The 72,089-nt window shown below is 38.4% G+C and overlaps 1 protein-coding gene and 1 long non-coding RNA gene across 2 annotated transcripts; both read right to left on the minus strand.

Annotated features, from left to right (window-relative positions):
- Positions 1-28,468: 28,468 nt before the first annotated feature.
- Positions 28,469-31,647, minus strand: LOC145163094 (uncharacterized). Its single transcript, XR_013739557.1, has 3 exons — positions 31,309-31,647; positions 29,705-29,772; positions 28,469-28,850 (listed from the first exon to the last, which is right to left on the minus strand). It is a non-coding gene; the product is annotated as an uncharacterized LOC145163094 (long non-coding RNA).
- Positions 31,648-36,533: 4,886 nt separating this feature from the next.
- LOC145164787 (F-box protein AUF2-like) lies at positions 36,534-38,251 on the minus strand. The gene is made up of 3 exons (XM_079083466.1): positions 38,222-38,251; positions 37,173-38,175; positions 36,534-36,705 (listed from the first exon to the last, which is right to left on the minus strand). The coding sequence occupies exons 1-2, from the start codon at positions 38,249-38,251 to the stop codon at positions 37,183-37,185; spliced, it is 1,023 nt and encodes a 340-aa protein (XP_078939592.1). The 3' UTR covers positions 36,534-36,705; positions 37,173-37,182.
- Positions 38,252-72,089: the final 33,838 nt, after the last annotated feature.

A 72,089-nucleotide genomic window follows, 5' to 3' on the forward strand; every position in this document is an offset into this window, starting at 1 on the left:
CCCACTCGAGGTAGAGATTACGGATGATCGCACCGTTAGTGCTGCGAGAGTGTATCGGGACTGTGTCCTGAATGTGCTTGGAGAGAGGTTTCATGTTGACCTAGTCCCGATACCATTGCGAGGGCTGAAGGTGATTGTCAGGATGGACTGGTTGGGGGCCAACGGGGCCATGATTGATTGCGAGCGCCAGTTGGGCAGGGTTCGAACCCCAAGTGGGGGAGAACTGGTTATTCATGGTGAGAGGGCCTCGCAGGGACCGACCCTCTGTTCGGCTGCGAGGGCTCGGATGTTTTTTACAGCAGGGCTACACGGGATTTCTAGCTTATATCTCGGATACGAGGGTAGAGACCGCGACGGGTGTGGGCAGGGTGCCAGTTGTATAGGATTTTCGGGATGTCTTCCCCGAAGAGCTACCAGGGGTGCCTCCGGAGAGGCAGGTGGAGTTTCGTATTGACTTGGTGTCGGGTGCCCCTCCAATAGCAAAGGCACCATATCGGTTGGCACCACCAGAGATGCAGGAGTTGTCTACGCAGCTTCAGGAGCTGCTAGACCGAGGGTTCATTCGTCCGAGCAGTTCCCCGTGGGGAGCACCGATCCTTTTTGTGAAAAAGAAGGGGGGATCTCATAGGATGTGCATCGATTACAGGGAACTGAACAAACTAACAGTGAAGAACCGTTATCCGTTGCCGAGGATCGATGATTTGTTTGATCAGCTTCAGGGTGCGTCTTGGTTTTCCAATATTGATCTTTGGTCTGGGTATCATCAGATGAGGATTCGGGATGAGGATATACCGAAAATGGATTTCAGGACTCGGTATGGGCACTATGAGTTTGTGGTGATGCCGTTCGGACTCACCAATGCCCCAACAGCGTTCATGGATCTCATGAACAGAGTGTGTAGGCCGATGCTGGATCGGTCGGTGATTGTCTTTATCGATGATATTATGGTCTACTCTAAGACCAGGGAGCAGCACGAGCAGCATTTGAGGGAGGTATTCGAGACCCTGATGGCGGAGAAACTTTATGCAAAGTTCTCCAAGTGTGATTTCTGGCTACGGGAAGTACAGTTTTTGGGGCATGTCATCAATCAGGAGGGTATTTCGGTTGATCCAGCCAAAGTTGAGGCTGTGATGTGGTGGGAAGTCCCAAGGAATGCATCATAGATTCGTAGTTTCTTGGGCTTAGCGGGCTACTATCGGAGATTTATCCGGGACTTCTCCAAGGTTGTCGTACCTCTGACCCGTTTGACCAAGAAAAATGTGACCTTTCGGTGGGGTGTGGATCAGCAGATGGCTTTTGAGACCCTGAGATGGAGGTTATGCGAGGCTATGATTCTAGTACTACCTGAGGGGTTAGAGGATTTGGTGGTGTATTGCGATGCGTCGATCTCAGGGTTAGGTGTGGTACTGATGCAGAGGGGGCATGTGATAGCTTACGCCTCGAGGCAGTTGAAGCCTCATGAGGCGAATTACCCCACTCATGACCTGGAATTGGGGGCAGTGGTGTTTGCCCTAAAGATTTGGAGGCACTATTTATATGGAGTGCAGTTCACTATCTATACCGATCACAAGAGTCTGAAGTATTTGATGGATCAGCAGAATCTCAACATGCGACAGAGGAGGTGGCTGGATGTGCTGAAGGATTATGATTGCGAGATTCTATACCACCCAGGGAAGGCCAACGTGGTGGCCGATGCATTGAGCCGCAAGACGGCGGGGCCCCCGATTAGGGGCATTTGTATGAGGATGAATGTGATTTCGCCTTTGTTGTATATGATCAGGGAGGCTCAGGTCGAGGGGGCGAAGAAAGAGAACTGGAAGATAGAGAAAATACGGTGGCAGTATCCTTTGTTTGTTAAGGATAGCCGCAGACTTTTGACACAGTGTGGTCGAGTATGGGTACCGGTGACAGGGGGAGTGAGGCATAGGCTACTAGAGGAAGCGCACAAGTCCAAGTTCTCCATACACCCAGGGGCTACAAAAATGTATAGGGACTTGAGGCTGAGTTATTGGTGGCCCTGCATGAAGTGGGAGATCTCCTGGTACGTGGAGCGGTGCTTGACCTGCAGGAAGGTCAAGGCCGAGCATCAGCGGCCTCATGGCAAGGTTCAGCCACTGGCCATTCCCATGTGGAAGTGGGAAGAGATCACCATGGATTTCATCACAAAGTTGCCTAGAACGGCGAGGGGAATGGACGCTATATGGGTGATCGTAAATAGGCTGACAAAGAGTGCCCACTTTATTCCGATTTCCGAGAGCATATCTGCGGAGAAGTTGGCAGACATTTATGTACGCGAGGTGGTGGCTAGGCACGGGGTGCCCGTGTCTGTAGTCTCCGACAGGGATGTCCGATTCACTTCCAGGTTCTGGAAGATGTTTCACGAGGAACTGGGCACTCAGCTACATTTCAGTACGACATACCACCCTCAGACCGACGATCAGAGTGAGAGGACGATCCAGACGCTGGAGGACATGCTTCGGGCATGCGTACTGGATTTTGGAGGGAGTTGGGATACATATCTCCCGTTAGCAGAGTTCTCGTACAACAATAGTTATCATGCTAGTATTGACCGAGCCCCATTCGAGATGTTATATGGTCGGAGGTGCCGGACCCCAGTGTGTTGGGACGAGGTTGGTCATCGGGTCATGGGGAGCACCGAGGTAGTGCTCAAGACTACTGGATTTTGGTGCGGGACCAATTGCGAGTCGCGCAGAGCCGCCAAAAAAGTTATGCTGACCGATGGCGTTCGGATCTCGAGTTTCAGGTGGGGGATTTTGTTTTACTGAAGGTGTCGCCCTGGAAGGGGATTATCAGGTTTCGGAAGAGGGGTAAGTTGGGGCCTCGGTTCATAGGCCCGTTCAGGATTTCGGCCCGAGTGGGCAAGGTGGCATATCGTTTGGAGCTGCCAGAGGAGCTTAGTCAGATTCACAACACCTTCCACGTGTCCCGGCTTCGGAAGTGTGTTGCTGACGAATCCACATTCGTCTCCTTGGATGACATTCAAGTGGATGGGAGCCTGAATTATGTCGAGAAGCCGGTCGCCATCTTAGATAGGAAGACGAAGGGCCTTCGACGCAAAGAAGTGAAGCTGGTAAAGGTGCAATGGCAGCACCGGAAGGGCTCCGAATGGACTTGGGAGCCAGAGGAGGATATGCGGGAGCATTACCCCGAACTGTTTACAGCTGTGGACTTCGAGGACGAAGTCTAGTTCAAGTGGGGGAGAGTTGTAACACCCAAAAAAACTGGTATGTCTTGAAACCCTCAAGAATTCATATTTTTGCATATTTGGTCCCTTGAGTACGCTGGGCGTACCTATGGGTACACTTAGCGTACTCTGCCTGAGTGATCACGGAGGAGCCTCACGTACGCTGGGTGTACGTGAGGGTACGCCGGGCGTACGCATCAGAGTGTCAAAACCCTAAATCCCGGACTTGTTCCCTATTTAAACGTCTCTTGGCCTCTTGGACCAAACCCTATCAGTCTCTTTAGCCCCATTTCGCCTTCCTTCAGCTGAGTTAGTGTGTGAGTGAAAGTTGGAGCCTAAAAAGAGCATTTTGGTGGTCATTTTGGATTTCTTTCAAGAAGGAGAGTTGTTAAGCAAGCTTGGATCAGTTGGGTGCTTCAAGAATCTGCTTTTGGGTCATCTTGCAAGGCTTCTGGAGGTAAAAAGCTTGTACCTTTCCATTTAAATCTTTAGATCTAGCTAGGGTTTTCTAGTTTGGTCCCTTTGTTGGACTTTAGACCTCTTTTGGCGAGTTGAGCAACTCCATGAGAGGAGAATGGCGGATCTGAGGTCCCTTGGTCGTTTTGAAGTATAAAAATGGAGTCTTGGTAGAAGTATTGGTCTCATGCATGGGTTAAGGACCTTGGAAAGGTCTTAATGAAGGTTTTGGGTGTATGTGAGGCATGCAAAGGCATAAAGTTGGGAACTTTATGCCTTAGGACGTATTAATCAACTCAGATCTGGCTTTTGGACGTAAAGGAATCGAGTATTAAGCACTTAATGGAGAAAGTGCTTAATCTGGAAGAACGTTGGGCGTACTCAATGTACGCTGCGCGTAGTCCTTAAGACGCTGGTACGCTGCGCGTACCAGAATGGTACGCCGAGCGTACGCACTGCAGATTGGGTCGGATCTGTTTTGGGCCTTTGTGCTTGTGGACTTCATTTTGGTTAATGGGCTGGTTGCATTCTGTGAATTGTGGTCTATTTCTTCTGTTATGGGCCATGGATACTTTTGTTGGGCCTTATTGGGCCAAGAGGCCCATTAATAATTTTGGACTAGGATTTTAGGCCCATTAGCAAGGGAAGGATAATTGGGCCGCATGGAAGGATTTGGGATTGGGTCTTCCTTGATTAATTTAAGGTCCTAACATTGATTAATATTATTTGTCCAGCACGGGATGTTACAGACTGTTAGGAGAGCAACTTTTGTGTTCAGCAGACTGAGGTGAGTCTTCTCACCATACCCATGGGTCTAAGGTACCAAGGTCGGCCCATTATGTGATTATGATATATGTGTTAGTCATTCTGTGATTTGATATGATATGTGATTGTGTGTTTTGCATGAAGACCCCGGGGGGAGCCGTTGGCATTGGATGTAAGACCATGTGGGGTAGCCCATGGCAGTCCTAGGTAAAGACCATGTGGGGTAGCCCATGGAATTGGATGTAAGACCATGTGTGGTAGCCCATGGCAGTCCTAGGTAAAGACCATGTGGGGTAGCCCATGGCATTGGATGTAAGACCATGTGGGGTAGCCCATGGCAGTCCTAGGCAAAGACCATGTGGGGTAGCCCATGACACTCTTACAGGTTTTATGTATGCATGGCTTATGTGATATGTGTGTACCTTTAATTAGCTACTAGGATATATGTATGTGTGGTGTGGTATGCTCTGGGGAACTCACTAAGCATTTAGCTTACATGTTGTTGATTTGTTTCAGGTACATCTGAGCCGAAGGGCAAGGGCAAGGCGTGATGGCGCAGCGTGCACTCTATCTCTCTTTCACTGATATGTTCTGGGATACTCCAATGATTTAAATAATGATGTAATAAATGATGTTTTGAAAACAAATGCGTGGAATCTCATGGTTTATGCAAATGTGTTTGTTAACTTAAATGAAAAAATTTCTTTGAAAATTTCGATCGTTACGTCGTTCCTTGTGAACGGTATTTCTACTTTGGTATTGTTTGATTCGGGGGCTACCCGATCGTTTGTATCGATTGCGTTGGGAAAGAGATTTGCTAGAGATCCGGGGGAGCTGGATTGTCCTCTAGATGTCGAGATTACTGATGATAGGTATGTTAGGGTTGCGAGGATTCATCAAGGTTGTACTCTCCAGTTATTCAGCGAGCAGTATCTGATTGATTTGGTTCCCATTCCTCTGCGTGGGAACAAGGTTATCATGGGCATGGATTGGTTGAGCCTTAATGGGGCAGTGATTGACTATGAGCAACAGTTAGTTCGGGTTCGGACCCCAAGTGGGGGAGAGTTGGTGATTCATGGGGAGAGACCACAACGTGGGCCCATTTTGTGTTATGCAGCGAGGGACAGACGCTACCTTCAACAGGGTTGCTCAGGTTATTGTTGGATATAGTGTCTAAGTCCATAACTATATTTGGTATTGTCACAACTGGCCTTTTTGCTAGGAAATTCGATTCTCATGAAAACATCATCTATTGTAAGGCTTGTACTCTAAGTGAATATCATACTCTATGCTTAATCAAAACCATTCGTTTGAATTCAAAACTCTTGATTTAAAGTCAAAACCTAATACAATACATCTCATATGGATTGTAAACCCTAAAAATCCCGGTTCAAGTTTGTTATGGACTAGGATCCCCTTATTGGGCCTAATGGACCAATAAATCTTCAATTTGACTATTTTGGTGCTACGAACCCTAATTGGATTCCAAATTGACCACATTCATAAAACTTTAGCATTTTGGGCCATGTAGGCCTAAAATAATCCATTTTTATCTCTAATGGGCCTTATTGGGCCATAACGAATCCAATTAATCCTAATAGGTTATAAATCCACTCTTTTATGTTAAATTGGGCCGTAAATACACTTAAAGGCCCAATGGACCGAAACATATTTATTGGGCTTCATAAAAATTCGATCAAGCCCAAGAGTTTGGGCCCAACACCATTTTCTTCATCCCACTAGCCCATTTTCGGCCCATATGAAAAAAAAAGAAACTAGGAGGATAAATGAGAGTAAGCCACCTCATTTTTGTCTAGTGGTTATCCAAGCTTATTACACATCAAATAACAAGGCATGAACTCATGTTTCCATGCATTCTTTCTTTCCCCTCTTCCTTTTTCTTCTTGGCCGAGAATCACAAACACACACACACACACTTCATTTGAAATCCTTTCCAACACTCTCAAGAAAACTACTCTCTTTTCCTCTCAAAATTTTCGAGAATTAGAAGCTTTTCAAGGAGGTTCTTCCATAAGATCATCATCCTTGGTAAGATCTCACAACCTAAATTGATTTGCTACATCTTTAAACTCAAATCACTCCTCTTACCACCTCAAATTCGTGACCATGCTCCCTAGAACTCATCAAGATTCGAAGATCACTTCAAGAAGCTAGCTAGAGTCATAACTTACACCACCTTCTTCTTATCTTCATCAAAACCGAAATCCAAACCCCAAGGTGAGTTCATACCCCTTGTTTTCGGTTTTCATATGATTTTGGGGGAGAATACAAGTTGCTTTGTGTAGATCTATGTGTATATGCATGACTATGTGTGTTTTCCATTAATTATTTGTTGATTATGTGTTGATTACTTCATTAATCTAAAAATATGTTAAGAACTTGAAGTTTATCACTTGGATCTTCATAAGAACCTTGAGAAAAGTATGTTTTATCACATATATTACATATAAACTTGTAGATCTGGGAATTATACACTTAAGATAGCAAAATGAGTGTTGTGCTCAAAGATCGATAACTTATACACAAAAATCAGCTTTTGACAGGAAAATTTTAGCCCAATCTCGAACTGTTTTGACCCTCCTAATGGAAATATTTTTCAAAACTGTTTTACATGGATAAAGTTCCGATTTATACCTTTAAAATGACTACTCTCACGTTTTCATACGATTTTTCTACAATTTTTGGCAAATTTTACAAAACTGCCTATCATATTTGAAATAATTTCGGACCAACCTGTGAAGGTGAGTAATTTCACACTAGTTTGAGGCCATCAAAAATTATGAGAAAAATTGTGAACAAAGTAGACAAAATGTCCAAACTTCCAGAATTTACGGATCCAAATTTCGACTTACGATGAATTTTCTACGAATTTTCCAACAACTAGGTCAGAAAAGCCCAAAACCAGAAAAATGTGTATTTTCACAAAAATCAAGCCAAAAATGATATTTTTGACAAAAATGGGTTTAAAATGTTATTTTTACCACGAACTAGTCATCAACACAAGTTTTGAACAAAATGGAGACTAAAGTGTTATTCTTACAAAAAGTGGGCCTTAATTGTAAATTTTTGGCTTATTGGGCCAAGAACGTCATTTTTTACAAAAAGTGGGCTTTTATGCTATTTTAGTGAATACTTGAACCAAAACTAACGATAAACTAACAAACGGATTAATTTGATCATTTTCTAGGTTTTTGGGCCTTAGTGGCCCATTTTTATGTGTGAGAGGTCCTGTATACTATTTATATGTTTATTGGGCCTCATTGACCCATTAACATGTGCGACGGACCTTGGATACTATTTGTGTGCTATTTGGGCCTGTAAATACCTTACATGTGAAATGGGCCTTAGTCGTCCTTTCATATATATTTCGGGCCCATGTTATATAATCTCATTCCAATTGGGTCTTAAAATGATTTACATGTTTAGCGATGCCTTAGTGGTTCACTTACATGGATCATTGGGCCTGGAATGAGTTTATACCTTTTTCTTCGCGTAAATTCGATTAAGGATCTAGTGAGTTTTTGTCGGTTGGCACCTATTAAGTGTACGATCGTAGCCTGTAGTTATAACCAGAGTCTCTTGGAGGGAGAGCGGGGATTTGTGTATAGATCTATACGGGGATGACACCCCACACCTGAGCTGTTCGCTACAGTTAGACTAACTCAGTCTAGGGTGACGAAAACCTTATAATCAAAATCAAAACCGGCGTCCAACAACGCCAAGACAGGCGGAATTGTCATTATTTAGTATGGTTATGACGGCTCGCTTAGAGGAATTAACGTTATGAAGTTTACGGAAGACCCTTCTCTTTTACAGACAACATCGGGTTGTCTGGGAACATTCTCTATACATGCTCTTTACATTCTCTTTACATTCCCTTTACCCTTTTTAGTCAAATAAACAATAACATACATGCATTAATACAAGATCTGACACAAACATACTAAACAATTTTCAGAAAATATAGGATTTTCTGGTGGTTTCAAAGTTATACAAATCATTGTCACAAACATGCTTATGAACTCACCAACATTTTTATGTTGACCGTTTTCAAAATAACTTGTATTCTCAGGAAACCGTTGAAGCAGGATGAACGAAACAAACTAATGGATATTGTGTTATATTTTGTTTCATCAAAATCTGACTATTTTGGCATGTAATATTCAAATACAATACTCGATGTAAACAATGAATGTTGTTATATTACATGTGTGATGATGATGATGTTATGTTTCAATTATATACGCTGTAATGATACTACAATGTTGAAAGTCACACCAAGCCCCCGGACGTTTCCGCCGTCTGGTTCGGGGGGTGTGGCAGATTGGTATCAGAGCATTGTTTATAGTGAACTAGCATATCTAATCATACAGGATATGCAACTATAAATACAATGGGACTAAACAACTCTGAACATAATAATTTAAAATACATACCTTTGTGTGCATTTTAGAATAATAACACAACAAGAACAGTAAAAGTCTTTGGAGGATTTGAACATCGCTATTAAACTCGGGCAGTTATGTAGTCGTATTGGGGGTAAATGTAGCCTGATCAACTACATTCATTCAAAATACGACCAACATGTGTTCGGGAGTAATCGTGATGGACAATGAATCAAAAACTTACCATTTAATTATCCAAAGAGCTTATAGAACCAAACCTAAACAAAATTAAATTACTATAGGAGTAATTGGTATGCTATTTGTTTCTAGTGTTTATACCCCCTTCGTGCAATACACTATAGACGAGTATTATTAGCCAGGAAACCCCTATCTCCTTAGTCAGGGAATAGCAGGGTGGCTCGACCCAGAAGGAGACTCAGAGGAAGAACCAGAGGAGGAACACGAAGTAGAACTTGCAGATGGACCCGCCGAGTCAATAGTGGACCTCGAAGAGGAAGAGCCCGAGGGCAATGATGATGATGACTCGGATGCAGAATCCGATGTCATCAATCCTCCATGTAGGGCCAGAGTACCGACTTATCGTGTGGGCCCCGGTGGCCCCATGCCCCCTTGGGCACACGATATTTGGAGATAGAGTCACCAGCAGGGGATACGACCACACTACGGTAGGAACCGAGGTCTCTTCGATCTTAGTCATAGAGGACCAGCTGACCGGGCCCTCCCAGTCGTGGTCCGGCGCACCCGAGGTATTGATAACCAAGCTCAGGACACCCCAAATCGAACGGAACAAATGTGGTTAGCTATTGAGAGAGATGAGAGACAAACACAGGAAGTGAACGGAGACTCCCGAGCGAGACAGTTAGTTTGGGAGGTACGACTACGAGATACCGAGCAACAAGTAGCTCGTCTCCGAGGTGCATCCACTTCATCAGCACCACCACCAGACACTTTCCGTCACAATTAGGATCAGCCTTTTCTCCCCCCCCCTACTATCCGATATGACTCTCTTTCGTGTACTAAGATGGTACTTACCAACGGAACAATTATGTGCTATCTTTATTTCAGATTACTACCTAAATTCAATTATATGCACAACCGAACCCTCAAAACCGCTAGATACTTAAGGATCTCGAAACCAAAACAACCTATATACTCTAAGGATAGACGTAACGATCGTGCCACATCTGTGATTACCTACTACCGTAAATACATCATGGGGATGTAGATGGAAACAATGAGAATCATACGATGAGATGCGAAATTTATAGAGTACAACCAGGAATGACGATCATTACTTACGGTCTGACTTATCAACGTGCAGCAGGAAAATGCCATCCCGCAGGAATAACAAGCGCACCCGCGAGACACCGCTCCTGCAGATGGACTCTTCTACATTCCAAGCTGTTGTAACAGCGGTAGTAACCGCTGCTATGGCACAAATCAATGCAAACAACACCAATGGAGGCGGAAATAGCATTGACAACTCCATCCGAAGGAACGAGCATGGGAACCAACAAGTGACAGCTTATCAAGGCACTCCAAACCCCAAGCTTAAGAGTAGGAAGCGGAAGAATGGAAGTAAGAGAAAGGGACAACCCACTCAAGGGTTCTCAAAGAAGCAACATGTTGTTGCTGTTCATGCGACCATGACCCCTATTACACCAACAGCCACGAGACCATATGCTGGAAGCCTTCCAAAATGCAACCAGTGCAATTTCCATCATAAGGGAGCCTGCCGGGAGCTGAATTGTAAGAAATGCAACCGAAAGAATCACACCACCAAATACTGTAGAACTTATCCACGCCAGAATCGTCAGCCAAATGAAAACAACAACAATCGCAAACAACCTTAACGACAACACCAATGATGAGACCAGTCACACCTGCTATGGGTGTGGAGGAACCGGTCACTCCAGGCGTAATTTCCTTAAGGCTAACAATCAAGGAGCAGAAGGATCAGAAATGGTCCTGACCTTGGGTCAAGGTGAAGCAGACCAAGACCCGGCAGTTGTTACTGGTATGTTCCCACTTAACAACTCTTTCGCTTACCTCTTATTCAATAGTGAAGCTGAGCGAAGCTTCGTTAGTAACATATTCAAACACTTACTAAAACAACAACCCCAGAGGCTAAACTAAGCCTTAACGGTGGAGATGACTAATGGGAAAACCGAATCAACCAAAGATATTTATGTAGGTTATACCTTAACATTAAACAACCATTCATTTCAAATAAAATTTAATGCCAGTAAATATTAGGAGTTTTGATGTGATAATCGGCATGGTTGGGTTAAGCCCCCACCGTGCTGATACCATGTGTCGCGAGAAGGCCGTTTGCCTTCACCTTCCTAATCACGAAACTCTAATAATCCATGGTGATAAACCTGGCGCCAATCCTCGTCCTATCTCGTGCATCAAGGCACAGAAGTGCCCGCACCAAAAGAACTATGTTTTCCTCGCTCATGTTGTGGACAAGACCAAGGAAGAAGTAAGCATACAGGGTATTCCAGTAGCATGCGATTTTCCGGATGTATTTCCTGAAGACCTTCCGGAAATGCCCCAGAGAGACAAGTCGAATTTCCAATCGACCTCATACCGGGAACCACATCAATTGCCAATTCACCCTACAGGTTAGCTCCCGCCGAAGTTCAGGAGTTACCCAGTCAATTAAGAAAATTGTTGAGCAAAGGATTCATCAGACCAAGCTTTTCACCCTGGAGAGCTCCAGTCTTGTTCATCAAGAAGACGGATCCTTCAGAATGTGCATCGATTGTAGGAAATTGAATAAGCTCACTATCAAAACCGATACCCACTCCTTCGGATTGACGAACTATTTAACCAGCTTCAAGGAGCTAGTTGCTTCTCCAAAATAGATCTAAGATCCAGTTACCATCAGCTCCGAGTCCGAGAAGAGGACATTCCAAAAACTGCCTTTCGAACTCGTTGCGACCATTTCAAATTCGTTGTGATACCCTTCGGTCTAATGAATGCTCCCACGGTATTCATGGACCCTACGAACCGAGTTATCCCAACCATTCCTAGTCAGCCTTTTTAATTATTTTCATCGATAACATACTCATCTGCTCACGAAGCAAGAACAAAACACTGTCAACGTCTACGACTAGCCTTGAAAGCATCAAAGCCGGAGAATATCGCGAAGAAAACACTACATGGATGGATAAAACTCTCGAAGTCGAATGACAAAGCTTATAGTTATGCGAGTTGAGTTGGGCGTTAACTGGGTGATCGTCGATAGGCTAACCCAACCTGCCCATTTCCTGCCAATACAGAAATCAAACGAGATGGAAGGATTAGCTTGGATCTATATCCAGGAGATCGTGAGACTCCATGAAATATCGGTATCTACCATCTCGGATCGAGATAACGGGATTACTTCAAGACTTTGACAGTCATTTCAGAAGGCTATGGGAACATAGCTAAGTATGAGCGTTGGTTACCACCCTCAAACCAATAGCCAAAGCGAACGAACCAATCAACCACTCGAATTCATGCTACAAGTCTGGGTGTTTGAATTCAGCAAGTCATGGGATAACCGGTTTCCCTTGATTGAATTCTCACGCAATAACAGGTATCGCACAAGCATCAAGGATGCTCTTTTCGAGACTCTTATGGTCGAAAATACAGATCACTCGCCAGTACTCTCACGAGACCAGAAACCATTCGTGAAATGACAGAGAAGATAATCCAAATCGGAACTCGACTTCAAACATCACGAGACAGACATAAGAGTTATGCTGACAAATGACGAAAACCTCTAGAATTCCAAGTCGGAGGCCGGGTAATATCGAAAGTCATTCCTAGAAAGGAATGATTCGCTTTAGGAAACGGGAAAACTGAACCCGCAATACATTGGACCGTTCGAGATTCTTGCCCGAATTGGTCCAAAGACTTATAGGCTGCAGCTTCCTGTAGAGTTCAGCAACGTACACCCCGTGCTCCACATTCCAAATTTGAAAAAGTGCTGATCTGATGAAACTCTCGTCATACCTTTAGAAGAGATCGAAATAAACGAGAATCTCCTGTTCGTTGAAGAACCAGTCGAGGTATTGGATAGGGAAGTAAAGCGTACAAAACAAAGCCGCATTCTGATTGAGAAGGTTCGATGGAACGCCAAGCGTAGATCGGAATTCACATGGGAACGCGAAGATCAGATGAAGTAGAAGTACCCTCACCTATTCTCTCATTCATGATTCTACCTTTCGAAAGAATTTCGGGACGAAATTCCCTCTAACGGGCGGATGATGTCACAACTGGCATTTTTGCTAGGAAATTCGATTCTCATGAAAACATCATCTATTGTAAGGCTTGTACTCTAAGTGAATATCATACTCTATGCTTAATCAAAACCATTCGTTTGAATTCAAAACTCTTGATTTAAAGTCAAAACCTAATACAATACATCTCATATGGATTGTAAACCCTAAAAATCCCGGTTCAAGTTTGTTATGGACTAGGATCCCCTTATTGGGCCTAATGGACCAATAAATCTTCAATTTGACTATTTTGGTGCTACGAACCCTAATTGGATTCCAAATTGACCACATTCATAAAACTTTAGCATTTTGGGCCATGTAGGCCTAAAATAATCCATTTTTATCTCTAATGGGCCTTATTGGGCCATAACGAATCCAATTAATCCTAATAGGTTATAAATCCACTCTTTTATGTTAAATTGGGCCGTAAATACACTTAAAGGCCCAATGGACCGAAACATATTTATTGGGCTTCATAAAAATTCGATCAAGCCCAAGAGTTTGGGCCCAACACCATTTTCTTCATCCCACTAGCCCATTTTCGGCCCATATGAAAAAAAAAGAAACTAGGAGGATAAATGAGAGTAAGCCACCTCATTTTTGTCTAGTGGTTATCCAAGCTTATTACACATCAAATAACAAGGCATGAACTCATGTTTCCATGCATTCTTTCTTTCCCCTCTTCCTTTTTCTTCTTGGCCGAGAATCACAAACACACACACACACTTCATTTGAAATCCTTTCCAACACTCTCAAGAAAACTACTCTCTTTTCCTCTCAAAATTTTCGAGAATTAGAAGCTTTTCAAGGAGGTTCTTCCATAAGATCATCATCCTTGGTAAGATCTCACAACCTAAATTGATTTGCTACATCTTTAAACTCAAATCACTCCTCTTACCACCTCAAATTCGTGACCATGCTCCCTAGAACTCATCAAGATTCGAAGATCACTTCAAGAAGCTAGCTAGAGTCATAACTTACACCACCTTCTTCTTATCTTCATCAAAACCGAAATCCAAACCCCAAGGTGAGTTCATACCCCTTGTTTTCGATTTTCATATGATTTTGGGGGAGAATACAAGTTGCTTTGTGTAGATCTATGTGTATATGCATGACTATGTGTGTTTTCCATTAATTATTTGTTGATTATGTGTTGATTACTTCATTAATCTAAAAATATGTTAAGAACTTGAAGTTTATCACTTGGATCTTCATAAGAACCTTGAGAAAAGTATGTTTTATCACATATATTACATATAAACTTGTAGATCTGGGAATTATACACTTAAGATAGCAAAATGAGTGTTGTGCTCAAAGATCGATAACTTATACACAAAAATTAGCTTTTGACAGGAAAGTTTTATCCCAATCTCGAACTGTTTTGACCCTCCTAATGGAAATATTTTTCAAAACTGTTTTACATGGATAAAGTTCCGATTTATACCTTTAAAATGACTACTCTCACGTTTTCATACGATTTTTCTACAATTTTTGGCAAATTTTACAAAACTGCATATCATATTTGAAATAATTTCGGACCAACCTGTGAAGGTGAGTAATTTCACACTAGTTTGAGGTCATCAAAAATTATGAGAAACATTGTGAACAAAGTAGACAAAATTTCCAAACTTCCAGAATTTACGGATCCAAATTTTGACTTACGATGAATTTTCTACGAATTTTCCAACAACTAGGTCAGAAAAGCCCAAAACCAGAAAAATGTGTATTTTCACAAAAATCAAGCCAAAAATGATATTTTTGACAAAAATGGGTTTAAAATGTTATTTTTACCACGAACTAGTCATCAACACAAGTTTTGAACAAAATGGAGACTAAAGTGTTATTCTTACAAAAAGTGGGCCTTAATTGTAAATTTTTGGCTTATTGGGCCAAGAACGTCATTTTTTACAAAAAGTGGGCTTTTATGCTATTTTAGTGGATACTTGAACCAAAACTAACGATAAACTAACAAACGGATTAATTTGATCATTTTATAGGTTATTGGGCCTTAGTGGCCCATTTTTATGTGTGAGGAGTCATGTATACTATTTATATGTTTATTGGGCCTCATTGACCCATTAACATGTGCGACGGACCTTGGATACTATTTGTGTGCTATTTGGGCCTGTAAATACCTTACATGTGAAATGGGCCTTAGTCGTCCTTTCATATATATTTCGGGCCCATGTTATATAATCTCATTCCAATTGGGTCTTGAAATGATTTATATGTTTAGCGATGCCTTAGTGGTTCACTTACATGGATCATTGGGCCTGGAATGAGTTTATACCTTTTTCTTCGCGTAAATTCAATTAAGGATCTAGTGAGTTTTTGTCGGTTGGCACCTATTAAGTGTACGATCGTAGCCTATAGTTATAACCAGAGTCTCTTGGAGGGAGAGCGGGGATTTGTGTATGGATCTATACGGGGATGACACCTTACACCTGAGCTGTTCGTTATAGTTAGACTAACTCAGTCTTGGGTGACGAAAACCTTATAATCAAAATCAAAACTGGCGTCCAACAACGCCAAGACAGGCGAAATTGTCATTATTTAGTATGGTTATGACGGCTCGCTTAGAGGAATTAACGTTATGAAGTTTACGGAAGACCCTTCTCTTTTACAGACAACATCGGGTTGTCTGGGAACATTCTCTATACATGCTCTTTACATTCTCTTTACATTCCCTTTACCCTTTTTAGTCAAATAAACAATAACATACATGCATTAATACAAGATCTGACACAAACATATTAAACAATTTTCCGAAAATATAGGATTTTCTGGTGGTTTCAAAGTTATACAAATCATTCTCACAAACATGCTTATGAAATCACCAATATTTTTATGTTGACCGTTTTCAAAATAACTTGTATTCTCAGGAAACCGTTGAAGCAGGATGAACGAAACAAACTAATGGATATTGTGTTATATTTTGTTTCATCAAAATATGACTATTTTGGCATTTAATATTCAAATACAATACTCGATGTAAACAATGAATGTTGTTATATTACATGTGTGATGATGATGATGTTGTGTTTCAATTATATACTCTGTAATGATACTACAATGTTGAAAGTCACACCAAGCCCCCAGACATTTCCGCCATCTAGTTCGGGGGTGTGACAGGTATGTACTTGACCCGACCCGGCATGGTCCATTTGGGTTGCATGGCATTGCAATACTTGGATAGACCAAAATGAGAGAAAGGACACTTAAGGTATATTAATATATTATAAGTACTAATATATTAATAATATTATTTAATTAGTATTGATCAAAGAATTAATCTTGAATTAATTAAGGGATCAAAAGGAGACTAATTAAATATATGGGGTTGATTGTGTAAATAATCTATTCTTGTATAGTGGGCTAATGATCCATGGTTTGTATGGATTAGGTTAAAACCCATAAGGTGCTCCATGGATTGTCCATGGAGGTTACAAACCCATGGATCATGGAATATGGAAAGCCATGACAATTAGGGTTTACATGGTGTAACCCTACTTGTGTCACAACTATATAAAGACTCCTTGTCTAGCAAAATCGGCACTACTACAAGAAAGTAAGAGGGCTAGCCGATCTTTGAGTATAGTGAACTTCTCTCAAGGTTATTCCAAGAATTGTGGTGTTGTGTGAAGCATTTGAGGCATCACAATTGGGGTGCTAGGCTCACAAAGTCATCAAGGAATCCAAGCTACTAAAAGGTATGTTATTCTACTTGAGTTTTGTATTACAAGTTCCCCATAACATGCTAGATAGGAAGTAAACCTTGGAAAATCAAATTTGCATGTATTTAGAGAAAACATAGATCCAAGGTTTCTAGGGTTGCATGTACACCATAGGAGTGTTAGAATGCTCAAAACACAACAGTGGTATCAAAGCCTAGGCTTGTTTTCTTGATACTTGATGCAAACTTGTTAAAAAAGCTCAAAAATCTGGACTCTGCAGTATGAACTCGCCGAGTCCATGGGGGGACTCGACGAGTCCATGTGAAAATTCATCCTACTCGTCGAGTAGGTTCTTGCACTCGACGAGTAGGAGCCCCTGAATGCATATTTTCGAGTTTTGCTGCTGGAAATGGACTAGAAACATTACCCTAAACTGTTTTGGTGTTTTAAAACTTGTTTTAGATGGTGTAATGCTTATGCTAATCCATTTACAATGGCTAATATCAAAATTCCATGTTTTATATGTGTTAATATGATTCTTGAAATTTTGATATGAATGTTTATGTTCTTATGAGTTTTAGAAGATCATAGGAATTATGTGTAACTTGCTTGTAAGGATGATTCTTGATCTTAATGGCTAATGATGGAGTCCATAACTTGTCCTCAAGTTATGGATAACCAAAAGTCACTTCTTTAAAAGTGTCATTAAAGAATAAGAGGTTACATAAAATGAAGAGTCTTCATTTTAATGAACCATTAAACTCATAAGTTATGAAATGAAAGGTCTTGAATAGTTTCAATACTTGCCCTCAAGTTTTGGAATTTGTAAAGTCTTACAGCCTAATACTTTAATTTCCAAATTGAAACTTAGAATTTTAAAAATTTTAAATTCAACCCTTATACTATTATTATATTAAAAGTTTAAATATATAGATATGTATAAGAATAAGTCAGTCTTACCGTTAGTAGGCCTCATTCACGAAGTCGGTCTATAAGGGGGGTATAAGGTTGTTGCCTATAAAATGGCAGCTTAATGGGTGTCCACTCTCACCCACCGCTTCCTTGACTGGTGGAGGGTCGTTAGCCGAACGGGTAGGGCAAGGACTTTAAATCCTCATTAAAAGTATAATGAAATTATAATGTAACTATACACTAATAATTCCCAATCTTAGTTACTTTAGGAAAATGTGAAACAGGTGCTAACCCATGAAATTACACTTTGTACCTTACCAAGTAGTTAGTGGAGCGCGTGTGGTTAACCGACACACTCACAAGGACTAGTAAGAGTGACAAAGGGTAACTTAATTTTATCATATATCGGTGGAGCGCGTGTGGTTAACCGACACATCGATTAGGTGATAAAAAGTTAAGGGTACCAAGTCAATTTGCATGGTTATTCACACCTTGTTTGTGATCCTCGACATCCCAGTCACAAACTTGAGAGGGCACATTCGAGATTCAAACATGCCATTGAAAGTTCAATGTATCTCAAAAGATCTAGGAATTTCAAATCCAATAAAACTTATTTTTTTCGTTTTAGTGGTGGAAATCGGTAAATCGTCATTACCTACCTTCAAATATTTTATAGCTTGGATTACGGCATCCCTCTTCCAACTATAAATAGTTTGTTGGGTCCTAGCCTTAATACTTCATTTGGGTGACTTATTAAGGACTCTTTATCTAGTAAAACTTGTCTTTCTTTATTTTCAGATGTCTTCCAACACTGCTACTGGCTCAAACCCTACAGGCTCCTTTTCCCTAATGAACTTGTGTGGGAAAGTCACTTTTGATGGTTCCAATTTCAATGAATGGATTAGGAACATCAGAATGATTACTCGCTATGAGGGCAAACAGTATGTCCTCGATAAGGAGCTAAAGGTTATCGATGAGTCAATTGCTACTCCTGAGGAGATTGCTGAGTACACTACCCATGAGAAACATGCCACTAAGGTGTCTTGCATCATGTTGGCCACAATGACAGCAGAACTCCAGAAATCCTATGAAGATTTTTACCCTTTTGAGATGCACCAGGATCTGATGGATAGGTACCATCAGAGTGCTCGTCAGGAGAGGTATGAAATCATTTCCTCCATGATAACAGCTAGGATGAAAGAGGGAGAACCCCTCACCGGTCACTTGCAGAAAATGAAAAGGTTCGTGGACCGGTTACTGAAGCTTAATGTGGACTTTCCTAAGGACATGGCGATCGACATCATTCTCCATTCCTTACCTCCAAGTTATGATCAGTTTCGTATGACTTATCATATGAACAAGGAGGAAGTCACACTAAGTAAGCTTCAAGGACTTTTAAGGACCGCTAAAAGTGGCCTTAAAAGTAAATCAGCTGTTACTCCTACTCCTACTACTGCTCCTGTCTTGGCAATTGGACAGGGAAAGGGGAAGAAGAGAAAGACCCCTTCGAAGGGTACCAATGGAAAGTCTCTTGATGGCTCCTCTTCAAGTGGAACCAAGAAAGGTTCCATTCCTCCTTCTTCAAACCCAAAGGAAGCACAATGCTTCTACTGCCAGGAAAAGGGGCACTGGAAGTGAAGCTGCCCCAAATACTTGTAGAATGTAAAGGATGGGAAAGTTAAACCCACCTATGCAAGTATTTACACTATATTGTCTAAAAACTCATTGCATACTAACTCTTGGGTACTTGATACAGGTTGTGGTATTCACATTTGTACTGATTTGCAGGGCCTAAGAAGAATTGAGAAAGTGGAGCACGGGAAGATAAACTTAATAATGGGGAATAGGAAAGCATCACCTGTTACCAAGATAGGAGTTTATTCTTTATTGCTTAATAATGGGTTAATGTTAGATTTGAATAAATGTTCTTACTCGTCTGAAATGGCGAGAAATATTATTTCCTTTCATGGCTTGTACAAACAAGGTTTTTCTTTTTCATTTGATAATGATAATGGTGCTATTAATGTTTATTACAATGATGTATTTTACTTTAAAGCATTACCTTGTGATGGTGTATATGAAGATGTGAATGTTGTAGATAATCTAGGAAATAATGTGTTGTGTATTGATTCTTCAAATATCTTAGACAAAGCATACTTGTGGCATTGTCGTCTTGGACATGTTAACAAGAAGCGCATGGGCCAACTCCAAAAGGCTGGAGTTTTGGAATCATTTGACCTAAAGTCGGATGATAGTTGCGAGTCTTGTTTACTTGGAAAAATGACAAAGTCACCTTTCACTGGTTCTTGTGAGAGGGGTGAGGTTTTGTTGGACCTCATACATACTGATGTGTGTGGACCCTTCAAAACTGCCACAAGGGATCCTAATAGGTATTATGTGACTTTTACGGATGATTATAGTAGATATGGATATATCTATTTAATCAAGCATAAGTCAGAAACCTTTGAGAAATTCAAAGAGTTTAAGCAGGAAGTGGAGAATCAACTGGGCAGGAACATCAAGATGCTCCGATCCGATCGGGGAGGAGAGTATCTTAGTATCGAGTTCCTTGACTATCTTAAAGAATGTGGGATTGTCTCACAATTGACACCTCCTAGGACACCACAGCTGAATGGTATGGCTGAGAGGCGCAATCGAACCTTGTTGGACATGGTTCGTTCCATGATGAGTCGAGCTTCGTTACCAATCTCATTCTGGGGGTATGCCTTAGAAACTGCCGCCCACATCCTTAATCTAGTCCCTACAAAGAAGGTTGTCAAAACACCTTATGAGATGTGGACTGGGAAAGTTCCCAATTTGGATCACATCAAGATTTGGGGTTGCAGGGCATTCGTGAGGCACGAGTCTCATGATAAGCTCGAAACTCAAAGTGAGAGGTGTATTTTCATCGGCTACCCACAAAGATCCTTTGGTTACCTCTTCTACAGACCTAGTGAGAATGTAGTCTTTGTACCTAGAAGAGGAGTCTTTCGTGAGAGAGAGTTCATAAGCCAAGGAAACAATGGGAGGAAAATTGACCTTGAAGAAGTTCAAGAGTCAAGTGGTGAAGGAACCTCAAACCCTAGTAATCAAACTGAAGAGGAAAATCTTGTTGATCCGACTGACGAACCCATACCTCTGAGGCGTTCCACAAGAGTTACGAATGCACCTGAGCATTACTATGGTTTCCATATTACTGCAGAAGGTGATACGCTTATCAGTGATAGTACACTGGTAAGTCTGGATGAACCTAACAGCTACACGGAAGCCATGGCAGGCCCTGAGGCTGCTAAATGGAAAGAGGCTATGGACAGCGAGATACAGTCCATGTATGACAATCAAGTTTGGAACTTGGTTGACAATGTACCAGGTCGTAAGACAGTCGGGTGAAAATGGATCTTCAAGAAGAAGACCGACATGGATGGTAATTTACACACTTATAAGGCACGACTGGTTGCAAAGGGCTATTCTCAAACTCCGGGAGTTGATTATGATGAGACCTTTTCACCAGTAGCAAAGATTAAGTCTATTAGGGTTGTGTTAGCCATTGCTGCATTTCATGACTATGAAATATGGCAAATGGATGTCAAAACCGCTTTCCTCAATGGAAAGTTGGCTGAAGATGTTTACATGAGTCAGCCAGAGGGTTTTGTCAGTACATAGAACCCTAATAAGGTGTGTAAGCTTGAGAAATCCATCTATGGATTGAAACAAGCACCTCATAGATGGAATCTTTGCTTCGATGAGAAAGTCAAAGAGTTTAGCTTTTCGAGGAGTGAGGATGAGTCCTATGTATATGTTAGGGCTAGTGGGAGTATAGTTAGCTTTTTGGTGTTGTATGTGGATGACATACTACTCAAAGGAAATGACATCCCAACCTTGTAGGAGGTTAAGTCCTGGCTTGGGAAGTGTTTCGCTATGAAGGACCTTGGGGAAGCTGCCTATCTCTTAGGGATAAGGATATTGAGAGATGTGAGTAAGAGACTAATTGGACTTAGTCAGAGTACTTACTTGGATAAGGTACTGAAGAGGTTCAGCATGCAGGATTCCAAGAAAGGGGAATTACCGATTCAGCGTAACGCCAAACTGAGTAAAACTCAGAGTCCGAGTACAGAGGCTGAGATAGCTGAGATGAGTCATGTACCATATGCTTCCGTTGTGGGCTCAATAATTTATGCTATGACTTGTACTCTCCCTGATCTGGCCTTTGCCTTGAGCATGGTCAGTAGATATCAAGGGAACCCTGGCAAGGCTCACTGGACGGCGATAAAGAACATTCTCAAGTATCTGCGAAGGACTAAGGACTAGGTCCTTACCCTTGGTGGCAGTGATGACTTGAGAGTAGTAGGATATAGCGATGCTAGCTTTCAGACTGATAGGGATAATTTCCGCTCTCAGTCAGGCTGAGTCTTTATCCTAAATGGAAGAGCAATTACTTGGAAAAGTTCCAAGCAGGAGACGGTAGCTGATTCAACTTGCGAATCAGAGTATATCGCAGCAAGCGAGGCAGCAAAGGAGGCGATATGGCTAAAGAACTTCATTGGAGACCTTGGAGTTGTACCAGCTATAAAAGAGCCAATGGAAATTTTCTGTGACAGCGAAAGTGCGGTTGCCTTAGCTAAGGAACCAAGGGATCACGAGAGATCCAGACACATTGACAGAAAATACCATTTCATTAGACATCGAATAGAAGAAGGACTCCTCGTGGCTAAGAGGGTATCATCAGATGAGAACCCAACAGATCCCCACACGAAGGGACTGAGTAGGGTTAAGCTTTTACAACATGTGAGGCGCATCGGGCTGAAGGATGATATTAGTTTTAATAATTAGATAGTTTTGAAACTTGTAAAATCTAATTGACATTTGATGATTAAATAAAAGTTGTTGTTTATTTATGAGTAATGTGTTACTATCTTATGTTAATCGTTTACTATTGTTTCAATTTTGCATGTTTTGACTTCCAGGATAATTATATTATTCAAACTCTCCACAGTCAGTCATACTTTGGAAGTAGGTATTGAATTAAGACTGTCATGAATTGGGTTTGTAGATTGTCTAAGGTGTATTAGACATAGCAATGGTTGCTGAAACATTCATGAGTGGTCATAAGTTCTGAGTATTGGACTCAACCCACGCTCACTTGTATCACTTCATGGAATTTATCTCGAGTGATCGTGAGACGGTAATATCATATAAATCTTCAAGCCTAGAGATATGAGTTGTTGACTATGAGTTGGTTATACATTGATTATACGAAAACGCATTGGTAACTCGATGTTATAAAACGTGCTTTTGTGCATAATTCAATAAGTAGTCAGTACAAGAATATGAGTCGAAGTTTATCTGTTCCTTCTAGGATTAGAAGCGATATCTGGGCCCCTCGATGATTTTGTTTTGACATATGTAACGGGCCCGGTCAGAACCTAATTGATGTGTTCAATTTAGTTCTATGTCAAACAGATCAGAGATCGAGAAACAACTGCTGGACAATAAGTACGACATTGTTCCATGTATTTGTCCGGCTGATATCTTGAGAGCAGAGGATTATATGATCACTTATCTTAAATGGCGTATCATCATCATCATCTTAGTTCCAAGAGACTTTGAAAGAGCTACGATTGCTAGTCGGATTCTGAAGTCATATCTACAACTATAGTTATTAGACTTATCCAAGTGGGAGACTGTTGGATATAGTGTCTAAGTCCATAACTATATTTGGTATGTACTTGACCCGACCTGGCATGGTCCATTTGGGTTGCATGGCATTGCAATACTTGGATAGACCAAAATGAGAGAAAGGACACTTAAGGTCTATTAATATATTGAAAGTACTAATATATTAATATTATTATTTAATTAGTATTGATCAAAGAATTAATCTTGAATTAATTAAGCGATCAAAAGGAGACTAATTAAATATATGGGGGTTGATTGTGTAAATAATCTATTCTTGTATAGTGGGCTAATGATCCATGGTTTGTATGGATTGGGTTAAAACCCATAAGGTGCTCCATGGATTGTCCATGGAGGTTACAAACCTATGAATCATGGAATATGGAAAGCCATGATAATTAGGGTTTACATGGTGTAACCCTACTTGTGTCACAACTATATAAAGACTCCTTGTCTAGCAAAATCGGCACTACTACAAGCAAGTAAGAGGGCTAGCCGATCTTTGAGTATAGTGAACTTCTCTCAAGGTTATTCCAAGAATTATGGTGTTGTGTGAAGCATTTGAGGCATCACATTTGGGGTGCTAGGCTCACATAGTCATCAAGGAATCCAAGCTACTAAAAGGTATGTTATTCTACTTGAGTTTTGTATTACTAGTTCCCCATAACATGCTAGATAGGAAGTAAACCTTGGAAAATAAAATTTGCCTGTATTTAGAGAAAACATAGATCCAAGGTTTCTAGGGTTGCATGTACACCATAGGAGTGTTAGAATGCTCAAAACACAACAGTTATGTCACATATGTCATGGATACCCGGGATAAGGGTAAGGCGACAGCGGATAATGTGCTGATTATGCGGGATTACCCAGATGCGTTTCCGGAGGATTTGCCTGGGGTGCCTCTGAAAAGGTAGGTTGAGTTCATGATTGATCTGGTTCCTGGTACGGCTCAGATAGCCAAATCACTATATCGGTTGGCTCCTCCCGAGATGCAGGAGTTGTCTACACAACTGCAGGAGCTGTTAGACAAGGGATTTATTTGACCGAGCAGTTCACCTTGGGGAGCACCGATTATGTTTGTGAAGAAGAATGATGGGTCTCATCGTATGTGTATCGACTATCGGGAGTTTAATTAGGTAACGATGAAGAACCGTTATCCACTCCCGAGGATTGATGATTTTTTATCATACTTGGTTCTCCAAGATTGATTTGCGATCGGGCTATCATCAGATGTGGGTAAGGGATGAGGATGTGAAGAAGACAGCTTTTCAGACTCGATTTGGTCATTATGAGTTCATGGTGATTCCTTTGGGGCTCACCAATGCTCCAACCGCATTCATGGATCTCATGAACCGCGTGTGCAGACCGATTACAGATCGGTCTGTGATTGTATTCATCGATGACATCTTGGTTTATTCCAAGACTTAGGAGCAGCATGAGGAGCATTTGAGGGAAGTGCTGGAGACATTGAGGAGGGAGAGACTTTTCGCAAAGTTCTCCAAGTGTTAGTTCTGGTTGCGCGAGGTGCAGTTTATGGGGCTCCTTGTCAACCAGAAGGGTATTCTGGTCGATCCGGCCAAGGTTGAGGCCGTGATGCAGTTGGAGGTTCCGAGGTCTCCATCTGCAGATTCAGAGTTTTCTTGGGTTGCCTGGTTATTATCGGAGATTCATCCAGGATTTCTCCAAGGTAGTTGTTCCTTTGACCCGACTGACCAATAAGACGGTTACACTTCGTTTGGGGCCTGAGCAGCAGACAACTTTCGAGACTCTGAGACAGCGGTTGTGTGAGGCGCCGATTCTGACTCTGCCAGAGGGTGTTGATTATTTCGAGGTTTATTGTGATGCTTCGATCACAGATTTGGGGGCAGTGCTGATGCAGATGGGTCGCGTGATCGCTTACGCTTTGAGGCAACTGAAGGCTCATGAGGCGAATTATCCGAGGCATGATTTGGAGTTGGAGGGCGTTGTTTTCGCCCTCAATATTTGGCGGAATTACCTTTATGGGGTTCATTGTACTATTTACACGGATCATAAGAGTTTGAGGTATTTGATGGATCAGCCGAATCTGAATATGAGGCAGCGTCGATGGTTGGATATAGTGAAGGATTATGATTGCGAGATCCTTTATCACCTGGGGAAGGCCAATGTGGTGGTTGATGCTCTTAGCCGCAAGGCGGTCGCGGCTCCGATCAGATACATATGTTTGAGGATGACCGTGATTACTCCATTCTTGGAGCAGATTCGGGAGGCTAAGACCGATGCTATAAAGGAAGAGCACTGGAAGAGCGAGCGTATTGTGGGTCAGGTGGCTTCCTTTGATTATGATAGCCGTGGATTGTTGACTTTGTATCGACGAGTTTGGGTTCTGTATTGGGGCGGTGTGCGTCAAATTCTGATGGAGGAGGCTCATAAGTCGAGGTTCTCCATTCATCCCGGGGCGACGAAGATGTATAGGGATCTTCGTCCTGATTATTGGTGGCCCTGCATGAAGCGGGATGTGGCTTGGTACGTGGAGTGGTGCTTGACTTGCAGGAAAGTCAAGGCCAAGCATCAGCGTCCTCACGTCAAGATGCAGCCGTTGGAGATTCTCGTATGGAAATGGGAAGACATCACCATGGATTTTATCACGAAGCTTCCCAGGACTGCGCACAGAGTGGATTCGATATGGGTCATCGTGGATCGTTTGACCAGGAGCGCACATTTCATTCCGGTTCAGGACAGTATTTCTGAAGAGAAATTGGCCGAGGTTTATATCAGAGAGGTGGTGGCACGTCATGGGGTGCCGGTATCAGTGGTTTCTGACAGGGATGTTCGTTTTACTTCCAGATTTTGGGAGAGGTTTCATGAAGATTTGGGTACTCGTCTTCATTTCAGTACATCATTCCATCCGCAGACCGATGGTTAGAGTGAGCAGACTATTCAGACTCTTGAGGATATGATGCGTGCGTGCATGTTGGACTTTGGAGGGAGTTGAGATACATATCTTCCGTTAGCAGAATTTTCGTATAACAACAGTTATCACGCTAGCATTGATCGACCTCCTTTTGATATGCTCTTCAGGAGGAAATGTAGGACCCTGATTTTTTGGGGCGAGGTCGTTCAGCGGGTTATGGGGAGTACTGAGGTGGTACTCAAGACCACTGAGCTGATTCACCAGGTTCGGAGCAGGCTCCAGACAACTCAGAGTCGGCAGAAGAGTTATGCCGATAGGCGTCGGTCAGACTTAGAGTTCCAGGTGGGAGATATGGTTCTCCTGAAGGTGTCACCTTGGAAAGGTGTCATCCGGTTCAAGAAGCAGTGCAAGCTGGGCCCCAGGTATATTGGTCCTTTCAGGGTTTTGGCTCCGGTGGGTTGGGTGATTTTGCATGGTTAATTCACAATCTATTTAATGTGAATCTTATGTTATCCATAAAAGTTGCACATTTTCTTTATAGCTTGTTGATGGAGCTTGTATGGTTAACCGGCACGTCAATTTGAGAGTATAGATAGAGAATGATGTGGAACTCGCGAATCTCAATCGTAACTTGAGCCGTGGACCATGTAATTTTGTATGGATGATTCACCATCTGTTCAGTGAACCACGGCGACCCCGTCATTGAATTTGAGATGAACATAATTTTACATTAACATGCCATTGATAGTTAATGAATCTCAAAGATCTAGGAATTTTGTGGTGATCAAAATTGGCAAAGGGATTTGCCTACCTAAATAACTTTATGGTGAGTTTATGACATCCCTTTACACATCATGAAGCCAAATATGGATCCTAGCCTTCTTAAATAATTTTGTTTAAGGGTAATTATTTTCTAAGGATAAGTAAAACAAACTATTATGGAATTGATATTGAATGATGTCTATAAGCTTATCCACTAAAGTCTATTGCTATAAAACCTTTGAAAGGATTAGCTGTGAGGAGGATAAATTTTGTCAAATTCGTAGTTTGGGAATAGTTCTCATAAACGAAAGGAAAGATCATGCCTTTGATAAAGCTTTTCCTAGGTTACTCCAAACGTTGCATTTTAATCTATTAGAAAGATCAATCATCAAGTGTACGTTGTAAACTAACATATTGCAGTAAAATGGAATTTCCTTGAGTTAGGAGTTGAATAGGGTTAGTCAACTAGTTGACATGTACATATAATCAGTTCATTCTGATTTTGATATGAACAACTTGGAATGCCCATGAAAGAGTTGTGTATCATGTTGAGGTTTCCTTTTGGAACTAACATGGCCAATCGTAGAAACTCAAACTTCAAAACACTCCCATATTTTTACTATCATGAATAGAAGTGTCAAGAAGAAGAAAGCCAATTATCCATGGATTAAAAGGCGATTAGTGTTGGGATACCTAATCTAGGCCCAAATGCCAAGGACAAAGTATAACGTCGTGATTTTCACCATAATTTTTTTTTCTTTTTAAAACATTTATTTAACAGAATACGTTAGCGGAAGACTTAGTTTTTAATTCAAAACATTTTCAAAACCACAACGTTACTTCAAAAATTCAAACATAATTCCAAACCATTTAAAATGTAAACAAAAGTACTGTAAAGTAAATAATCAAAAACGTGTCTAAGAGTGGTATCGTTAATATAAATCTACTACCCATAAGAACCCCTCTCACCAAGGCCAATCTTCTAAACTGCCAACACCAATCATAAGACACAAACGAGAAATATACAGGTGTCAGCCTTGTTGAGTGAGTTCATAAAGTTGCACATAAAACATACAAACCCCAAATGGGTCAATCATTCATTTTATGATGAAGCGTAAAAATGATAGACAAGTAAAGATAGCAAAACAACCGCATAATATAGTTAACCAGTCATATATTCCACCGCATACATGCATAAATGTTCAACCGCAGTTCTACCACTTAACATATATGATCAACCAAATACCATATAAACAACCGAATAGCATGTAAACAATCACAGTTCATATATAGATAACCTTTACTTGTTCAATCTTTTATTAGTAACAAACCTTTTGTTACATATTCAACCTTTTAATATACAACCAACCTTTGTTATATATTCAACCTTTTATTATATCTATCTAACCGATTGATAGAAAAGTGTCACTTAGTGCTACCTAACCCAAGAGAAACACCCCGTTCACTACTTGTGTGCACGGCCAACCGAATGCTTCAAGTAGCTCATGACTTCCACCCGAAACACCAACCCCGTGACTCCACTTTCGCTACTCCGACTTTGCAAGTACAAGTTCCCCGTGGGATCGTTCAGGATCGGTACAAGTGGTGTCAATTCTATCGATACACCTCCTGATTCCCACGTGATGTTTGATCCGGCTACACCATAAAGCCAACACCACTCCAATTCCCGTACACCGGGGTTTACGCGAACCATGTGTCACACGGCCGTCTAGAAAGACCGTGTAACTAATCACCATTATGGCTTAAGCTCTTTCAACCGATTAAACTTGCAAGGTTCTACCCATACCACCACTATACCCCGCAAAAACAACCATACGTCAACATAGACATGTTACTCATACAACCTTAACGAGCAATGAAGCATGTAATAAAATTCATCATATTATCACCATGTTATAACATATGTCTACCAATGCATTACATCTTTAACTCAAAATGAGTATGTTAGATGATCAACCAATTCAAGCATGTAGCAATGTAATAAAAAGACATACCATCAATCAAGCATAACATATGAATATGGATTCCATTAACGAGCAATGAAGCATGTAATAAAATTCATCATATTATCACCATGTTATAACATATGTCTACCAATGCATTACATCTTTAACTCAAAATGAGTATGTTAGATGATCAACCAATTCAAGCATGTAGCAATGTAATAAAAAGACATACCATCAATCAAGCATAACATATGAATATGGATTCCATTAGGCACAATCATCACAAGCAATTCCAACTAGCACATATCAATCATAGCATCATATCAACAAATACCAAGGCATAACCATACACAAGGTGCACACAATAAGATTTACCAACCAAGCATCAACAATTCTAGCATAATCCTAATTTTCATCTATAATCCACTTATTAGATGTAGTTTCGGTTATGCACTAAAGTTAAGAAAATTATCGACTCATACCAAAAACTAGCTTGTCATATCAAATTCGTTAGAATGAAATCATCATAGCAAATAACTCATACTATGGAAATAACACAAATCATACGGTTGCATCACATATATCATATCATAATCAAGCACAAGTAATGATATGATCATCCTAAAGTGAATCAAATCACCATCTACGGATTACACGTTTCAATCATGCAACCTTATTGAGTTAAAACTATGAACTCACCTTTAGCCTTGAAGAAATGCTCCTTCTATTCCAAGTCTTGAACTTACTTGAAATTCTCAAGGCCCCACCTAAAAACCACACATAGCAAGCAATTAACAAATAAAGTATATGTTTCAAAAATACTACTTTATTCTAACTTTTATATTATTTTTTATAATTTCCCAGCCCGACCCCCGTTCAGTGTTCTAAGCATAAAACGGAATCTACAGCTCTAATTGGGATGACATCGGACTTTCTGGAAACTAGACTCGATTTCCTAGAACTTCATGAGATTGGCGCATCATCTAATTCCACCCACATTAGCAGCTATAGCTCTCGCGATATGGGGAAAAGTTGTGCAGAATTCCAACATTCACCAAAAATCACCATATGCTTTAAGACGTTAGGTAAAGGATTATAGTCACTCACTTTTACACAAGAAAAGGATTGAATGATAGTATTAAGACAAAATTGTGTACTTTATGAGAATATCAAACAGATGACAAAAAAATGTTGAGAGTAGAATGCCTAAACATATAGACGAACATTTCGAACAAAGTTCCAGATTTTGACCCGTAACAGCCACCTGTTCAAAGCCATTTTAACACCACCAAGGCCTTTTAAATATACAATATTTTTGTATATTCCAGTAGCTTAGACTATTATCTTTTCAGAAAGTACTTTTAAAGGTCCAAACGATTTTTCTACAATTTTATATGGATTTTACAAGACAGCCTATCCGTGCAGCTAAATTCTGATCAGCTGGTGAAAAAGGCGATTTTCACCTAAGTTGGATGCAACAACAGGTCCTGGAAAAATTCATTGACAAAGTAGACTCAAAATTCAAACACCGAGAGTTTACGGATCACTGATACGACTTCTGATGATTGTTTTAGTTTTTTTCTCAAAACAGGGGAAGAATGGGAAATTTTCAGAATTTCCTAGCAATGCATTTTAAGGGTTATTTGACAACTTCACCCATTAAGTCATAACCAAAATCAACTTTAAAGATGAAAATTGAGTACTTAACAATAGAAACATGTCAAGAAGTTAAAATAACAATTTCAACCTCAAACCATGACTCAAAGTATGTTGCTTATATGGGAAAAACAAAGTACTTTGCTAAAAGAGAAAACACCACTAGGGCTTGAGTTTCCTCCACCATTAAGCCTCACATTAAGACCTTTTAGGGACCGTTTTGAGGACCTTTTGGATGGTTCAAAACATGTTTTTTTTTATAGAAACTTATCCTCTTGAATCAAGATAGCAATAACATAAGTTTAATCAATCACCAAAGAATACAATGTTCTCAAAAACTTGGAGTTTTTCAAGAACATGAAGCTTAGCATTCTTGGGATAGTTTATAGTTGAAATTGACACCATAAAAACATCAAACTGCTCCCAATAAAAATAGAATTCGATTTATAGTTGAAATTGACAGCATAAAAACATCAAACTGCTCCCAATAAAAATAGAATTCGACCATACGAACACTCAAAGATTGTAAGGAGAAAGAATGTATGATCAAAAACACCAATTAGAAAGAAATATGACACCACAACTCAATTAATGGCCAAACAATTGAAACATAAGCCTTGAGGAAGAAGGAAATTTCAGAAACTTACCACTGGATTGGTTCAATTTCGGTTCCAAAAGCATTCCCACAAAGCAACCCGTCCCTACTCCTTGCCACAAGAACCGACGTTGTTGCGTTCCCTCCCTCTCAATTCACGATCGGCCTATTTTTTTTTAATCGATGCCAACTCAAAGAACCAGGAATTGATCAATTGATAGGTTTATTTTCCTTCGCTTCAGATGATCATGCACAACGCAACTGCGATTGGATTGATTAGAAGTAGATCATGTATAGCCCAAGATAGAAACGGATGAGCCCTATGCTCCTTCACAATCGCATGCCCTTTTTTATCTTCCTGTCGTCGCCCTTCAATGGACCAAGTCTCCAATGGAGTCGTTCCTTGCTTTGAACGTATAGGCCAGGTGTAAAAACACTCGGCCCTATAGCGGCTCACGATTATAACGTATGGGGAGGGTTTTAATGCATTTTTTACACATCTAGTCCCTCACATCTTCAATATCGCACTCTTTAAACCCTAGCCCTAATTAACTTTACAATGAAAGTTTATTTTAATAAACCTTTAGGTATTAAATATTTTTTTTTATTGATCGATGCAAGCTATGAACGATAAGAGTCGAATTCCTTTTGATGATCACGTAACGGGCCAAAGGGAAGAAAAGAAACGAAACTTGACATTTACGTAGGTTAAATGTGTTTTAAATACCAAATTACAACATTAACCCTCTATCTTTGCTCCCTTGTTCACATTCCACCTTCTATTTTTGTTTGAATTATTTATAACCCTTACTTATAATTAGAATTATATAGTTTGCCACATTATCAACTGAAACCCTCCAACTATGATTAATTCAATTATATTATATACCTCTTAATAATTGCTTGATTCTTTTAAATATTAATTAATACCATTTTTTGTTTATTTTATTTCAATCTATAATCATAAAACCGAAATCATTTACAACAATAATTGTCCCAGTAACGGAAGACCAACATCGCTAACAAAAAATATTTGGGTCGTTACACAAATGAAGGCTTATTTTGAGACATGTTTTGATAGCAATTCATTACCATAACAAGAAAGGACTTAGAAAGCATACATGCCCAAAATATATATTTAAGGTGAAAGGACTGAAACATGAAGAAGTTAAATTTGATCATGGATCACGAGCCCTTTCCATAGAATCAAAAGATAACTAGTTCTCCCATGTTTGGTGTTCAATCAAATATATGGATTCATAATTCCATCAGAACATTACTTCTAAACCTTGAGTATTTCACTAAGGATTAAGTACTGACATTTGCAAGAATGTGCAGTGACTAAAATGAAGTAAGAAGACTGAAACATTGAGAACATAATTTGATCATGAATGTCAAGCCCTTGCTACTATTCATGGGATCAAAAGACAGCTCTTTTCCCAAATGTTTAGTCTATGGTATTATAATTGAAATTGTTTATACTATGATTCATGAGATAGTTCTGACTTATTTAAATGTGGAGCATTATAACATGTTAAAAGAAACTAATGAAATCTACGAAGCTAGTATAGTAGCAATAGTTCAAAGTTGATTCGAATATTTGAATAAGGTGTATTATTGTGGTGCAAATATCTGTTGAAATTAGTTTACCTAATGGATCGTTTAGATTGACCATAATACATATTGATTCAAATACATCCAAATGGTTTGGTTGAAATATATTTGTGGAATCATAGTCTTGGATACATAAATGAGAAATGCATTACCAAGTATCCTGTTGGATCGGATTTTGGATATCATTTGACCTCGAGTCTCGTGATAAATGCAAATCTTGTTTATCAAGATAGATAATGAATACATCACTGGGTGATGTGAATATATGTTCGAATTAGTTTGCACTAATGGACTGTTCAGATTAACCACGATACATGGTAAGACCAACTTCATATGAACATGAGTCTGTAACCTTTCAGGTGTTTAGAGTTCTTACGTAGTAGTGCTATGGTTCACTTACGTACATACCAATACATGTTGCTATCTTTCTAGGGGAATCCACTTCAAAAGTAACTCATCTTAATCGTTTTTTTAATTTTTAAAGATTCCTTCTATCTTCTATTAATTAATATCAACCAAATATTTTCCTTTCCCTTATATTATCTTTTACCAAAACATTATTGTCATCTCCATAAAAAACAAAGTGATAGGATTATTTCAGGTCATTTAACAAGCCTCAAAACAACATGAATTAATCAACATTTCAAACACAACTCCTGTAATTTTAAAATTTTCCTATATATTCAAACATGTAGAATTGGGTCGTGGTCATCTTGTGAATAAAATCAAACCTAAAACCAACAACTTATATTTGGATCCTTGAGCTCTTTCAACAGCTTGATTTCAGTTAGAGCAGTAAAATTCACCCCTTCCTTTTGCTTCCCGAGCCGGATTTTCTATATTGCAACAGTTTACCCTGTTTGTCCCACAACCCACATCTTAATCAAACACTGAAAATGCATGCAAATGTAAAACAAATTGCTATGCGTTTTCTTTTCTTTTGATATCTTAATATATAGAGATTATATGTACAGACTAAAACACACACACAATTATCCTTGTTGCTAGTTGGTATAATGGAATTACTTTCCAGTGACATACCCTAAACCCCTAAATTTTATTCAACTAAGAATCATGCGGAGATTATTTCAAGGGGAACAGAAACCCTAAATTTTATGTTACATACCCATTCAATAGCCACACAGAGTATTACAATACCTTGGTATCAATGGCTTTGTAGACGACGCCATAGGTACCTTCCCCCAAGAACTTCACGTTTCAGGTATCGATCAACTACTTTCTTTGCTAATAAGTGATCCACTTCTGACATCTCTTTCCTCTATTTATATTATTTTTGGCCAACCAACAGGCTATGCCAAATCTGTGCTTGTTTCAACAATTATATTAGATTTCGTTCCCAAAGTCCTTGTTAGATGAAAGGGGATTTAAGCAGAGACAAAATTAGAATGGAATAGATAATATAATGTGTAGACAGACCTCTTTGAGCATATGTTGTGAAGGAATCCATAGTCTATTCACTGGTGAAGAATGATAACCTGCTTGAATAACATAATCTTTAGTTTGGTTATTGGTTGAAAGTGATTCGACCCTACAATCACCAATCAAATTCAACCCTCACCCTCTCTCTCTTCTCGCCAAAGGTGTAACGAGGCTCTGATGGCGACCCCCCTAGCGAGAGCTAGAGGGCGGTGTTCAATGATCGTTGGCGAGGGTAGCGAGCCCGTTGGCGACTCCCACTCCTCTTAGTCTAATCATCCTTCGTTTTTTACAATAAATAATGTATTCTTTTTCTTATATTGTTTATTAATTTTATAATCTTCCCTAATAAATGAAAATAATTTTTGCTACTTGTCATTCTTTTATGCATTATGCCACATGTTATTTTGTGGTAAATATAGATTAAATTATATTCATGTGTCATTTTGTGGTTGTTTCCATTTTATTAAATTTCATATAATACTTAAATATAATAAATGTATATCCAATTCATTAATGCAATTTACCTTATATTTTAAATTTCTAAATTGAATCCAATTATTTCAGTTGTTTATTTATTTAACTTATTAGTTTAAATTTAAAAGATAAATAGGCACTTCAAATTTAATAATTAAGTATTTTTTTTTCTTATAAATTTAAAATTTCTAAATTGTTAGATCTTTATGTTTGTATATATATTTTTTTGGATAAACCTATGTATTACATGAGTCTCACAACTAGTAAGAATCATAAATCTATGTAAGAACATCTCTACCCGGAGGTTTTTTTATAATGTATTACTATTTACTTTTTTAAAATTGGAGCAAACAACTTTTTTGTTTTTTTTTTATTTTGACCATTCAATATATATTAAGTGGTCAATATATAGTATGATAACTTGTACATTTAACCCCTTTCATTTTAAACATGTGTCATTTTAAACCTAATTTATAATATGTTCAATGTTTTTATTGTATTTTTATAACTAAAACATAATAATTTTTCATATTTTAGGTATATAAATAAAGACGTGATATAGTTGTATTATATATTTTCATATTAAAATATGAATTGTGTCTACAAAGGGATTAATTAAATTAGATGTCCTATAAAACATTTTAGGTAGATAAGGGTAAATTAGTTAAATTTATAGAAAAAATTATTAAAATAAGTTTAACCATTGAAGAAGTCATTTATTTATAGGTCAAAGTTAATAGATGATGAAGTGACAATAACTTTAAGTTATAACATAAGTTAACCTCTAAGTTATTCTCAAATTACTAATTTATCAATATTTATATAAATATTATATAAGTCTCTTACTTAATTTATTGTTCTTACACGTACCAATCGAAAAAGAAAAAAAAAATTAATGACAACATACAACCGAATAAATTAGCAAATTACAAATTTAATAAAATATTTCAATTACTTTTTGAAAGTTGTCAAAAAAAAAATAAATAATAATAATAGATTTTTCCGAAAACAACTATTAAAATTGCAGGTGGTCTGCTATTTTGTATAATGATTTGGGATCATATTTAGCCCATAGCCCAAAAATAATATGTAGGTATAAATATATTTGTTACTTAAAATCATATATAGTTAAGGGCCACCTAAACGATTGCCTATTTGCCTATGCTGCACCCAACTCTCTCCCTCTCCTTCTCCTTCTAGTGTTTACCATAAATGAGTATACATAACAACATTTGAAACATAGAACAAGAATAACATTTGACACTACATAGAACATGAATAAAATAAAATTTGACCAAGTCAATGAAACTTTTTGCTCCAATTTTAGTCCTACCAAAAAAGATGGAATCGGGTCGAACACACTTCTCGACTTTGCAATTTGACAAAAATCTCCTTATAGCACATTATCTTAACATCTTGAATACGTTTCCATAAAAGGTCGTTCTATGTAAGTAATTGTTTTTTAAGTTTCTTGAAGAAGCCTTGGATTTTGTTGGGACTTTGACCAAAGGATCATGTAGAGGTTTAACAAACCGACTAATAAGAAGCACATGAAAGGTGAAAATGAAAAGCTGATCATGCCAAGAGAGCCTTGGGCTTTTCCATAAAAGGTAAGTAATTATTTTTGCATTGTACTTAAACTTCCTTTCTTATTTTTAAGCACTTACACTTTTCTTTAATAAAAGTCTTCCTAAAAAGAACAATTTTACTAATAGCTTCTAAAATACATTTTTCAATTATAAAACCATATTTACAAAAGTCTAGATTTTTCTCCTTCTATCCAAAAAATTCTAACACAAAAGCATCTCAATACTTGTTTTAAACACATTCCATCTATCTTCTTCTATCAATTAATATCTACCAATCTACACCTCATATTCTCCCTTCCCTTGTTAGTTGTTACATGAACTTGCTTCATTACCTGAAAATACATGTCATACATAAACATAACGTGAGTAAGTTTAAAAAAGTGTTAAATTGACCTAATAATTTCTTTTCCACCTTTCCCATCTCCTCACATAATAAAATTTCAAATTCATTTGCTAATTGTTCTCTAATTTGCTTTAATAATCCTGATTCTACTCCAAACAAAGCTATTCATTAACATATCAAGAGTGCTGCTGTTTCATTTTTCATATTTTAATAATTATATTTCCCCACTATGTCAACCATTAATATCGGATACGAACAAGAAGAGCACATATATAACAGAAGAACAAATAAATCCTTAACATCCTACAAAAAAAATGAGTATTACATAGCTAATATGCATTGGCTAAAGGTTAATTATTTCTGAAAATCCATTTTAATTTTTAAGTAAACATGTATGGTAGAAAAGAAAAGATTAAGATATAAAAATTAGAAGAATATTGAGGTTCAGATATGCACCTGATTCATACTAAATCAACCTCTGCATCATGCCCTTATGCTTCTCCAAAATCTCCTTCACAGCTTCAGTATATAATGCAGCCTCTTCTTTATCTTCAAAACCACCATCTTCACTGTTCATAAGACCATCAATTCCACCATTGACATCTTTCATCTCCATTAGAATAACAAATACCCCGTTCATCACGTACCCTGAAACTGGCAACTTCAAAACGGGAATGCAACACTTACTCACTTTAGCAGGAACCTCTACACGATTTAACTCGGTTTCTGAAGCTGAATGTAAACTTTCCTTCACCTCAATGAGTTTTTTCCCACTCAGAGAAAGCCTCCCTCTTCTCCCTGAATCAGTAATGGAAACATATTCCAATGTTGGTAGATTATCAATGAAGTACAAGAATATACTATGCCTGTACATCACATCCTTCAGACACTGAAATGAAATGTCAAATTTCTTCTCATCATTCTCGTTTCCAGTAATATACAATCCATCTTTATCAGATATTGAATTCGGCCACAGAAACATAAACGATTCGAATCTGTTCCCAAACTTAACCTTCCACTTGAACAAACAACAATTATCCATACCTATCTCACCGGAAGACGGAATTTCGAAAAATAAGGACTTTACTCTTTTAAACTTGCTTAAAAACACAAGGACAGATGGAAAGTAGTTGCCCATAATCAAAGAAATGATAGGCAGAAGCGGCATGCTTGGGGCAACATCACCTTCGGTGTTCTTATGGGGAATATTAGGGTCTATGCAAGGAGCTGTGAAGGAAATGGCATCGACTTGAAGTACAATCGAGGAGAAACGTTTGGAAACGAGATAACAAAAGCAAAGGGTTTTCAAATCGATTGATTTGTTCAATATTTGGAGGATGATTCCGTCAGGTAAGGTGGTGATACAAGAATTATCAGCTTCAACTCCTTCTCGGGATTTCCTGAGGTTCACCGTTTTACAGAGAGAAAATAGAAAGTTTACTCCTATGACATTGTAGCTCTAATCATCCACCGGTTAACTTTTTATATTCACCATGAGTGCTTACCCATTTCACTCCGCTCCACACATTGCACATTGTTTTTTTAAAAGCTTGTACGAGAGTGTTTGATTAAAATGATAAACATTTTTAATTTATTAGATTATTAACTTATGATTGACAACCGAGTCTTAAAAAAATATTTATTATGTTTGATTAGAATGATAAACATTTTTATTTATTAGATTGATAATGACTTAAAAGTGTAATATATTATTTGATTTGTACACATTTAGTCACTGACTTTTTTTTCGTCCAAATTTACCCCTTCAACTTGTTAAATTTTACACATTTAGTCCTTATGACCGGCTACTCCAGGTTAGCCGGTAAAAATGACTTAATAGGGTAATATATTTCTCGCTTTGTACATATTTAGTCATTAATATTTTTGTACACATTTAGTCCTTAATATTTTTTTGTTGCAAATAAGTCACTTTTGATTTTGTACTCATTTGGTACTTATGAATGATTTTTTTAGGTTTTTCTCGCGACATCTTACGTGGGATAGCCATATGGTGGTGGGATAGGTTGAGGTGGTCTTGCTATATGTTGGCCAAGATACCTAGTGCGGGTCGGCTGTAAGCTGTAGGCACGGAGGCTCGAGAAGAGCGGTTGGGTTAAGGCGGCATGCCGACAAACCCTGGGTATTCCAGTCCAATGACTGATTGGACATGTTGCATGTTGGCATTCCAGTCCGATGACTGATTAGGCCAAGGTATTCTAATCTGATGAGTGTGGGCCCGTTATGCATGATAATACGTTTGTTGTATCGGTATTTTGGGAGAAACTCACTAAACTTTATGCTTACCCAGTTGTTTATGTTTTCAGGTTCTATCGTTGATCGTGGGAAGGCGAAAGCATGACTGTATACATTCATCAATAGTATTAAGGATTCCGCGTTTATGATATTACTCTGATTTTTGATAAATGTATTTTGGAATAAACGTGTTTTCTTAATAATAAATTTATAATCAGGGACTTTTGCCTTATTTAAAAATGAAAATTTTTTGTTGTGAAAATAAGACGTTACACATAAACATCAACAACCTCACACACTTCATTAATGATTGTCTCATATTCATAAGTACTGAATGAGTACAAAAACAAAAATGACTTATTTTGAAACAAAAAAATATTAAGGACTAAATGTGTACAAAAATATTAATGACTAAATGTGTACAAAATGAGAAATATATTACCCTATTAAGTCATTTTTTCCGACTAACCTGGAGTAACCGGTCATAAGGACTGAATGTGTACGGTTTAACAAGTTGAAGGGGTAAATATAAACGAAAAAAAAACTTAGTGACCAAATGTGTACAAATCGAAAAATATATTACCCTTTTAAGTCATTATCCAAATTATAACTGACAACGGAGTCTTAAAAAAATATTTATTAGATTATTAACTTATAACTGAAAACGGAGTCTTAAAAAAAATATTTGTATTAGGTGTCAAACCTTGTTTTAGTGTTTGAAAAATGATCAAAATAAAAAGGTTTTCTAAAATTATGGGACAACTATAAGCTATAAAGGTGTTTTTATAAGTTAAGAGTATAACTGATAAATGGTTTATTTTCGGTTTTACAATGTTATAGATTGTTTTAAAAGAGTGTTTTATTCAAATATTCATTTTAACTTATACTGGTATGAAACCGATAATAATTTAAAAAAACTCAGTTTTTAAGCTTAGCTAAACCCTCTAAAAGACGATAAATAAATAAAAATGTTTGGCAAAATAGAAAACAATTTTGTCATTTTTTTTCATCACAAAACTCCAAATCTGGAATATCTCAAAATCATAAAAGTTTATATAGATGTAGCGGGTAGACAGACAACAAACTGTGACACTAATCCTTTTTGGATGACAAAACTAATTCTTTCAAAAAAACATTCATAGATCTACGGGTCATAACATTACTATACATGACCCGTTGAACTCTATTGAGAAGTTCCACAACATCTGGCGCAAGGAAACCGAAAATATCAAACGCAAAAGATATAAATGTGTGTTGATTTTACATGCATATTTTCTCATGTTTTGCCATTTTGCATGAGATAGCTTTTTAAGCAGTATGTGTAATTGAGTATCATTCTCCTTCATTGACCATTAAGTAAATATACAACTATATAGACAAATACACCAAAGGCCAAGTGGGCCGAGACTATCTATCATACAACACTAAAATACATGGGCTAAGCTATCCATTAACATCCCCCCGCAGTTTGAACGGGAGTAGGACAAACATTTAAATTGAATCGAAAATCGTAAAAGAGTGTGGAAGGAAGACCCTTGGTGAAGATATCTGCGTACTGTGATGAAGAAGGGACGTGGAGAACCCTGATATCATCGATTGCAACTTTATCTCAAACAAAATGAATATCTATCTCGATGTGTTTTGTGTGTTGATGTTGGACCAGGTTTGAAGACATATATACGGCGTTGATGTTATCAAAATACACAATCGTAGCCTTGGTGGGGGGAAAATGGAGCTCTCTAAGGAGGTTACGTATCCATGAAGTCTCTGCAATGGAATTCGCGACTCCTCTGTATTCTGCCTCGGCCCTGGATCTGGATATGACACCTTGTCGTTTGGATGACCATGAAACAAGATTATCGCCTAGGAAGACGCAATATCCTGATGTTGATCTTCGATTGGCAGGACATCCCCCCCAGTCAACATCAAAGTAAGCTGTGAGAGTGGACTGGGGAGAGACATGAATGTGAAGACCATCATCGATGGAATCACGAATGTAGCAAAGGATACGTTTGAGAGCATGAAGATGAGGCTCTCGAGGGTCATGCATGTAAAGGCAGATCTGCTGAACAGCGAAAGATATGTCCGGTCTGGAAAATGTGAGATATTATAGTGCACCAACAAGACTGCGATATAGAGAAGGGTCCGAGACTGGTTTGCCTTCTGCGCTAAGCTTATGAACAACTTCAGCGGGTGTACGACAAGGGTTACAATTCATCATATTAACTCTTTTAAGGATGTTTGCGGCGTACTTTTCTTGAGAAAGAATAGACCACGAGAATCACGAGTGGTAGAAATTCCAAGAAAGTAGTTTAGAGACCCGAGATCAGTCACAACAAACTCTTTGCTTAGAAGAGTCGTGGATGAACATGTCAAGATAATATCATCTACATAAAGAAGAAGATATGCGCTATGCTCAACATAATGGTACACAAAGAGAGATGGATCCATGCGGCTGTGAATGAAACCCAACCTGGAGGCATGAGTTGCAAACCTATGGTACCAGGCTCTAGGGGCCTGTTTAAGCCTATATAAAGAACGCTGAAGGAGACACACATGATCCGGTGGTGGGGGTCATGAAACCCTGGAGGTTGGTACATGTAAATAGTCTCCTGAAAAGTGTCATGAAGAAATGCATTCTTCACATCAAGATGATGTATAGGCCAGTGGCGAGAGATACCGAGATTGAGAATAATACGAATGGTGGCCGGTTTCACAACCGGACTAAAAGTCTCATTGTAACACCGGGTTCCTGGTACGTATTTAATTTATTAATTATTCAATTTATAAGAGCAACTCGACGAGTTGGAAGCCCCAAACTCGTCGAGTAGAGATCATATGGGCCGCGTGATTTAAGTAACCTACTCGACGAGTTGAGAGGCCTCAACTCGACGAGTAGGCTGGCAGAGGAGAAACCCTAATTTACGGGGTTTGCACCCTATTTAAGCACCTTAAACCTTCCATGTTGGCCTCATTTCCATCCTCCAAGTCCCAAACCCTAAATCTCGAAACGTTAATGTTATTGTGAGTGTTTATGAGCTATTTCAAATGATTTAGTGTGTGTTTTCAAGCTATTGGAAGAAGGAGAGGCTTGAGGATACAAGAAGGAGCATATAGATCCAGAATCCTTGCCTCATCCACGTCACTTTTCTGGTATAAAGCTTGAACCTTGCTTTGTAGTTTATTAGATCCCCTTTTTGGGATTATTTTGCTTGTTTTGGTTCAAATGACATGATTCTTGGGACTTGGACGTCCCAAGTGAAGAACATTTCATATCCAGGGTCTTGAAAGGTTTTCATGGCATAAAGGTGCAAACTTTATGGCCATGGAAGCCCCATGCAACCTCTAGACCATCATTTTGGTGTTTTGAAGCTTTTATGGCCATGCATGAGGATAAAGTTTAAGGCTTTACATTGTGACAACTCGAAAATTTTTGCCTTGTAAAGCCCAGCCAGTCAACTCAATTGAGTGTCAGACTCGTTTCTGCTATCATTTAGCCTTGTTTAGAGTCCGTTTAAAGGTTCAAAGCTCAGTACATTCAAGCATTGAGTATAGGATTGGGTCGCGTACACTTCTATCCTTGAAATCAAGCCATACACTCCATTTGAGGGAGTGTACGGCCGTACACATGAGTGTGCGGCCGTACACACATGTGTGTGCGGCCGTACACACATGTGTGTGCGGCCGTACACCCATGTTGGCTGTACACCCCTCCCTAAGAGTGATATCCTTCCATTTCCAAGCCATTTCATCAGTTTCCAAGTCAAGAACATCAATTTCTCTCTCAACTATCATCGAACCTTTCACCTGATCTTCAAGAATGTAAGCTTTCTTCCGTTTTGATTTGTTGTTAATCCTTTTAACCTAGTAACACCATTTGATTTCATCCATTTGAAATCATATTTTGGCTAGATCTTCAAATCTCACCAAGAACACCAAGAACACACACTCGTTCTTGGTGATTTTGAGCCTTCTCGAGCCTCCGGACCGTAAGTATTCCTTCCATATGCTTAGATCTTGTTAAGAACACTAGATTAACACCTTAAAAATGCCCATAACTCATGAACACAAGGTGTGTGCGGCCGCACACCCATGTGTGGCCGTACACCCCTCAAAACACCCCTAAAGGGCCTTCAAAATGCATTTCTAGCTTCACCACTTGATGAGCATTAGTCCCACAAGCCTCCCTACCTTTGGAAAACACTTTTGTGCACTCATTACCATGAGTGTGCGGCCGCACACTCCCTGGCCGCACACTCCTCAAAGTGGTCGTACACTCCCCTTAGATGAATCACATGAGATTCCAACACTTGGTCAAAGTGTTTCCTAGTCCCTTAAGGTGTTTCCTTGCATTTGGTTGCTTCTAAACCCTATATTTATGCCAATATATGCCATTATATGTCATTTAGGACTCGTTGTGTCTCGGGACTTCATTCGTGGAACTTCTTATCATACGCGCATATTCGTTTGAATCACCCACATAAGGTGAGTTCATACCCCTGTAATCAATCTTTTAAACTGTTTTAAATGCTTTTAAGGGGGGGAATACAAGTTGAACACAATGATAATTGTTTAATTGTTTGTTATAAACATCTTTCAAAAGATTGCTTATGTCTTTTATAAGTGATCAAAACATTTCAAAAACTCTTTTAAAGTTATGTTACTTTATAGTTTAACAAAACTCCGTTTTTAAAGTACCAGCATAACTTAGTAGAAAAATGAGTCTTTTCAATAACAGTTCAAGTAAAATACTAGTAAACTATAAGGGGTATAGTTTATGGGTTCAGTCATACTAAATACTAGAGCATACTATAAAGAGAAATAGGGAAGTAGAAACAATACACGATAACAAAGAGAACATACTAAGATACTATAACAGAACGAACATACTAAGATGCTATAGCATGAGAACAACTACAGGATCTAATTATACCAATGAATCACTAACTCATTGTTCTAAACAAAAGGTGATAGTTAAATTGGGTATACATGATCGTATAACTTTAATGTGAATTTACACGGCCTAGCAATTGTTTGCTGAAGTCGCGTTTGGTCCCTAAAATCTCTTGACAGGGAGAGCGTATAGTATGGGTACTAGCCTTCACATTATAACCTTAATAAAACAAACATGTTTTAAAGGTAATCAGTACGTCAGGATGTCAATTCAAAAGACAACTGTGTACTTATAATTTCCTATTACTTTCATTTTGTGACAGTTCCACTTGAAAGTTAATGCAAACTATTTTCGAGTCACGATAGTTATAAACTAGGGAAAAATTACATTTTACAAAACGACAAACAGAACATTCGAGTCTAGTACATTCAGTAAAAAGGGGCCTATAATGCTAACTTTATGATTCCTTAGTGTATGCATTCAGGGATATATATTAATCGGGTCCGGCAGGTAGTAGGATGTGTGCTTTCCGCTTCATTTCCTGTTCCTTGTTTGGTTGTGGGCTTAGAGCAGATTCACCCAGCCTACTATCTATCAGATCTTAGCTATATATATGTTCCGTATACACCAAGTAATCATAAGGGGTACCAGGTATGGGCCAGGTCATAGGACACAAACTCAATGCACAGTTTTCTAGTACAAAACATACTTTTCAAATCAGAACTTTTGGTATACAAAACTAGAAACTTACCAGTAAAGGGTTTAATCCTTTTTATTAAACCAGTATAACTTAAAGGACCTTAGGTGGCTAATACTATAATACCTTAGTTTATACATCAAGGTTATATATAATTAATATTCGATAGGTAGTCGGATGTGTGCTTTCCCCCTCATTCCCTGTTCCTTGTTTGGTTGTGAGATTAGGACAAATTCACATAATTAACTATCTGTTTGATATTAGATTATATATGGCTAGTAGAAACTAAGTGATTATAGAAGGAACCAATGTGGTTACCATTTTTATTAAAAAAAATAAGGGTTTTCTTAAAGAATCTTTTCATCAAATATAAAGGAACTATTACAGTTAACTCCGTGAGTACCAAGTGAATACGCCAGGGTTATATACAACGATGATCTAACAAACAATGAGATGTGTGCCTTCCGCCTCATTCCCTGTTTCTTGTTTGGTTGTGGGCTTAGGGCAGATACACACAACCGATTGTTTATTTAATCTGGGTTTTATATAACTTGTATCCATTTAGTACTCATAGAAAGGATTGTAGAGTCATTTTTACTTAGCTTTCATCAAAGCAGGAAATATAGGATTTTCTGGAGGAACAGGCGAACTTCTCTAAACAGAACTTACAACTTACTATAACTTTCTTACAACTTACATTACATCACTAAAATCTTATGAACTCACCAGCTTAAATGCTGATTTACTCTTTCAAAATAAATTATATTCTCAGGAGACCAGTAGACAGGTACACACACTGGGATTCAGAAGATGGACCAGTATAGCTTCATGTCTTATTTTGTTATTTACTTTGTAGTGTATGTTATGTGAACCACATACTTTGTAAACACTTTCTTTCTAATGAAATTGTTGTTTATTACTTTGATTACTATGATGCATGTCTTGTGATACTAAACATGACGTCCTCCACCCCCGAACGTTTCCGCCGTTCTGGTTTTGGGGTGTGACAGATTGATATCAGAGCATTGTTTATAGTGAACTAAGTATATCAACCGATAAAAGATATACAACTATAAATACAATAGGGCCGAAGTGCTCTGGATAAGAGTATATTTTAAATATATAATAGTACCTTATAAAAGTATACATACTTGCTTATACATATATACATACTAGAACAAGTATCACAAGAAGAACAGAACAGAAGAAGTTAAAGGTTGAACACTGTGGTCAAACCTGGACAGTTATGTAATCTTATCTAGGATCAATATAGCATGATCAACTATATTCATTCGAGTTGTGACCGACATGTGTTTGGGAGTGATGTGGTGTTGCAACGGTCTTAAAACTTACCTAACACCAGTCAAGAGAATTCTAGATCAAGTACATAGAGTTAGAATACTATACGAGTATTCTATGATACTATAACGCGATAACAAGTTTAAAACACACCAATTACATTTCATTAAAATACTATAGGAGTATTTTAGGCACTATATATAAATAACTTATGTGATAACTTAAAATACCCTTACGGATAGGTCTATAATCTTGCAATGTATACTCCCAAGGTTATATATAATTGAGATTTTATAGACTTAGAATTTGTGATCTACGCTTCACTACCTGTTCCTTGTTTGGTTGTGGTTTTGGAGTAGGATCACTTATTCGAAGGTCTATTTAATCTTAAATTATATACAACTTGTATACATTGTGCAATTATAGAAGGACTCTGTAAGGATCACCCCATAAGGTTTCACTTAATCTCATAGATTCTCTAGACACTTCCATTCTTGTACGACAAACCCAGATAGATGTAAACACTTCCTCATAGCAGCCAACACATGAGTCAAGGAGGAACAAGAGCAAGTTCATGAGAAGCTTTCAAAGAAGGATCAGCCGAAGTAGCCAAAACGTCTTATGCGTCACACTAATACATAATAATCTTGTCTAACTTAATGAGTTAGTGGAAACACTGCTCACATTATGTGTTAGGATTATTTTCTTACATGCAACTGGTAACAGTTATTCGGGTAACAGATATTCATTTGAGGATAGCCATTCCGAATAAAGTTTATTAGGTATAGACTCTTTTATGAATTATTTCCAAGAACCATGTGGAAGCCAGGACCCGATACCCTCAGAACTAGGATAACCTTGTCTTTCAGCTTTTGGCTTATATCCACTGCTTTAGACTTATTCCATCTCATCTTTGTATTCTTTTAGCAAAGATGCTTCCTCGCAGATCAAACAGGCACACTACTCCGATAACTCCAACTCCAATGCCACAATTCGATCCTGCTGCCCTCCAAGCAGCGATATCCTCCGCAGTGGCAGCTGCTCTAGCTCACTTCGGCGAAAGCGGTACCTCCGGATCTGGTATCGGTACTCACTTAGCCAACCCCGAAGATTCTCACGGACACCCAAGGGAGTGTTCGTACAAGGACTTCATGAACTGCAAACCAAATTCCTTTAGTGGAAGTGGTGGAGTTATCGCTCTGATGCGATGGTTCGAGAAAACAGATTCGGTCTTCGAAATCTGTTCGTGCCTAGAAGGGAGCAAAGTGAAGTTTGCTGCCTGCACCTTCTCCGACAGAGCCCTGACATGGTGGAACATCCATGTTAATTCACTGACCCTATCAGTGGCTAACTCAATAGGTTGGGAGAACCTGAAAGAGTTAATGCTGGAAGTATACTGCCCCTTGGGCGAAGTTCAAAAGCTGGAACAAGAACTATGGGAGCTCAAGATGGTCGGCTCAGACATAGTGGCCTACACTGACCGGTTCAGCGACCTAGCAGCTCTATGCCTCGGGATGGTTACCCCGGAGAGCAAGAAGATAGAAAGATACAAATGGGGTCTAACTGCCCCGATCCAAGGAGATGTGCTGTCTTCTAACCCAACCACATTCGATAGTGCTAAACGTCTGGCTCAGTGGCTCATCGACCATGGCGTCCGCCATAGTGTGGAAGTCCCTGTTCCCGAGCCATCGAGGGAAGAAGACTATAAACGAAAGTCGGGGAACAAGATGAAAAAGAAGCGAACAACACAGGAACCCCCGCAGGAGGAACGAACGAGTACTATGTACGTCGCCACAACACCTGCTACTCCAGCACCTGCCAGTCGGTATGCTGGAACTCTCCCAAAGTGTGGAAAGTGCAACTACCACCACACCGAAGTATACCGGGAAATGCAATGTCTGAACTGCCACAGAAAGGGACACACTGTCCGTTTCTGCAGGGCACCGGCTCAACCGATCTCCCAAGTCCCCGGAGCTGAAGAAAATCAAGCCTGCTATGGCTGTGGTGAGGCTGGACACTACCAAAGGGACTGCCCGATAACAAAGAACGCAGGAGCGGATGGACGGGTTCTGATGATCACTGCAGGAGAATCAACCCCAAAGTCGTCAACGAGTAGCGGTACATTTTCGAAATAGTAATTACTTTGAAAAATTAATTTATATTTATATAAGATTAAAACTTAGGGAAAACACTTAAAAGTAATTATAATAACTCACTTATTGAAATAAGTCACAATATTCAAGAAAACTAAGGGATCCGTTCTGAGAAGCTATGATGGCTTAGTATGTACGTTAGGGTTGTGCAAAGCTAATATTTTGCAGACTTAGAGTGAGTGATTCCGCCTTAATTCATGTTCCTTGTTTGGTTATGGATTTGAGGCAGAGTTACTCAGTCGACCGTCCAATTCATCTTAATTATTCATAACTTGTATATCCCAGGCGATCATAGTGGTACCAAGGAGGATCGTAGTTCAAAGTATCGACACTAGTTACCAAAGCACTTTCGCAGTATGTACGCGCACATCGCGGTACGATACGTAGAAGTGTTATCAACAAGAGGAAAACAGAAAACACTAGAACATTCACAAAGGGTACATTTTCGAGCACACTAGGGGTACATCATCGTATAAAAACGTTTCTTTCAAATCGGCCAAAACTTTGTTCAGTAAAGAGTCCGTTACTAACATTCGTCATGAGTTGGCGTGGTCCTCACCATACTAAGTTCATATCTTTCTACCGCCGCGACCGTCAAATTCGCGAAACCTTCATCATTCGTAACGACAGTCCGACCTAGACCTCAGTTTTGTCTTTCGTATTCTAAACTCCGAAGTACTCATGCGAAGGGTACTTTGTCCTCCGAAGCCTTGCCGTCGTATGTTCCACAGACCTTTCCGAAATACCACTCGTCCAGCAGACCAAGTTCGAGCACAGAGGCTAAGGACGAATACAGCCCACCTATCACTATTTAGTGTATACGCGAGGGTGGTATATGATTATGATTACGCAGATCTAGTATATGTGTTTCCGCCCTATCTCTTGTTCCTTGTTTGGTTGTGGACCTGGGGCAGAGTCGCACATCCGACCGTCTAACAAATCCTAATTATATACGACTTGTATACATGAGGTAATGATAGATGAACCGAGTATGAATCCTATCATGAACAGTAGGGCAAAGTTGCCAGGTCTACGAGTGGGTATTCTGCCAATCAGAGGAGCACAACCCCAATAGTACTTCTAAGAAAGCTAATTTCGGGACGAAATTCCATCTAACGGGGGGATGATGTGACAACCCGAAAATTTTTGCCTTGTAAAGCCCAGCCAGTCGACTCAACTGAGTGTCAAACTCATTTCTGCTATCATTTAGCCTTGTTTAGAGTCCATTTAAAGGTTCAAAGCTCAGTACATTCAAGCATTGAGTATAGGATTGGGTCGCGTACACTTCTAGCCTTGAAATCAAGCCATACACTCCATTTGAGGGAGTGTACGGCCGTACACATGAGTGTGCGGCCGCACACATATGTGTGTGCGGCCGTACACCCATGTTGGCTGTACACCCCCTCCCTAATAGTGATATCCTTCCATTTCCAAGCCATTTCATCAGTTTCCAAGTCAAGAACATCGATTTCTCTCTCAACTATCATCGAGCCTTTCACCCGATCTTCAAGAATGTAAGCTTTCTTTCATTTTGATTTGTTGTTAATCCTTTTAACCTAGTAACACCCTTTGATTTCATCCATTTGAAATCATATTTTGGCTAGATCTTCAAATCTCACCAAGAACACCAAGAACACACACTTGTTCTTGGTGATTTTGAGCCTTCTCGAGCCTCCGGACCGTAAGTATTCCTTCCCTATGCTTAGATCTTGTTAAGAACACTAGATTAACACCTTAAAAATGCCCATAACTCATGAACACAATGTGTGCGGCCGCACACCCATGTGTGGCCGTACACCCCTCAAAACACCCCTAAAGGGCCTTCAAAATGCATTTCTAGCTTCACCACTTGATGAGCATTAGTCCCACAAGCCTCCCTACCTCTGGAAAACACTTTTGTGCACTCATTACCATGAGTGTGCGTCCGCACACTCCCTGGCCGCACACCCATGGCTGTACACTCCTCAAAGTGGCCGTACACTCCCCTTAGATGAATCACATGTGATTCCAACACTTGGTCAAAATGTTTCCTAGTCCCTTAAGGTGTTTCCTTGCATTTGGTTGCTTCTAAACCCTATATTTATGCCAATATATGCCATTATATGTCATTTAGGACTCGTTGTGTCTCGGGACTTCATTCGTGGAACTTCTTATCCATACGCGCATATTCGTTTGAATCACCCACATAAGGTGAGTTCATAACCCTGTAATCAATCTTTTAAACTGTTTTAAATGCTTTTAAAGGGGGGGGGGGGGGAATACAAGTTGAACACAATGATAATTGTTTAATTGTTTGTTATAAACATCTTTCAAAAGATTGCTTATGTCTTTTATAAGTGATCAAAACATTTCAAAAACTCTTTTAAAGTTATGTTACTTTATAGTTTAACAAAACTCCATTTTTAAAGTACCAGCATAACTTAGTAGAAAAATGATTCTTTTAAATAACAGTTCAAGTAAAATACTAGTAAACTATAAGGGGTATAGTTTATGGGTTCAGTCATACTAGATACTAGAGCATACTATAAAGAGAAACAGGGAAGTAGAAACAATACACGATAACAAAGAGAACATACTAAGATATTATAACAGAACGAACATACTAAGATGCTATAGCATGAGAACAACTACAGGATCTAATTATACCAATGAATTACTAACTCATTGTTCTAAACAAAAGGTGATAGTTAAATTGGGTATACATGATCGTATAACTTTAATGTGAATTTACACGGCCTAGCAATTGTTTGCTGAAGTCGCGTTTGGTCCCTAGAATCTCTTGACAGGGAGAGCGTATAGTATGGGTACTAGCCTTCACATTATAACCTTAATAAAACAAACATGTTTTAAAGGTAATCAGTACGTCAGGATGTCAATTCAAAAGACAACTGTGTACTTATAATTTCCTATTACTTTCATTTTGTGACAGTTCCACTTGAAAGTTAATGCAAACTATTTTCGAGTCACGATAGTTATAAACTAGGGAAAAATTACATTTTACAAACGACAAACAGAACATTCGAGTCTAGTACATTCGGTAGAAAGGGGCCTATAATGCTAACTTTATGATTCCTTAGTGTATGCATTCAGGGATATATATTAATCGGGTCCGACAGGTAGTAGGATGTGTGCTTTCCGCTTCATTTCCTATTCCTTGTTTGGTTGTGCGCTTAGAGCAGATTCACCCAGCCTACTATTTATCAGATCTTAGCTATATATATGTTCCGTATACACCAAGTAATCATAAGGGGTTCCAGGTATGGGCCAGGTCATAGGACACAAAGTCAATGCACAGTTTTCTAGTATAAAACATACTTTTCAAATCAGAACTTTTGGTATACAAAACTAGAAACTTACCAGTAAAGGGTTTAATCCATTTTATTAAACCCGTATAACTTAAAGGACCTTAGGTGGCTAATACTATAATACCTTAGTTTATACATCAAGGTTATATATAATTAATATCCGATAGGTAGTCGGATGTGTGCTTTCCGCCTCATTCCCTGTTCCTTGTTTGGTTGTGAGATTAGGACAGATTCACACAATTAACTATCTGTTCGATATTAGATTATATATGGCTAATATAAACTAAGTGATTATAGAAGGAACCACTGTGGTTACCATTTTTATTAAAAGAAATAAGGGTTTTCTTAAGGAATCTTTTAATCAAATATAAAGGAACTATTACAGTTAACTCCATGAGTACCAAGTGAATACGACAGGGTTATATACAACGATGATCTAACAAACAATGGGATGTGTGCCTTCCGCCTCATTCCCTGTTCCAAGTTTGGTTGTGGGCTTAGGGCAGATACACACAACCGATTGTTTGTTTACTCTGGGTTTTATATAACTTGTATCCATTTAGTACTTATAGAAAGGATTGTAGAGTCATTTTTACTTAGCTTTCATCAAAGCAGGAAATATAGGATTTTCTAGAGGAACAGGCGAACTTTTTTAAACAGAACTTACAACTTACTATGACTTTCTTACAACTTACATTAAATCACTAAAATCTTATGAACTCACCAGCTTAAATGCTGATCTACTCTTTCAAAATAACTTGTATTCTCAGGAGACCAGTAGACAGGTATGCGCACTGGGATTTAGAAGATGGAGCAGTATAGCTTCATATCTTATTTTGTTATTTGCTTTGTAGTCTATGTTATGTGAACCACATACTTTGTAAACACTTTCTTTCTAATGAAATGGCTGTTTATTACTTTGATTACTATGATGCATGTCTTGTGATATGAAACATGACATCCTCCACCCCCGAACGTTTCCGCCGTTCCGGTTTTGTGGTGTGACAGATGATCATTTAGTCCCTGGAGTCCAGATCTATGACCTTATGTTATATCTTGAAGTTTTGTTGGCTTTTGATTTCGGATCTATAACATTTTGAGTTGGGGTTTGAATTTTGCCTTAGGGAGAGGTTCTTAACGGGTAAAGTTGGAAACTTTACCCTTCTAGACGTATTTCCAGCTTAGATCCAAAAGATAGGGCCCTGATTTGAAGAATGGTGACTTAATGCATTAATAAGGGCTAACTGACTTAAGAACTCGACGAGTTCATAGAGGAACTCGACGAGTTGGGTCGAACTGTCCCGATTCTGTTAAAGGGAAGAACTCGGCGAGTTGAAGGAAAACTCGAAGAGTTAGATCGCGATTTCACGTTTCTGTGATTCATGGGAACTCGACGAGTTGAAGGGCAAACTCGACGAATAGAGTCAACTCGGAGCGTTGACTTTGACCACAGTTGACCCAAAAAGGAGTATGTGTCACAACCCCAAACCGGAGCGGCGGAAACGTCCGGGGGTGGATGAATTCATGTTAAGTATCACAACAAATGCATTATAGTAATCAAAGTACAACGAACATTTCATTAATAATGTATAAATTTTACATATTTTTACAAGTCATTGTATATATGACTTCAAAAGTATTATAACAAAAGATAGAAGACATGACTCCAAACTGCTCCATCTTCTCAAAAATCCTGGGAATGTACCTGTCTACTGGTTTCCTGAGAATACAAGTGTTTTGAAAAGAGAGTATCAACATTTAAGTTGAGTGAGTGCATAAGTATTTATGTTTAGAAGTTTACTATTTGTTTCTTGAAATAGTAACCATGTTTATTGTTTCAGAAAATCACATATTTTCTAATATAACTGAAAAGTAGTTTTAATACCATAAAAACGTAAAAAGAATGTTTTCTGTATTGTTTATGTTTTTCCAAGTTTTGTAATTGTACTCTATGAAAATCCTGTAAAAATGAATATGTTTGGCTGTCACAACTAGCATTTTAGCTAGGAAATTTTGTACTCTTGTAAACATTATCTACTGTAAACTCGTAAACCCTAATTCATGTTGTGCTTGAAATTCAACCCACTTCCATAAAACTTAACTTTTTGGGCCATAATGGGCCTAAAAATGGATTGGTTTACCTTAATGGGCCTTATTTGGCCATGAGTAATTTAAATTCCTTATTGTGCCATAACTAACCTAATTTGATTATTATGGGCCATAAAACCTAACCTTTTAAGTCATATGGGCCGTGAGATGCCTTAGAGGCCCAATGGGCCGAAAACTATCAAGTTGGGCTTCACATTTCGAAACTCAAACACAAAGGCCCAAATCTTTTCTTTCCTCCTCTCTCTCTCTCTCGGCCCAAGTATACAAAAAAAAATGATGAATAAATGCCCATGACACCTCATTGTTTTTTAGTGGTTAATTATGGGATTATCTAACATACACCCAAGACAAATCTCATGTCCCCATGCATTCATCTCTCTCTTCTCCTCCTTCTTATTACTTGCGGCCGAGGATCACCAAACACACACACACACATCTTCAAACTCTCATCCCAAACACTCTCAAGCACATCCTCTTCTCCATTCAAATTTTCGAGATCTTGGAAACATTTCAAGGAGGTTCTTCTACAAAAATCATCATACTAGGTAAGTTGATGCTTGGATCCATGATCTAGATTCTTTATTTTATCAAAATTCTCTTCTCAACTCATATAAACTCATGATCATCATCCTAGAAACCCCTAAGATCGAGATCCACCCAAGAAGGCTTGCTAGGACCAAATTTTCTTCATTTCTTTCTTCAAAACCGTGAGCAACAAAGCAAGGTGAGTTCATACCCCTCTATTTTCGGTTTTCATATGTTTTATGGGGGAGAATGCAAGTAAAATGTGAAGATCTATGTGTATTTGTATGATTGTGTAATTTCTTGTGATTTTGTGATATATTATGTGCTAAAAATGAAAGATAATTCGAGATCTATAGTTCAAGAAGGGGAAACATGTGATCTAGTTCATATTCCACTTAACATGTCAAGATAAACTAACATACAAGTTTTAAAATAACACACTACAACATAAAACTCATTATTGGTCTATTTTTGTCAAATAAACAAAAGTTTGGGAAAAAGTTGCTATTTGCGGTTTTTACAAGGTTCAAAATGCCAAAAACAGTTAAAATGGAAATTTCTATGAACATTATGTTTTTCAAAGGACTAAAAATGAAATTTGTGGCTTATTGGGCTAAATTTTGGGCTTTTCGGCCCATAGGCCCAAAGTTGCGAAAATTTTGGATTTTAAAGGGCTGAAATGGTAAATTTCTCAAAACAGTGGGTAGAAAGGTAAACAAATCTATTTCTGAGGTTTAAAATGATCATATTTGTTGAAAAGGATTGAAAATGCAAAGATTTTGGATTTTGGGTAAAAAGTGTAAAAATTGCAAAAAAGGTGGACTAAAATGAAAGTCTTTTAACTAAAGGGTTGAAACTTTCTAAGAATTTATTTTTGGGCTTAAAACATTATTCAAATAAGTGTTTGGGTCAAAGATGTCAAGAAAAATGGTTCAAGGACCTAAAGTGTCATTTTTTTATAAAAAGGGCAAAAATTGCCAACTTTACAAAATAAGGGGCTGAATAGGTCAAACTAATGTTTTTGGTCAACTATGTTGATAATAATAATAATTTGGTCAAAATATGCAAAACTATATAACTTATGGGTTGTAAATAGAAAAATATAACAATTTTTACAAATCTATAAATCATTATAAAACAAGTTCATGATTTATACGACACATCGATCAAACAACTCGTAACATTAATTCTATATAAAACAAGTAAACGTTCAAGTGGTTGGGCTTGAGAGATTCTAATCATGCTTAATGGGCCTTCGTGACTCATTAACATGACTTTTGGGCCCAACATAAATAATACATGTTATTGGGCCTCCTGTGACCCAATTACATGCTTAATGGACCCTCAATGGTTTTTACATGCTATTGGGCCTCAGTGGCCCATTTGCATTACTAGTAAGGTCCAAATAAATTATATGCGAAATGGGCCAACGCGCTCTTTGTATACTCGACAGCCTTAAATAACATACGAAATTAGTAGGGCCTAATAGTCCTCTTCCCTCGTCAGTTAGGCTTACCTTCTTTTCAAGTAAAAATAAAATGAGATCATTAATCAAGGTTAATCTAATTCATGTGGATTGAGTGAGTAATAACGGGTGACACCTATAAGTGTCGTTCGTAGTCTGTAGTTGTAATCAAAGTCTCCTGGAGGGAGAGCGAGAGTTTGTGTATAAATCTATACGGGGGTGACTCCCCCACACATAAGCTGTTCGCTACAGTTAGACTCGGCCAGTCTAGGGTGACAAATTCTTAAGATCAAATTTCGGTGTTCATTTGAATACCAAGACAGACGAACTAGTCATTATCATGCATGGTTATAACGACTCACGTAGAAATCCGACATCATTAATCAGGGGAGATCATTAATCAAGGGAAATTATATTCATTCGATGTAACGATTCAATAAAGCAAAAACAATCATAACTTTTTATTCGGAAGACATCGGGTTTTCCGGGGGAATCAATCTTACTTACTTGTACTTTCAAACATTATATGCAAACTTCTCATTTATTTATGTTTTGAAATCATTCACGCACATACTTACAGGATCATCACAACATTTTCAAGAAAAGTTTTATTAAAGAAAATATCGGATTTTCTGGGTTTTACCAATGACATAAACTACTTTTCATTAAACACACTTATGAACTCACCAACATTATATATGTTGACCGTTTTCAAAATAACTTGTATTCTCAGGTAATCATTAGTCAAGGAAGCATCCGGTGTGTTGAAAGTTTCTTTTGTAGTTGCTAATCATCCAACACTTTATATTTTGAAATCATGTAATGTAAACCTTATACTCGATGTAAACAATGCCAGTTGTACTATGTAATGGTTGGTGATGCATGTGTTAAGTTTCATATATATTCATTGTGATGATATTTCAATTTAAGTCACGCCAGCCCCCGGATGTTTCCGCCGTCTGGTTCGGGGGTGTGACACTGGCTCCACCAGCTGTAATTGTAATGTCATACTGTAAGTTGTATTATTATAAAACCAGTACTTTGTATTCGTACTCTTTGGTTTAATTAATTATATACTAATCGTATTTCTTCATATCTTTTTGGTGAGTTATTATAACCATACTATGACTAGCTGACCTGCTATGACACTTTGTAGGCGTCAGAACTATTAACGACATTTGTCACTTATAGGCATGCCTGCCCGGATGTAGCTAACAGTCTGAGTGTGGGATTGTCAATCCCGTATAGATCTATACACATTTGTCTCGCTCTCTATCCGGAGATTCAGGTTATAATATTAGGACTTTAACTGTATTGCCTAAATGAATAAGCAACTAAAAATTGTCTCACAAAAAACATATTGAAGATTACATATATAACAAATGATTAAAAGTTGTTTTTAAACAAATGATAAGCTGATAGTATGATTTTTCTCTAGTATTCTTGAATGTAAAGTATTTGTACAAGAGTAACCTGTTAAACTTTGTATAACTAGTTCGTGATAATAGTTTAAGAGTTCCATAAATTATACCTATTATAATTTATATATGTTTTTTGTTTGATATGTAATATTCATGAAAGTATCCCCTTTGCTCAACATGTTACAAAGGGAATATTAATCTGATTGAATTAACTTATATATATATATATATATATATATATATATATATATATATATATATATATATATATATATCATTAAAATCGAAACTACATTCGGACAAATAATTCTACTCTGAGCCCACATCCAAACAAGAAAAAGGGAAATAAAGTAAATTATTAGTCCTAAGGCCTTTAAATCTTATTTATATAAATATATATATACATATATATATATATATATATATATATATATATATATATATATATATATATATATATATATATATATATAAATTAAAAAGAGTTTATAAAACATTTAAAGTTATTTTAAAATATTTAGAAATCATTTATTTGTAAACACAATATTCTTGTGTTAGACTTGTATCTCCCCCCCCCCCCACCCTAAAACAGTGAAAATAGTAAAAATGCAGGGGTATGAACTCACTTGATGAGTGATGATTTCGAGCAGCGTTTCGTTTGTAGGAAGGATTTTTCTTGATGAAACCGAGAGTTTTTGATGAAAAAACGGGCTTCACGTGGGCAGAGTTTTGATTGGAAAAGGTTATTTTGTCGAGGACTTTGGGGCTCCTGGCTTTCTTCGGGTGTTAGGGGGGTATTCTAAGCTTTGGGGGATTAAAAGTGGCTTGAAAGAGTGTTTGAGGTGAGAGAGAGGTTGAAAAGGGTAAACAAATCCCGGAGGCCTCGCATGCTATTTATTAGAGGCTAAGGTCCAGTATTACGCTAAGCGTAAATCCTCGGTACGCTGGGCGTACGTTTCGTACGCGGGGCGTACTAATTTGATCCTTATCCGAACTTCGGACGTGGCGAGGCTACGAGGTACGCGTCAAAGCTAGTCCGATTACGTTGGGCGTAATCTTTTTGTACGCTGGGCATAGTGGCTACGTGGCTTCGGACGTGTCAAGGATGCGTGATACGTGTTGCATGTGAAGAAGGAGGCGACGTGGTCAATCTGAGGCCTAGTTTCCGAGTACACTGGCGTACTCCTATTTTTCAAACTTCAAAATTTCGTAACTTTCGCATATGAACTCCGTTTTTAACGTTCTTTATATCCACGTGTAGGTGAGATTATACTCTACAACTTTCATTTAGACTTCGTCAGCTAATTTTGACTTTATTTTTAGTATTATATTTTTAACAGGTCGGGACAGGAAAAGTCTGTTAAAAATTCATAACTTCTTTATCCGATGTCCGTTTTTGTCTGTCTTTTTACCGTTGGATTTCTTTTGACAAGATCTCCGATTCTTGTTTAGGTTGTTTTAGCCAAAAGTTTCTCAATCTATATTTTGAGTTTCGGGCTGCATACTGCTATGTCAAATCTTAGGAAAATTCATAACTTCATCACACGTAGTCAGATTTGGATGTTCTTTTTATGCACGCTTTCGGTTTGACGTATTCTACGAATTTCATTTAGATCATTAAAGGTAAAAAGTATTTTCTTGAAATTTCACTTTTTACGTCATACAGCGTTTTGCCGGTTTTGTCGCGAATTTTTGATAGGTCATAAATTCTTTGTTATAACTCGGATTTCGATGTTATTTATATTTGCGGAATTCTTGTTACGATCTCTACCACTTTATTCATCCCAATCAAGTTTATTTAACAATTTACTTTTTGACGATCATTTTTATTACATCTTTTAAATGTACATAATATTCAAATAATTTCTCTTTATTGCTTTAAAACTAGTTACAATGGTTGACCTAAACTATTACATTGACTTGAAATATCGGGTTGTTACATTTCCCCACGTTAAAGAGATTTTCGTCCCGAAATTAAGACTATAGTGATACACTTGGACTAGGGAAAAAGATGCGGATAGTTTTGTTTCATTTGATCTCCTGTTCCCAAGTGAATTCAGGTCCTCGTTTTGCATTCCAGCAAACCTTCACTATCGGGATACGACTTTGTTTGGTTCTCTTTATTTCCTTGTCTATAATTTCTACTGGTTCTTCCACGAAGTTAAGGTTCTCGTTAATCTCGATTTCATCGAGTGGGATAACAAGAGTCTCGTCGGATAAACATTTCTTGAGGTTAGACACGTGAAAGATTGGATGTATGTTATTGAGTTCTTGAGGTAGCTTGAGTTTGTAAGCTACTGGACCGATTCTAGAAAGAATCTCGAACGGTCCAATGTACCTTGGATTCAGTTTGGCATGCTTTCCAAAGCGTATCACGCCCTTCCAGGGTGAAACCTTCAACATGACGCGGTCTCCAACCTGGAATTCCGAAGGTTTTCTCCTTTTGTCTGCATAGCTTTTTCTGTCTGTCTCTGGAGGCTTTAAGTCTTTCTCGAATTTGTACTATCTTCTCAGTAGTTTCTCGAATGATTTCCGGACCAGTGAGAGTGCTGTCAGGAATTTGACCTCTAGCCAGTTGCGTGTCACCCACTTTAATGCTAGTATGGTAACTGTTATTGTACGAGAACTCGACTAGTGGTAAATGGGTATCCCATGATTTACCAAAGTTGATTACACATGCTCTCAGCATGTCTTCTAATGTTTGAATTGTTCTCTCACTCTGTCCGTCAGTTTGTGGATGGTAGGTTGTACTCATGTCCAGCCTAGCTCCCAGAGATTTCTGTAGTGACTTCCAGAAACGTGAAGTGAATCTACTATCTCGGTCAGAGATAATAGATATTGGTACACCGTGCAGTCTAACTATCTCTCTGATGTATGTTCTAGTTAGCTTCTCCATCTTGTCTGTTTCCTTTATTGGTAAAAAGTGAGCGGATTTGGTTAATCTATTGACGATTACCCAAATAGTATCATAACCACCCATTGTCTTGGGTAACTTAGTTATGAAATCCATCGTAATCCGCTCCCACTTCCATTCGGGGATTTCCGGTTGTTGTAGTAGACCTGAAGGCTTTTGGTACTCTACCTTGACATTAGCACAAGTAAGACATTTGCCCACAAAGGTAGCAATCTCAACCTTCATGCTTGGCCACCAATAAAGTTTCTTAAGGTCCGGATACATCTTGTCTGAACCTGGATGAATGGAGTATCGCGTCTTATGTGCTTCGTTCATGACAATTTCTCTGTAACCACCGAACTTTGGTGTCCAGATCCGGTTCATGAGGTATCGAGCTCCATCACCTTTGATGTTGAAGTTTTTGTCCATTCCTCTTTAAAGATTCACCTGCCACATTTTCGGGTTTCAAGGCCTCAAGTTGAGCCTCTTTGATATGTGTGGAAAGATGTGAATGGATAGTCATGGTCAACGACTTTACTCGATGTCCCGAGTATTCTTTTCTGCTAAGGGCATCGACTACTACATTGGCTTTACCAGGGTGATAACGAATTTCGCATTCGTAATCATTTAGTAGCTCCACCCAACGTCGTTGTCTCATGTTCAGATCTTTCTGGTCGAAGATATGCTGAAGACTTTTATGGCCGATGAATATTGTGCATTTCGTGCCATATAGATAGTGTCTCCAGATCTTCAGAGCAAATATCACTGCTCCTAGTTCAAGGTCGTGATTTGTATAGTTGACCTCATGTGTCTTAAGCTGTCTCGAGGCATAGGATATGACCTTTCCTCATTGCATAAGAACACTTCCTAGTCCTTAGTTAGACGCATCGCAGTATACTACAAAGTCTTTTGTCCCTTCAGGTAGAGACAAAATAGGTGCGCTACATAGGGCTCGCTTTAGCGTTTGAAACGTTGTTTCTTGTTTCTCTCTCCCAGTTAAAAGTTACACCCTTTTGTGTTAGGGTGTTAAGTGGCTTAGCAACTCGGGAGAAATTCTGAACGAATCTGCGATAGTAGCCAGCAAGGCCTAAGAATTGACGAATTTCTGTAGGCGTTTTGGGTGTTGACCAGTTCTCGATTGCCTTTATTTTGGATGGGTCCACGTGTATTCCCTCTTTACTGATCACGTGGCCTAGGAAACCTACCTTCCTAATTCAAAATTTGCACTTTGAGAACTTCGCATATAGCTTCTCTGCCCTTAATGTTTGCAAGACTTGTCATAGATGTTGACTATTCTCCTCATCATTTCGTGAGTAGATAAGGATATCGTCTATGAAGACTATTACAAGTTTGTCCAAGTAAGGACGGCACACACTGTTCATCAAGTCCATAAACATTGCAGGTGCATTCGTTAATCCGAAAGGCATCACTGCAAACTCGTGGTGAGCATAATGAGTTCGGAAGGCTGTTTTAGGAACATCTTCCTGTAAAACTCGTAGCTGGTGATACGCAGATCTTAAGTAAATCTTTGAGAAATATCTTGTTCCTTGAAGTTGGTCGAACAAGTCATCAATACGAGGTAAAGGGTATCGGTTCTTGATGGTAAGTTTATTTAGCTCGCGGTAGTCTATGCATATGCGGAAAGATCCATCCTTCTTCTTCACGAACAAGACCGGTGCTCCACAGGGTGAGAAGCTTGGTCTAATAAAGCCTTTGCTAAGAATTTCGTTCAGTTGGCTAGATAGTTCCTGCATTTCTGATGGTTCAAGACGGTAAGGTGATTTGGCTACGGGGGTAGCTCCAGGAATCAAGTCGATTCTAAATTTGACTTGTCTTTTAGGAGGGACTCCTGGAAGATCATCGGGAAAAATGTCGGGGAAATTACAAACTTCGGGAATGCTCTCGAAGTATTTCACTTCCTGATTTTTGTCTACCACGTGAGCTAGAAAAGCACAGTACTCCTTAAGAAGATACTTTTGCGCCTTTATACAGGAGATAGTTTTTAGGTTCGCGCCAGATTTGTCGCCGTAAATGATAAGAGTTTCATTGCTTGGTAGATTAAGGCGAATGGCTTTCTCGTAACATAGGATGTCGGCACGATTAGGACTTAACCAATCCATACCAATGATGTAAAAGGCTAGTCAATTACTTTGATATATATATTGATACATAATGTTACTAGAAAGTTTGACCTTGTTACTGGTCTAAAGTACATCAAAGTTTAAAGAAAACTTGACAGCATTACATTTCCATGATTAGTATAGAAGTCTAATAACAGGGTTGGGTTATACATAGATAAAATTAGTATTAACATATATATTTGAAGTCCTAGCTTATATAAAAATTGGAAGTAGTGTAAATACTACTTGCGGTGAGTACTACGCCGAACACTGGACTCTGCTCCCTGGTGTTCTGTTTCCATTAAACACCTTTCCAGGGCAATCTGATGCTCCTTTAGTGATCTTAGTTCATCTTGGGCAGCATCCACTTGTCCTTGTAGTACTTCGGTGTGAGTTCGGGTTTGGTCATGAACTTCATCTAGACGACGAATATCAGTAGTGTTAATCTGGGCAGTTGCATTTACTTCAAGGATTCGGTTAATTGAAATCCGTGCCTGATCAGTTTGGCGAACAATGCGGTGTACTATGACAGGGAGAGCCCTGTCGGTTGAACCACCTCTAGAGAGGTCATAAAAGCCTCTTTCCATCCCATAAGGAGGGTGTTGGCCTTGTTGTTGACTCCAATAGTGCAAGTATGCGGCCCATGCTGGTGTTGGTCCTTGAAAATCTTGTCCTATTGCGGGGTGTTGGACGGCTGGTGGGGGGTTGTATACTTCGGGTTCTGTGTCAGTGCCATCAGAATCTTCTTCTTCTTCTTCCTCTTCTTCCTCCATTGGTTCCTCCTCCTCTTCTAGATCCTCCTCCGGATCTTCTACTATCCATCCATTATTCCCTTGATTAGGGAAATAGGGATTTCCATGTGGAGGATATCCTGCCATAATATCTGTACGAGAATTTAAAAGTAAGATGCACAGAAGGAATGTAGTTTTATATTATTATAAAATATTCCTATAATATTTTAAATTTGTATGTTAAAAGGTTTTTTATATAGTTTATCGGTAAGTTTTAGACTTTTCGCGACACTACCATCACTCCCAAACACATGTTGGTCGTATCTCAAATAAATATAGTTGATCAAGCTATATTTATCCCATATATGATTACATAACTGTCCAGGTTTAATTGCAGTGTCCAACATCCAAATTCTTTTATCTAGTTATAACGGTGATAAAAGTACTTATATTTTAAAAGTATAAACAATGCTCTGATACCAATCTGTCACACCCCCAAACCGAAGCGGCGGAAACGTACGGGGGTGGATGACTTCATGTTAAGTATCACAACACATGCATTATAGTAATCAAAGTACAAAAAACATTTCATTAATAATGTATAAGTTATACATATGTTTACAAGTCATTGTATATATGACTTCAAAAGTATTATAACAAAAGATAGAAGACATGACTCTAAAATGCTCCATCTTCTCAAAAATCCCAGGAATGTACTTGTGTACTGGTTTCCTGAGAATACAAGTGTTTTGAAAAGAGAGTATCAACATTTAAGTTGAGTGAGTGCATAAGTATTTATGTTTAAAAGTTTACTGTTTGTTTCTTGAAATAGTAACCATGTTTATTGTTTCAGAAAATCCAATATTTTCTAATATAACTGAAAAGTAGTTTTAATACCATAAAACCGTAAAAAGAATGTTTTCTGTATTGTTTATGTTTTTCCAAGTTTTGTAATTGTACTCTATGAAAATCCTGTAAAAATGAATATGTCTGGCTCCACCAGCTGTAATTGTAATGTCATACTGCAAGTTGTATTATTGTAAAACCAGTACTTTGTATTCGTACTCTTTGGTTTAATTAATTATATACTAATCGTATTTGTTCATATCTTTTTGGTGAGTTATTATAACCATACTATGACTAGCTGCCCTGCTATGACACTTTGTAGGTGTCAGAACTGTTAACGACATTTGTCACTCATAGGCATGCCTGCCCGGCTGTAGCTAACAGTCTGAGTGCGGGATTGTCAACCCCGTATAGATCTATACACATTTGTCTTGCTCTCTATCCGGAGATTCAGGTTATAATATCAGGACTTTAAGTGTATTGCCTAAATGAATAAGCAACTAAACATTGTCTCACAAAAAGCATATTGACGATTACATATATAACAAATGATTAAAAGTCGTTTTTTAACAAATGATAAACTGATAGTATGATTTTTCTCTAGTATTCTTGAATGTAAAGTATTTGTACAAGAGTAATCTGTTAAACTTTGTATAACTAGTTCGTGAAAATAGTTTAAGAGTTCCATAAATTATACCTATTATAATTTATATATGTTTTCTGTTTGATATGTAATATTCATGAAAGTATCCCCTTTGCTCGACATGTTACAAAGAGAATATTAATCTGATTGAATTAACTTTTATATTGATATATATATATATATATATATATATATATATATATATATATATATATATATATATATATATATATAATATAATATAATTAAAATTGAAACGACATTCAGACAAATAATTCTGAGCCCACATCCAAACAAGAAAAAGGGAAATAAAGTGAATTATTAGTCCTAAGCCCTTTAAATCTTATATATATATATATATATATATATAAATTTGATTTTTGGCAAAATATAAATTAAAAAGAGTTTATAAAACATTTAAAGTTATTTTAAAATATTTTGAAATTATTTATTTGTAAACACAATATTCTTGTGTTAAACTTGTATCCCTCCCCCCTAAAACAGTGAAAAATAGTAAAAATGCAGGGGTATGAACTCACTTGATGAGTGATGATTTCGAGCAATGTTTCGTTTCTAGGAAAGATTTTTCTTGATGAAACCGAGAGTTTTTGATGAAAAATTGGCCTTCACGCGGGCAGAGTTTTGACTGGAAAAGGTTATTTTCTTGAGGACTTCGGGGCTCCTGGCTTTGTTCAGGTGTTAGGGGGTATTAAGAGCTTTGGGGGGGTTAAAAGTGGCTTGAAAGAGTGTTTAAGGTGAGAGAGAGGTTGAAAATGGTAAACAAATCCCGGAGGCCTCGCATGCTATTTATAGGAGGCTGAGGTCCAGTATTACGCTAAGCATAAATCCTTGGTACGTTGGGCGTAATAATGTGAACCTCAGTACGCTGGGCGTACGTCTCGTACGCGGGGCGTACTAATTTTATCCTTATCCGAACTTCGGACGTGGCGAGGCTACGAGGTACGCATCAAAGCTAGTCCGATTACGTTGGGCGTAATCTTTTTGTACGTTGGGCGTAGTGGCTATGTGGCTTCGGACGTGTCAAGGATGCGTGATACGTGTTTCATGTGAAGAAGGAGGAGACGTGGTCAATCCGAGGCCTAGTTTCCGAGTACGCTGGGCGTACTCTTGTATGCGGGGCGTACTCCTATTTTTCAAACTTCAAAATTTCGTAATTTACGCATACAAACTCTGTTTTTAATGTTCTTTATATCCACGCGTAGGTGAGATTATACTCTACAACTTTCGTTTAGACTTCGTCGGCTAATTTTGACTTTATTTTTAATATTATATTTTTAACAGGTCGGGACATGAAAAGTCTGTTAAAAATTTATAACTTCTTTATCCGATGTCCGTTTTTGTCTGTCTTTTTACCGTTGGATTTCTTTTGACAAGATCTCCGATTATCGTTTAGGTTGTTTTAGCCAAAAGTTTCTCGAGCTAAATTTTGAGTTTCGGGCTGCATACTGCAATGCCAAATCTTAGGAAAATTCATAACTTCATCACACGAAGTCAGATTTGGATGTTCTTTTTATGCACGCTTTCGGTTTGACGTATTCTACGACTTTCATTTAGATCGTTAAAGGTAAAAAGTAATTTATTGAAATTTCACTTTTTACGTCATACAGTGCTTTGCTGGTTTTGTCGCGAATTTTTGATAGGTCATAACTTCTTCGTTATAACTCGGATTTATATGTTCTTTATATTTGCGGAATTCTTGTTACGATCTTTACCACTTTATTCATCCCAATCAAGTTTATTTAACAATTTATTTTTGACGATCATTTTTATTACATCTTTTAAATGTACATAATATTCAAATAATTTCTCTTTATTGCTTTAAAACTAGTTACAATGGTTAACCTAAACTATTACATTGACTTGAAATATCGGGTTGTTATAGTATGAGTATAAATGGTATCCAAGAGGTTGTTTTGATTCAGGGAATGTGTAGAGCTGATTCTGAGACATAGACGTTTCAGCTATCATTCGACATTGGAGGTGAGTTTTCCTCCTGTCTGAATGGGTCGAAGGCACCAATGCCGGCCCGTATATGTATGTTAGTATGTACCGGACTAAGGTCCGATGTCGGGCACTGCCCGATGTAGGTTTATATGTTTCCGGATTTCGATCCAATGTCAGGCGGCTCCGGAGGAATGTTTGTATGCTTGATGTCTTCGTGATTCTTGCATGTGCATGTATTGTATGTTTCCGGATTACGGTCCGATGTCGGGTAATGCCCGAGGAATGTTTGTATGTTACCGAATTTCATTCCGATGTCAGGCGGGGCCCGAGGAATGTTTATATGTTTATGTTATATGAATATTTTATGTGTATTTGTTGATATGTTTTTATGTATATCGAGCTTTGCTCGATGCCGGGCGGGGCCCGATGCCATATTTCGGTCCGATGTCGGGCGGGGCCATAAGGAGCCATAAGGAAAAATGGTTTCATCAAAAACAACATGACAGGAGATGATTATTTTTCGAGATGAGAGATCATAGCAACGAAAATCGTTATGAAGGGTAGGATAGCCAAGAAAAATGCATGGGGTATTGTGAGACTGCAATTTGTGAGATGTAGTGAGATGAGGGTAGCAAAGACAACCGAACACTCTAAGGTTGGCGTAGGTAGGGTGTCGTTTGTGGATACGAAAGAAAGGGGTGTCGTTTTGAATGGTGGTGGATGGTATGATGTTTAGTAAATAAACAACCATATGTAAAGCTACAACCCAAAAGTGTAGAGGAAGGTGATATTGGAATAGAAGTGTTTGGACAACATTATTTATGGTTTGTATCATGCGTTCAGATTTACCGTTTTGTTCGGTGGTGTGAGGGCACGAGAAGCAGAAAGATAAGACATATTTTGCAAAGAAATAATGAAATGATGGGTTGTTGTACTCCCCCGCATTGTCACATTGAAAGATTTTTATGGTTGACCCGAATTGGTTTTTGACAATGTTTATAAAGTGAAGGAATTTGCTAAAAACATCGCTCTTGCGTTTTAAAGGGTAAACCCAAAGGAATTGAGAATAGTGGTCTAAAAATATAACATAATAACGAATACCACTAGTTCTAGTGATTGGAGATGTCCAAATATCAAAAGCATTTTCAATAATAGATTTTGAATGAAAAAAGGGTAAAGGAACAAATTTTCCAAGTTGACAAGGTTCACAAAGAACACTAGAATTGTCTTTATTACAAGTAATGAAATTATTTGAAATTAAAGACTTCAACACTTGATCTCCGGAGTGGCCCAAACGTTGATGCCATGGGGAAGGACTCGAAGCAACAAACACTTGAGGAGTTGGAGAAGTGACATCATAGAGAGGACCGAAGCTATCACATCAGATTAGAGGTTGTTTGTTCTTGTAATCCTTGACAGTAAAACCAAATTCATCAAATTCATTGGAACATTTATTTTGGAGAGTAAAGGAACGAACAAATATAAGATCTTTAATTATGTTAGGGGTGATCAAAACATTATTAAGGTGAAGGGTGCGGAATGGGTTTTGGATGGGAAAAGAGGCGTGTCCGGTCATAGTTATAGGCATTTTAGAACCATTACCAACCTAAATAAAAGGAGTACCATGGTTGGCCGATATAGTTTTAAGAATACCTCCATTAGAATGAACGTGATAGGTAGCACCCGTATCCATAATCAATCCCGAATTTACATGGTCACTCAAAGAGAATGTACTGAACATATGTGGAAGCGCAGTGGGTTTTGAGCGAAATAGTTGGACATATTTGTGGTCACATGGGCCTGTTTGGATGCACCTGTAGGCCGAGAATAGTGCATCAAGTTGGGATGTTGTGGGTGAAAAGGAGGTGGCCCAACAAACTTTGTGATTTAGGCCATTATGGATGATTAGGCCACTATTGTGGACTGAAGGGAAATTGCTGCCATGAAGCATGTACGTTGTTTGGAGAGGCAACACCTGTGTTTTGGTGGAATTGATGATACCCAGGTGGTGGTGGGATATATACCCAACCAAAACATTGTTGAGCATGAGGCTGCTAGTCCGGCTGGAAGCAACGCTGGTCGGGCTGGCGATGATCGTTCCGACGATTTCGGTTGTTCCCTCCACTAAAGATGGAGTTTTTGGTGGCATGAAGAACATTCGGTGATGATGCATGGTCGATATGTGAAGCTTCTGTAACAACTTGTTGTTGCATGCGAGTTTGTTCTTCGAGTGTAATGATGTCATAAGTGTCTGAAAAAGGCGGAAACGGAGAACGGTGTCGCACAATACTAGCCACGTTTTGGTATTTGGAGGAGAGACCATTTATAGCATACATTACGAGATTTTTATCCGGAACTTTATAACCGAGATTTTCAAGTTGGTATGAGATTGCTTTGATCTTGGTGAAATATGCAACAGTGGAGAGATCACCCATGGCGATATTACGAAGTTCATTTTCAAGATGCATGGCCCGGGAGTCTTTATTGGAGCGAAAGAGATTCTCAATCGAAACCCTAATATATCTTGCTGATTGACCATCTTTCAACACCATATTGAGAATATTTTGAGACATCGATCCATATAGCCAAAGTTGAATGATCGAGTCGACTTTTGCCCATTCATCTTGTGTGGATTTTGGAGTCGAGTCGTCGATATGATCGATCACATCAAAATCTTTGAAATGAGTGTTAAATAGAGCTCTCCAGGCATCATAGTTGATGTGGTCAAGATCAAGAATCAACAGTATGTAGGTTTTGATGTTGGTTGTACCAAAAACCTTGTGTGGAGGAGGATGAAGGGTATTATTTGTTCCGGACATGAAGATGACCGATGATGAACTGATGCAGGGGAAGAGAACTGCGACAATAGGGTTAGGGTAGAAAGTATCGGCAACCACAGAAGGCAAGTAGGAAATTTTGGAGAGAGAGAGAGAGAGAGAGAGAGAAGGAAAGCAGAGGATATTTAGGAGCTAGAATAATGAAAGAATGGAATTCAAATTGTGGTGCTCTGATACCATGTAATTGAGTATCATTCTCCTTCATTGACCATTAAAAAAATATACATCTATATATACAAATACACCAAAAGCCAAGTGGGTCGAGACTATCTAACATACAACACTAAAATACATGGGCTAAGTTATCCACTAACAGTCTGCCCCACAATGAAAACCCCACTCCTTAAGCCCATGAGAGGGGAAACCCCTATTAGATCCACACATGTGTGCTTCTTTCCTGCCAATCCAAAAACTATAATGTCAGTTGGTCTAAGTGTTGATCTTCCTTCCATTGGGTCAGTCAAAAAGTTCAGATGTGCCTCTTTCTTGGCAGAAACCCCAACACGTCAAAGACTAAAATGTTAGTTGGTCTAAGTGTTTGTTTTTTTATTAGTTTTAAAAATAAGATTTTAAATAATATTCGATACCTAATTTATGAAATTCTTTTTTAACTTCATAACTTTTTGATCATATAAGAGTGAATCAAACATTTTAAAAAACCAACTTTGATTTATTGGTTTTGTCATCACAAAACCTAATCCAAATACTTTTTTTAAAACTTTTTTTTTCCACCAACTTAAGTCATTAAACATTTTTGTCCAAAAATGCTGTTAGATTTCAAAAAGTAGTCCCAAACACCCCCATAATTTTAACATATAATTTTAAATGATGGCTAATTATTAGGTTATACAGTGTGGTACTCACTTAATTCGTTGATGAGCTTGGTACCCGGGGATGGTTCGGCTACACCGCATCTCACTTAGGATGGTTACAAGACCTTGAAGAGATATGGTGGATAGAAGTCATCCCTTTTCTCTTCTTTTTTCTCTCATGTTCTCTCTCCTGAGAGTGCTTGGGGTTCTAGGCACACCATCCTTAGGTAGGATGGTCACAAGATCTTGAAGAGATCCAGTAGACGAACCTCATCCCTTTTTGCTTACTCTTTCCTCTTTTTCTCTCTTTTGCGAGTGCTCGAGGGCACTTGGGGGTGATAAGCACACCATGCATTAGGTAAGATGGCCACAAGACCATGGTGAGGTCAAGGTTTGTTGATGTGCAAACTATCCCTTATACCTTTATAAGGATATATTAATAAAAAGTGATTAGTGTTACCCATATATAATATATTCCATGAAATCTTAGGTAATATTTAGTACACAATAGTTATTGGGTTTTATTCAAAAATAGTGTAATTATAGTGTCAAAATGACGTGATTAATGTTTAAACACAACATTAATATTTATACCATATGATATTTATCAGTTTTTTGCTCTATTTATTGTTATTACCTAGAAACAATAATTCTTAATATGTTGGTAAAATATTATTTTCATAAAATAATGTTTTTCCAATTAAATACAAGTGTTGATTATATTTATTAGTGATCAAGTTACTTTATAAATAATCAATTAGTACTAACTTGCTATAAGGTGTGAACCTATAAGATCATATGTCATTAGCAAATATCATTTTATAATGACTCGTGGGCATAAAGATCTTTCAATCTCCCACTTGCACAAGACTCATCATAGATACAGATAGTGCTAAACGTCTAGCAACATTTTACTGCCCCTAATGACACTCAACGAAGAATGCAATTCATCAACATCCAATTCCTAAAAACCTAAAGCTATAACTGATGTATAAGGTAAGTTTATTAGTTATCCATTTGTTACAGACATCATGTTGAACATGAGACTTGGATAACAATAAATCTTATTTGTTATTCAACTTTGGGTAACGCTCACTAGATGTCTAGCTCCCAACACATAAGAGGAACAAATCACATCCTGACTACACTAGCCTCTTGCATATTTTCCACTATACCTGAAAATAGCCTTTATAATTACTCGGTTAAGGATCAACATTTGACCACATCGAAGCATAACACTCCTTACACTTACATCCCACTATGTATCTCAGGTATTAAGGATACAAAGATATTACCTTTTATCAAGTATCACTCACGAAAACGATCCATGAGGTGATCTTAATGTGGGCCTGTCAAATACTAGTTCTATGATAAGTACCTATGAATCTTGGTTATAACCACTTGCCTAATTTCATCTAGTGAGACTCAACCAATCTAATTCATATTAGTCTTACTTCATAATTTCTCCCACAATTATGACCGAATATGAACTTTTAGAATAATCAGATATTCATGGATTAAACATGTTAATATATAACACAACAAGTATTGATGTGATGATCATATCACAATATATCAAAACAATATACTTAATAGGGTATAGGGTCAAGAACCATGCCTATACCCTCAGAAGTACCGAACCATATTTAGCACCAAAGAATGTTAGGTGCCGAACCTTGATTTAGCACCGGACAATATTAGATACCGAACCAAGTTTAGTACCAAGCCATGCTGAATAACGATTAAAGTACAACGTGATGTCACCACAATCCTTATAGGACATGGGAACTCAAAGAAAGATAGACTGTATAGCAGCAAGTGACTAATAGATCCTTATATTTACGAGGAACAGTTGTTTAATGACTAACAAGTACATCGATGAGTACCTTCGGGCGTACGACCATAAATGCGACAAGATGGAGGATCAGCTCGAGACCGGAAAAGGTAGATACCTCTTCCCACCAGCTATAAATAGGAAATCGAACTCACCATTTATGGTACACAATACACATTAACCCTAAACGATTTAATATATATCATTCATTTATTTATCGAAGTCTTTACTAACTTTATCATTGGAGCGTTGGCTTGAGACTCACTCCCAGTCATTGGCTTACTAGTTGTTGTGTTTCCAGGTCAATTGAGAGATTAGAGCGGACACTTCTAGTCTAAACAATGGAAGACGGACCTGGTGGCACATCAAGTGGTGCCATATGTGGGACTTCGCAACAAATAGCTAACGAAGGAAATCCGGTTGCTGACGTGATTCTTGTTACGAGAATGCAAACTCTTAAAGAAACCCTACAAATTACGACGATGGTAATGCATAAAAATGAGATAGTGAAAGACCTAGAGGAAGCACGATTGAGTAAAGAACACTTGGAAGAAAAGAAAGGGAAATGGAG

This window comes from Lactuca virosa, chromosome 3 (assembly GCF_052849685.1).
Source record: "Lactuca virosa cultivar CGN04683 chromosome 3, Lactuca_virosa_CGN04683_v6, whole genome shotgun sequence".
NCBI classification, from domain to species: domain Eukaryota; kingdom Viridiplantae; phylum Streptophyta; class Magnoliopsida; order Asterales; family Asteraceae; genus Lactuca; species Lactuca virosa.

Bases quoted from the DNA above. Each gene is read 5' to 3' on its own strand.
- LOC145164787 (XM_079083466.1), bottom strand. From the start codon at position 38,251: ATGTGCAATGTGTGGAGCGGAGTGAAATGG. The intron at 38,176-38,221 runs GTAAGCACTCAT...GTGGATGATTAG, and splicing joins TGTGGAGCGGAGTGAAATGG to AGCTACAATGTCATAGGAGT.